Raw genomic sequence first — 71,793 nt, forward strand, 5'->3', positions numbered from 1 at the left:
TCTAAAAGAAACTGGTAAAGTTTCTCAAAAAAAGATTTTTAAAAAATTCTAGAAAAAAGTGGTAAGATTTCTAAAAAAAAAGAAAGGAAAAAAAGTTAAAACATTTTATAGAAAAAGATTGTAAAATTTCTCAAAAACAACTCTAGAAAAAGGTGGTACGTTTTCGCAAAAGAGTTTTAAAAAAAAATTCTAAAAAAATCTCAAAAAAAGATGGTAAAATTTCTAAAAAAATAAAAAACTGTCATAGAAATGTCTTACTTAACGTGTGTGTGTGTGTGTGTGTCTCTATGTGTGTGTGTGTGTGTGTGTCTCTATGTGTGTGTGTGTGTGTGTGTGTGTGTGTGTGTGTGTCTCTCTGTGTGTGTGTGTAGGAGTTCCTGCAGCGCGCGGCCTTGGAGTCGGATCTTTCCGGTTTCTGTCAGAAGTTTGGATTCGACTTGTTGCTGCTGATGACGATCTCCTTCAGCGAGAGCAAGGAGCCAATCAGAGAGCTCGCTGTGTTCAGCCACAGCCACAGCTGCAGGGAGCAGGTACACACACACACACACACACACACACACACACACACACACACACACACACACACACACAGACACACTGTGATGGTGTTGGTGTTGCCATGACGACAGCCCCGTTGCTCCTCCTCCCCAGGTGAGCCAGCACCTGGAGCAGGCCAGAAGCCCCGCCCTGCAGCTCTGTCCAATCAGCAGCCCCCATCCTCACCTCACAGCCTATCAGCAAGGTGAGACATGGACTAGCTGTTCCCATGGTAACGGGTCTGACGATGCGTTCACTGACCTCTGACCTCCGGGATAAAAACAAGTGGCTTTTCAGACGTGTCTGTTCTGATGGTCCCAGTCAGCTGTCCAGGTGTTTGCAGTATAGTACCGTATTTTCCGGACTGTAAGTCGCACCTTTTTTAGTAGTTTGGCCATGCAACCTACATTTAGAAGCCACTTATATATCAAAAATACACGCTATGTCATCTATGACGCCGTACAGTGTGGCGACTTTCTCGCTAAATCTGGCGACTTTCCATCTCCTCTTGGCGACTTTTTTTTGGGGGTCAAAAGTAGCGACTTTTCCCGGTGTTGTTACAAACGTTCCTGGTTTGGAACACGTGAGCTCCGCCCCCGTTCCATTATGAGACCCTGCTGTTAATTAAGTGTTTCAAAAATAAATGCGACTTATATATATTTTTTCCTCTTCATGACGTATTTTTTGACAGATGCGACTAAAACTCCGGTGCAACATATAGTCCGGAAAATACGGTAATTAATTACATATAAAAAAAACTTCTCCATGATATTCAGATGCACCTGTACATGACAGCTACAGTTTATGTCCGTAACTCAATTCAAATAGTGAAACTAACACATTATAAAGATCCATTACACACTGAATGAAACTTTTAATGTCTTTATTTAGTCAATTTGTTCTAATTGTAATAATTAAGGCTTTACAAAGACCTAAAATTCAGAATCCCCCAAAATTTGAATATTACAAAGGACCTTTTTTTTTTTTTTTTTTTAAAGCATTTATTGATATGTAAATCTGTATGAACTCATGGTGCGTTCGTGGCAACACGTAACTTGTGTTTTTCTGACCTGTTGACCTCGTACCAGTTCACGGGTCTGAAGTCACAGGTTTGACGGTCATTATAGTGCTCTTTCCCGGGAACAGGTCGGAAAAACACGAGTTACGGGTTCTAAAGCGGCGAGCGCGGCGTCGGAGCTGTTTGACTTCTCCTTCATGTTCTAGTTTAATCTATTCTGTCTCCGTCCTGCAGGAAACTCTCTGGCGTCCCGTAAGAAGCTCCTCCCCCTGGTGAAGGACTTCCTGAGGGAGCAGCAGGATGGAGGCGGTCGTCGTGGCGAGGCCGACGGAGAGGAGGATGCAGCGTTCCCGCCCACGCCCATGAACAGTCTGGTGGACGGCTGTCCCCTTGACGACGGGCCGCCGCCGCCGCCGCGGCTCAGCGCCCGCGACCTGGAGGAGAAGGTCAGCCGCATGGTGCAGTGATGTCACCGTGATGTCACCGTGACATCATCACTGACCCTCCGACCCACTCAGAACACTCACAACCTCCACAACCCAAAGCTCCGTCGCCGTGGAGACCGACAGGTGGAACATCCGGTCTCCGACTCAGAGGAAACGACCAGAAACCGTTTGGATCAGGGACCGGGAATGTTCCACCCGGACGCCGACCGCAGCAGGAACCTCACGATGATGATGTCACTGCAGCGGCGATGTGACGAGGAACAGAGACTCGCTCCGGTTCAGTTCTCACCTGTTCCTGTTCTTCATCCGTGTTTAAATAAAGGTTTTACAAACTGTTGGTGATGTCACTCCTCTGTGTGTGTGTGTGTGTGTGTGTGTGTGTGTGTGTGTGTGTGTGTGTGTGGCCCAGTTCCAATCCGACCCCTCACGGACTCACTGACTTAGAGGCGCGTTCACGGGAAGTCCGTGAGTGTGTGAGGGCTGTTCCGTTGTCAGATCATCAAGTCAGTGAGTCAGTGAATGAGCCCTTACTGCCCCCTTACCGTAAGTCAGCACCGATGCTGACTTTGGGTAAGCAAATTACCCACAGTTCATAGCGTTGTGAAGTCAAACACATGGGATGCCGTCGGAACGCGGGTGTTAAAAAAAGAAAAAGTAAATTACCACACGTAGTCAGAGAGAGCTCCGCTGTCTCTTTATTGTTAATGGACAGGAGCAACAACAAAGAAAGAAAGAAAGAAAAGAAGAAGTTTACTGTCAGTATTAACGTGCAGTTTGTGATTATTGATGATGATTTGATCAGATCTGATCCAGGAACATTTTGTTTTGAGTCCGTCCCCCTCACACACCTTGTGCGCGTTGAAAGTAGCTACGGTAAATTATCGGCCCAAGACCGGAGTTAAAAACATTTTGTTGTCAAGGTAACGTGTGGTGAGAGTGTGTAAGTGCTGTTCCATTCATGTTTACAGCATCTGGACCCTCACACACTCTCACACTCTGTCACTTACAGCTGACGTCACTTCAGTCAGAGAGGGTTCAGGGCTTGAGTCTTTAGGGAGCGGATTGGAATTGGGCATTTGTGTGTGTGTCTGTGTGTGTAACTTGAGACTTCCTGTGGGAGTTTCACAATAAGACACAAGTTCCTCTTTTTGTGAACTAGGGAAGGCTTTTCTACGGTGGCCCTGAGGTGCAAAACACAACAGCCAATCAGAAAAAACACAACACAAAAAGAGAAAACAACAGCAAAAGAGAAAACGCAACACAAATTGAAAACAACACAAAAATTTAAAACACAACTTGTTTTGTCGTTGTGTTTTCTGTTCTGCACCTCAGGGCCACCGTACTTTGAGGCTTTTATTGTGAAATAGAGGAGGAAGTGATGCAGGAAGTTACAAAATAAAGTTCCTGGTTTTAAGTTTAAACAACACAAAAGAGAAAAGGCAACACAAGGCAGTTTTATTAGTATAGCCCGTTTTTACCACAAGTCTGTCTCAAAGGGCTTTACATCCCATCATAACAACATCCTCTGTCCTTAGACCCTCACATCCACTGAGGAAAAACTCCATGGAAAACCCTTTTAACAGGGAAAACACAAACACAAAAATTGAAAACACAACTTCTTTTGTCGTCGTGTTTTCTGTTCTGCACCTCAGGGCCACCGTACTTTTAGGCTTTTATTGTGAAATACAGGGGGAAGCGATGCAAGAAGTTACAAAATGAAGGGTTTTTTTTTTTTTTTTGTTTGTTTTCAAAGCTTTATTTCAAATTTTGAACTCATTTGAGGAAGAAACATTTGCTTGCATTTAAAACAGTACAAGCTTACTACAAAATGAAGTTCCTGGTTTAAAGTTTAAAGTTTCACTCTAATTTCAGTTTCAACTAAAAAACTTTAAAAACAAAGAGGAGAAATATTTCATGGTGTTGATGTCATGTGATCAGCTGTTTATTGATCATTGATCCTCGACCAGACTCTGCTGCGTCGGGCTCTAGGACCCTGAGGACGCTGCTTCTCTTCACTTCCTGCTGCTGGCAGCTGATTGGCCGCTGTAGATGCAGTCAGAGGGAAGCTGAGCTGCTGCCTCACCTGTCGCCTCACGGAGCAGGTGAGCCGACCAATCAGAGAGCAGCAGGTGAGCCGACCAATCAGAGAGCAGCAGAGCAGCGCTGCAGCAGTGCAATGCAGCTGAACCTGCCTGGCGAGTCCCATAGAGTCAGACTGGGAACTCCCTCAGAGAGAGAGAGGAAGCTGTGACACCGACACACACACACACACACAGACACACACACACGGAGCAGCGTCCAGCCGGTCACATACATGCTGGTCAGAACACGCCGTGACATCACCGTGACATCATCATGAGTGGGCGCACGGATGACACAGGAGACGACGGGTAGGTTCACATTTACTGCTACGACTGTGTGTGTGTGTAACTGTGTGTGTGTGTGTGTGTGTGTGTGTGTGTAACTGTGTGTGTGTGTGTGTGTTTCCTGTAGCAGCAGAAAGAGGAAGTTTGGGTGAAGTTGTGTTTTTGGCGCCAGCGCTCTGTTTCCCCGACGGTCAGTGAAGGGGTCGCCATGGTGCGTTCACTGGCTTCGGTTCGTTTCGGTTTGGTTTTAGTTTCTGAGCAGCAACAGGAAGTGATGTCATCGGACTTCCTGTCTCTCTCTGAAGCCGTCGCCTACGTTACCCACGATGCACCTGGGCTGCGTTACCCACGATGCGCCTGGGCTACGTTACCCACGATGCACCTGGGCCACATTACCCACGATGCACCTGGGCCACGTTACCCACGATGCACCTGGGCTGCTACGTTACCCACGATGCACCTGGGCCACGTTACCCATGATGCACCTGGGCCACGTTACCCACGATGCACCTGGGCCACGTTACCCACGATGCACCTGGGCCACGTTACCCACGATGCACCTGGGCTGCTACGTTACCCACGATGCACCTGGGCCACATTACCCACGATGCACCTGGGCCACGTTACCCACGATGCACTTGGGCTGCTACGTTACCCACGATGCACCTGGGCTACGTTACCCACGATGCACCTGGGCCACGTTACCCACGATGCACCTGGGCTGCTACGTTACCCACGATGCGCCTGGGCCACGTTACCCACGATGCACCTGGGCCACATTACCCACGATGCACCTGGGCCACGTTACCCACGATGCACCTGGGCTGCTACGTTACCCACGATGCACCTGGGCCACATTACCCACGATGCACCTGGGCCACGTTACCCACGATGCGCCTGGGCTGCTACGTTACCCACGATGCACCTGGGCTACGTTACCCACGATGCGCCTGGGCCACGTTACCCACGATGCACCTGGGCTGCTACGTTACCCACGATGCACCTGGGCCACGTTACCCACGATGCACCTGGGCTACGTTACCCACGATGCGCCTGGGCCACGTTACCCACGATGCACCTGGGCTGCTACGTTACCCACGATGCGCCTGGGCCACGTTACCCACGATGCACCTGGGCTGCTACGTTACCCACGATGCACCTGGGCTGCTACGTTACCCACGATGCACCTGGGCCACGTTACCCACGATGCACCTGGGCTGCTACGTTACCCACAATGCACCTGGGTTGCTACGTTACCCACGATGCGCCTGGGCCACGTTACCCACGATGCACCTGGGCTGCTACGTTACCCACGATGGACTTGGGCTGCTACGTTACCCACGATGCACCTGGGCCACGTTACCCACGATGCACCTGGGCTGCTACGTTACCCACGATGCACCTGGGCCACGTTACCCACGATGCGCCTGGGCCACGTTACCCACGATGCACCTGGGCTGCTACGTTACCCACGATGCGCCTGGGCCACGTTACCCACGATGCGCCTGGGCCACGTTACCCACGATGGACTTGGGCTGCTACGTTACCCACGATGCACCTGGGCCACGTTACCCACGATGCACCTGGGCCACGTTACCCACGATGCGCCTGGGCCACGTTACCCACGATGCGCCTGGGCCACGTTACCCACGATGGACTTGGGCTGCTACGTTACCCACGATGCGCCTGGGCCACGTTACCCACGATGCGCCTGGGCCACGTTACCCACGATGCACCTGGGCTGCTACGTTACCCACGATGCGCCTGGGCCACGTTACCCACGATGCGCCTGGGCCACGTTACCCACGATGGACTTGGGCTGCTACGTTACCCACGATGCACCTGGGCCACGTTACCCACGATGCACCTGGGCCACGTTACCCACGATGCACCTGGGCCACGTTACCCACGATGCGCCTGGGCCACGTTACCCACGATGCGCCTGGGCCACGTTACCCACGATGCACCTGGGCCACGTTACCCACGATGCGCCTGGGCCACGTTACCCACGATGCACCTGGGCCACGTTACCCACGATGCGCCTGGGCCACGTTACCCACGATGCGCCTGGGCCACGTTACCCACGATGCGCCTGGGCCACGTTACCCACGATGCACCTGGGCTGCTACGTTACCCACGATGCGCCTGGGCCACGTTACCCACGATGCGCCTGGGCCACGTTACCCACGATGGACTTGGGCTGCTACGTTACCCACGATGCACCTGGGCCACGTTACCCACGATGCACCTGGGCCACGTTACCCACGATGCACCTGGGCTACGTTACCCACGATGCACCTGGGCCACATTACCCACGATGCACCTGGGCTACATTACCCACGATGGACTTGGGCTGCTACGTTACCCACGATGCACCTGGGCCACGTTACCCACGATGCACCTGGGCCACGTTACCCACGATGCACCTGGGCTGCTACGTTACCCACGATGCACCTGGGCCACATTACCCACGATGCACCTGGGCTACGTTACCCACGATGCACCTGGGCCACATTACCCACGATGCACCTGGGCCACGTTACCCACGATGCGCCTGGGCTGCTACGTTACCCACGATGCGCCTGGGCCACGTTACCCACGATGCACCTGGGCTGCTACGTTACCCACGATGCGCCTGGGCCACGTTACCCACGATGCACCTGGGCTGCTACGTTACCCACGATGCGCCTGGGCCACGTTACCCACGATGCACCTGGGCTGCTACGTTACCCACGATGCGCCTGGGCCACGTTACCCACGATGCACCTGGGCTGCTACGTTACCCACGATGCGCCTGGGCCACGTTACCCACGATGCACCTGGGCTGCTACGTTACCCACGATGCGCCTGGGCCACGTTACCCACGATGCACCTGGGCTGCTACGTTACCCACGATGCGCCTGGGCCACGTTACCCACGATGCACCTGGGCTGCTACGTTACCCACGATGCGCCTGGGCCACGTTACCCACGATGGACTTGGACTTGGACTTGAGATAATAATATATATATTATATATTATATTATATATAATAAACTGAGACAGAGAGAAAGGAAAATATAACCACTGTTTCCCAGTCAGACCCTGAAGGCAACACGGTGGTAACATGACACACACACCTGACGTCCCACTTTCTGTTCCACCTGATCTCCTCTGTGACCTGTTTAAACACACACACACAGGTGTACAGGTGTGTGTGACAGACAGGTGTGGTCACCTGGGTGTGTATGTGTGTGTTTGTGTGTGTGTCAGATAAAAGGTCTCAGTTCGACCTCAGTGACAACAAACAGAGGAACAATGAGATGAGGCCACGCCCCCTCCACCTGCTCAGGTGTGTGGAGCTGTCAGACAGGTTGGATGTGTGTGTGTGTTGAACCTGTTTCTTTTGTTTTGTTTTGTTTTATTTTATTTTTATCAGGGAGAAACATAGAAAGTCATTTCAGCGCCATTACACTCATACAGAGCTAAACAAAAACATTTATTTGGACAATTGTGTTAACATATTCTGCAAGCTATTACTCTCCTTTTCATTTTACAATGTTTTAAGTTGGAACATTTGAACAAAAGAAGTCACATTTACTCATTTTTCCATCAAGATTAATAGACTGGTACTTCAAGCCTTGTAATAGAGGAACTTAAAGCAGTTCAGGTCTACATAATCTTATATATCTCATCCACTTGGACCACCACCTCTTATATTTCTCCAAATGCAGTTTTAGAGTGAATGTCAGTCTCTCTATGATGTAGATTTCCTGAACAGTCCCTCACCAGTCTTCCAGTGTCGGTGCGTTGGGTTGGAGCCATTTCCTGGTTATAGCTTTCTTTGCTCCAATCAATAATATCTTCATTAGATATTTGTCTGCTATTCAGTATCAGTATTTATTTTACACAACACACATGATAATTGTAGACAAAGCAGAAAAGGAAGAAGACTAATGTGTGAAGCGCCAGGTCTCCCAAGAAGCTACCATAATACTAACAAATACATATTTATACATATTTCAAATCATGAAAGATTACAAGACAAAACATACACCACAGAATACACGTAGACAATGAGACAATACATAGTACCAAACAAAAACATAACATACAATCACAAGACAGATCATTAACTCAAAAATAGACACACAGACATCAGACAGACAAACCCAGATTACCATGATACATACGAGTTAAGAAGTTGCACCTTTAACCTTTAACCTTTTCTTGAAGACTGAGATGGAATTGGCTGATTTCAGACTCTCATCCAGCCCATTCCAGACCAGCGGCCCCCTGCTGGTGATACGTAGACTAGTGCGTTTTAGACGTCTATTTCTTCCATTAATGAGATGTACATTTCTGGTGTTACACTGCAAAACTCAATATCTTACCAAGAATGTTTGTCTTATTTCTAGTCAAAACAAATCTCATTCTACTTAAAATAAGACTCATCACATTAAAAGCAGTTTGTTTTTAGACACTTTTTACTTCTTTCAAGCAGATTTTCACTTGAAATAAGCAGAAAAATCTGCCAGTGAAAGCAAGTTTTTCTTTCTTATTACAAGCATAAAAACTTGCTTTCACTGGCAGATTTTTCTACTTATTTCAATTGAAAATTAGTGAAAATGATCTAAAAACAAGTAATTTTTTAGGTGATGAGTCTTATTTTAAGTGAAAAGAGATTAGTCTAGAAATGAGACATTTTGACAAGAAATAAGACAAATATTCTTGGAAAGATGTAGAGTTTTTGCAGTGTACAGACATCAGACAGACATACCCAGATTACCATGATACATATGAGTTAAGAAGTTGCACCTTTAATCTTTTCTTGAAGACTGAGATGGAATTGGCTGATTTCAGACTCTCATCCAGCCCATTCCAGACCAGCGGCCCCCTGGTGCTGATACATAGGCTAGTGCGTTTTAGACGTCTATTTTTTACCATTAATGAGATGATGATTTCTGGTGTTATAGCCGTGCACAGGGCTGCTGACTGGGATGAGCATAGACAGTTTTGAATGGATATGTAACGCCATGGAACAAAAGCACATGGTTGAAGGTGTTTTGTCCCTGCAGGGCTCCTGTAGCTGCAGCCTCCACCATGCAGGACCTGGAGCTGAGGGAGGAGTGGCAGGACGACGGCTTCCCCAGGTCTGACCTCTGACCTCTGACCTCTGAGTTACTTTATTCAGTAACAGTAATCATAAAAGTTACTGTTTCCCCTGTTACTGGACTCAAGACGTCACTAAATAATAACACACCTGTTAAAGTGTAGTTATAGTTATAAACACATTAGTTGGTTACTCTTTAATTTACAGGCTGCTAATTATGTAATAATGTCAAATAGCAAATAAATAACAATCAATTGTGTCATAATGTCTGTAACAGTCAAGGCAAGGCAATTAATGCCAGCTTAATGGGAGGACTGGATGGCAGACTGGTTCATGGGAAGAGAGAGCTGGCCGGTCTACCGGTAGATATATGATCAATTTGAATTGAATTGAATTGAATTGATTGAACTGAATTGATTGAACTGAATTGATTGAACTGAATTGAATACCTTTCATAGTAATGTTTAGAAATATCGCCAAAAAACAAAGATTGATTGCGTAGAAACAGACCGGAACTGTCGGCCAGTTTCAACGACTTGGTTGGAGAAGAAAATCTGGGCTTTCCAAAAATAAATCAAAACATGAAAAGCATGTGTAATCTATTACCTTTATGAAAACATGACATCACTATGGAACTGACTGTTATTTCTTGACTATTTCTTGACATAATCACCTAATTAACGGCCTCTAAATGAAAGGGTTACACATTTGTTTCAGTCCAGCTGTTTATCAGGAACTAACCAACTCACTCAGTATCCCTCCACACAGGTGGAGGAATACTGAGTGAGTTGGTTAGTTCCAGATAAACAGGAGATTGGGGGGGTGAGTCCAAGTCATTTGATATATTTGAGCATTTTTATGCAATAGTTACTTTTCCTGGTAATAATTAGTTACTTTTATAATGTAGTAATTCAGTTACTAAATAAAACTAATTAAAGTAACGTGCCCAGTGTTGACCCCTGACTCTGTGTTTGTGGCGTGCTGCTCCAGGCCGCTCCCAGAGGATTGTGGGAGTCCAGAGGAGGAAGAGGAAGAGGAGGCGTGTCCGTCCGGCAGCAGCGGCGGCGAGCGGAGACCAGGTCAGACTCTACCTCATCTGCTCCTCACGGTTTCACTGTGTGTGTCTGTTTTATGTTTTGTTGTTTCTGTTTGGGACCTAATCTCTTGTTTTATCTGTTTCATCTTCATCTTGTCTTGCTCTTCAATGTTGTCGTCTATGAGCTTTAGTGTCTCTCTCCCATGTTGTTAGTCCATGTGTTGTGTGTTTGTCTTCCTTGTTTTAAATCCATGTGTAGCTACTGTCGACCATCAAATAGGACCACAATGGAAACAAGCCTTTACAAGGGCTTTATTGTGTTTTTAATCCTTTTGAACACTTGTCTAATGTTGTTTAATAAAGTTTTTAATCAATCAATCAATCAATCAATCAATCAATCAATCAATCACTGTGAATGTTGATACTAACGTGTCTTCACCTGCTTCTCTTGCCCCGCCCCCCCTCCTCTTCCTGTCTGAAGCCCCGCCCACCAGCCTGGCCCTATCAGGAGCAGCGGGGGGCGGGGCTAAGAAGCGGCTGGTGGCCCCCACCCTCAGCCTGACGCTCAGCGGCCGCAGCAACGACGGCTTCTCGGCCGCAGCGCTGTCGGCCACGCCCGACGACACGCCGTCACTGGACATCAACCTGGAGGCGCTGGAGACGCCGTCCGGCAGCGAGACGGGAACGCTGCCCGACAGCACGCACGAGCTGGAGTGGGAGGGTGAGACACCAAGGGGTTAAAGGGATAGTTCAACATTTAGTCAAATTGGCCCATCACCATAATCCCTATAGTCATAGCAGTAGGTTCGTTACCTTTAATTGTCGGTGCAAGCTATTTTTAGAACGGCGGAGCAGAGCCGTGAGCTGCTCAGAGCTACGCTACAGAGGCTCATTATGGGATTTCTTGGTTTCCCTCATCATCAAACTCATCAAATACACAATCCAACAACTCCACAACGCTCTGGTGGACAAGTTGTGAGCTGCACATTCACCACGCTATGAGATAATAACACAAAGTTACCACACAGAGTTGTTTTAGAGGGAAATTCATAGACTGATGATGAAAAACTGTCCCTGAAGGCAACGTGCATCAGTGGTTTTGCATGAATTTCCCTCTAAAACAACTCTGTGTGGTAACGTTGTGTTATTATCTCATAGCGTGGTGAATGTGCAGGTCACAACTTGTCCACCAGAGCGTTGTGGAGTTGTTGGATTGTGTATTTGATGAGTTTGATGAGGGAAATCCCATGAGCCTCCGTTCTAAAAATAGCTCGCAGCAACAATTTGCCAAAATGTTGAACTATCCTTTTAATCTGGATCAAAATTATCCAGATTTTGAAATCCCTCGTTTTTCCATCCAGGATCAATAATCAATAATCTATCTTCACTTTTATCCCAGTTGGATCTGATCAGTCTGATCCAGATCCAATCCAGATTTTCTGTTTCTTCAGTGTCGTTTAAACAGACAGACCTGATCTGATCTTATCTGGTCTGGCTGGTTACATAAATAAATTTCTAATTTCATTAAAGGTTGAACATGTTGAGTCAGTGGAGAATTAGCACAACACCACCATCTAGTGTCTCAAAATAGGAACTGCAACAACAGAAAAATAATTCCTGCAATGCATGTGACAGAGAGCAGGGTCAATTTCATCAATTCATTCAGACTAAATATAATTTTTAATGGAAAAGCAATACTTTTTTCTGCTCCCTCTAAAATATCCAGTAGTTTTGGAAAAGTTCTTCATTTATGTAATAATCAAAAGTTTACTTTATTGACTTTATCACTGTAATGGTTTAAAAATCAGTTGCAAAATATAAATCAATAAATTTTTGTATACTACATGATAAATGTTGCTTTTTAGACCAGTTTGAATTGAATCTAAATCCCATGTTGTTCCTGAATCCACCAAACTGCTGGGATCAGAATAATCCTGATGTTCTGGATCAAAGTTTTCATGATCTGACTATGATCAACACAAACTGAGGGTTTGATCCAGATTAGAACAGAGACTGGATCATGTGATCTGATCTGGTCTCAGGATCTGGTTTTAGTTTAGATTTGATCCAATCCATGATCCAGAATCCAATCAGATTACTTTTGAACAACTGGTCACCTGACCGTCTGCAGGAAACCCTCTGAGCTGCTGAGTAGAGCTCTGTAAAAGAGAGTAAGGACAGCATTGGTCCAATGGAAGCGCCTCCTGGTGGAGGAATATGGGTTTTGCAAAAGCGCCCAAGAACTGACAACTCTGCATTGTTGGTGAATGAGCAGTGTGGTGTTTTCAATAATTTAAGGACATTTATAGATCACCCACGTTAATAGCATCATTGAGGATCCTTTACAGATAAACATTAACACACAGGCCAGTAAAAACAAACAAACAACAGTTATCTACATGAATGTTTCAATCTACATTTTGTAATAAACAAATTATAAGTGTAATTTGATATGACCAAGACACCTAAAAACAAAAACACGGCCGTTTTCATCAATTTACAAGCAAGTGGGCAACACACATACATTGGAGTGAATGGGTTTTCTGGGCGCTTTTGCAATACCCATATCCTGCCACTAGGGGGCCAATGGTGGTGTCCTTTCTCTCTTTTCCAGTGCTCTACTGCTGACTAGCTCTTGACCTTTGACCTCTCTCTCTCTCTGTCTGCTAGACGACCTTCCTGGGATGGCGCGTGGCCGGCCGGTGGGCGTGGCCAGAGCGCCGGCGGAGCAGAGCGAGGCGCTGCCAGGCCTGGACCAGGTGGACAGCAGGGGGCGCCGCTGGAGGAGGTTCTGCGTCTCTGGACAGGAGTACCAGGTCAACATGAGCGTCCTAGAGCCGTACCTGCAGGTCCTGTCCCACGGAGGTCAGAGGTCACGCCTCAAACTCACACACACCTGCAATCTGTGTGTTTACACCGGTTACACATGGATAAAAGACACCAATATGCAACATTTTCAGCAACCCTAACAACAAAAACCAAAGTTTCTCTTTGTGTCGGGAGGTTCTTCTCCTCCACATCGAGTCTTAAATCTGTTTAATGCAACTACTGGTTAAAGCAGAAGTAAGGTGAATGTTTGTGTTAATATACGTCTTAAATAGTTGTATCTTCTGACACCAATCACTTCTATAGAGTGTTTGGTCTGAAACACGGGTCTGTCAGTCACTCTGCTCTGCTGTAAGCCGAGGAGAAAACTTCTTGTATACTTCCTTGTATCCTACAAGCTTTATCCAATGAGGAGAGAGAATCTTCCTGGCTGCAAATCAATTTTTCCCTGTTTGGGACAAATAAAGACACTTTGACTTTGACTTTGAACGGCATGAAGGGCTGTGTGTGCAGCCAAGGGATGCGCGTGAATGTGGTGACGTAGGGACGAGGACCAATAGACGATGACGAGGGCGGGGGCTGCTAACTCCATCGGCTGACAAAAAGTTAGCCAAAACGACCGGATCGCTTACTTCTGCTTTAATTATCCCTCACGTATTCAACACCTTCATGTCGTTGTCTTTGGAAAGTTTGTGTCTCTTGTCAAACCAGACCAGGTGGTGAACATAGACTGTAGATAAAAGAAATGGTGAGAAGGAGGTGAGAGCAAAGGGGGGGGCAACCGCCAGTCCAACATCCCACCAGTCCGACATAGGCCTCTAATTGTCTAAATGGCAACACTTAATTTTCTATCAAACGTCCCGTCATTCCGACAATTCTTGCCTCCTATGATCGGAATGACTGGCTAGACAGGCAGACTAGTCTCTGTCTGCGCTCTGCTGCATAATTACACACAACCATGTGGGTATTCCTCTATCAGCATGTCTTAAAGAAGGGAGGAGCCTGTTTCCTTATATAGAAAGCCTTGTCGGAATGGTGGGACGTTCACATGTCGGAATAGAGGTATGTCGGAATGGTGGGATGTTGGAATGACACCATGTAACCAGAGCAAAGATGCTCTATTACTGTTTCTAAACCATCTCTGGTGAGAGACACAGGTTGTTTACATTGTTGTCATGGTGATGTGACATACCTCCTTTAGACGCTACATGATTGGTTGATGCGTTTAGTCGCCGGGCGAAACTCAGAACAATCAACCTCACTCCGGTAAAATGTTATGTTGCATTTTCACCGCGGAACATTCACAATTGGTGAAAAAGGACTGGGGTTCGAAAAATATTATTGACGGAATTACTCGTACGAAAAATACGCCTCTGGCTGTAAAGTTTGACTCCTCTGCATCCCTCATTGGTTGTCAGGTTACTATGGAGACGGGATGAACGCCATCATCCTGTTCACGTCCTGCTACCTGCCCGAGAACACGGTGGAAGACTACGAGTACGTGATGGACAACCTGTTCAGGTGAGGCCAGGTCTACAGGTGGACTCTGGTGAGGATGATGATGGAGATGAAGATGATCATAAAGGTGTGTCTGTGGCTGCAGGTACATCGTGGGGACTCTGGACCTGATGGTGTCAGAGAACTACGTGCTGGTCTACCTCTGTGCTCTGGCTCCCAGGAACAAGGTGCCGGCCATCAAGTGGCTGCACCAGTGCTACACCTCCATCGACCGCAGGTATGCTGCTGTGGGCGGAGCTAGAGGCCACTCATTCACTCAGTCAGGTTACAAGACATAACAGGTGTGTGACGGGAGGAGCTTGTTTCCATGACGACGGTGTGGTGTGATTCCCTGTGTCTCCAGGCTGAAGAAGGACCTGAAGGGTCTGCTGGTGGTCCATCCTGCCTGGTACGTCAAGGCCGTCATCACCCTGATCAAGCCCTTCATCAGGTCAGCAGCACACACACACACACACACACACACACACACACACACACACACACACACACACACACACACACACACACACACACACACACACACACACACACACACACACACACACACTCATCTGACCTCTGACCCCCTGACCCCTGACCTCTGACTACTCCCTACTCTCTATAGTTTTATTTATTTGTTCTTTTCATTATTCATTTTTACTGATGTGTTTATTGTTGTTTATTCTGTGCTTTTAATGTTGTTTATTCCGTGCTGTGTGTTTTGTTTTGGTATTGTTTATTGATGATTTATTCTGTGTTTTTGATGATTTTAACTGCTGTAAAGTGTCCTTGAGTGGCGTGAAAGGCGCTTCTAAATAAAATGTATTATTATTATTATTATTATTATTATATATCTATCTATTGAATTTAATATAGTGAACTATATAGTGGACTCACTGGTCAAATGAAAAACACTTTCGGACACGACTCCGCCGCACCGTTAAAGCAGAAGTAAGGTGAATGTTTGTGTTAATATAAGTCTTAAATAGTTGTATCTTCCGACAGCAATCACTTCTATAGAGTGTTTGGTCTGAAACACGGGTCTGTCAGTCACTCTGCTCTGCTCTGAGCCCAGGAGAAAACTTTCCTTGTATCCTACAACCTTTATCCAATGAGGAGAGAGAACGGCATAAAGGGGCAGTCCTCTCTGTGTGTGCAGCCAAGGGATGCGCCTGAATGTGGTGACGTAGGGACGAAGACCAATAGATCCATGACGAGGACGGGGGCTGCTAACTCCATCGGCTGACAGGAAGTTAGACAAAACCACCGGATCGCTTACTTCTGCTTTAAAAAAACATATTTACAGCCTGGTACATTTTATTTTTTTGGTCTCAATCGATAGTTTCTTTCCCCGCACACACTCTGAGGGGGGTGAATTTTCTCTACCGTTTTACTGTTATTAGGTTTAAAATTCTCGCCAGTTAGGGCGCGGAAACGTTGAGTGACAGGTCCGAGCAGCTCCGTGGACAGCTGCTTCGAGGCCAGTGGGCGGGTTCTCGGCCGGCCAATCCAACATGGAGCTGTTCAGGCCGCCATATTGGAGTCACAAAAACGACTCCCCAGAACCAATGGGTGACGTCACGGATGCTACGGCCATGTTTTTAACAGTCTATGTCTGTGACCTGTGTCCACAGTGAGAAGTTCAGCAGGAAGATCCGGTTCATCCAGAACCTGCAGCAGCTCTCAGAGTTCATCCCCACAGAGCGACTGCAGGTCCCCGACGCCGTCCGCCAGTAAGAGTTCTACTCAGGTTCTACTGTCTCTGTTCTACTCAGGTCCCTTTCTTTTCTGGGCAAATTGAGTCGTAGGCAACTGGACTTGTATTTGTCTGGGAAGACGTTTCTCCTCTGATCCAAGGGGCTTCATCAGCCCTTAAATACCTGGGTCTCACTCCACTGTCTTTGTCCAGCTAGTTGGACTAGTGAGACTTGTTGCGTACGAACTGATGATGAAGCCCCTTGGATCAGAGGAGAAACGTCTTCCCAGACAAATACAACTCCAGTTGCCTACGATTCAGTTTGCCCAGAAAAGAACGATGACCTGGATGAATGAGAATATCCACAGACTTGCTGTCCTTGTCCCACTGTCCTTGTTCTACTCAGGTTCTACTGTCTCTGTTCTACTCTCCTTTTGTCCTTGTTCTACTTCTTACCCAGGGGGCAAAATCCCAGTTTTTTGGAAAACAGACACGGAGCGTTGTAAAAGGTTTGACACCAGAAATGATATCTAGGAACTTCAAGGATTAAATTATGAATTAAGGAAATGTTCTATATACTACATGTTAGGCATCGATATTCTCCATAAAATGCTGAAAAATAATAATTTTCATACTTTACTTTACTTTATTTGTTTATTTGGGTGGGACAGTGCACATCAATGAACATATAAAAACATGTAAATGTGCCGGATTATAGCAGCAATGCTAATTTCCATCCATGAGAATTTGTCTTTTGTCTTTTTGGGGATGTTGAGGGTGATATCTTAAAATCGAGTTGCAACAAACCCCAGAATCTTTTTTTCATGCCTCCCCCTATGTGTCAAGATACTCTCTGCCAAATGTTATAGTTGTATGACTATTTATGCCATTGTAGTACCTAAATATTTGCATTTACATAATTTCGCCAGCAAAATGACCCCAGAAAGGGGTTTTGGCCCCTGTAGCTTTCCAGCAGCTAGTTGACCGGGTTGTCCACCCAGGTTTTAATCCTTCAAGTTCCTACAGATCATTTCTGCTGTCAAACCTTTTACAACGCTCCCTGTCTGTTTTCCATGTGTGAGGACTGATGACCCGTGTCCTCGTTCTGCAGGTTTGATGAAAAGCTGAACAGATGACGACGACCTTCAGCCCGATGATGAAGGATCCTAAAGTTCAGAGGTCACTCAGAGGTCAGCTCAGGCCTCTGACCTCTGACCTCCTGTACAGAAGACACACAGAGACTCTGGTTTATTTATTCTGTCTGGACTGGGGGAGGGGCTACGATCAGCTGATGCACACCTGCACAGGAAGTCACCGGTGTGAACCGGTGCCTGAAGGTGTCACTACGACTACCTGGTGACAAATACGGACACCTACTGACACCTAGAGCCACTAGGTGTCAGTAGTTGTCTACAGGTGTCTACAGGTGTCTACAAGTGTAATTAAAGATCGATCAAATATTTTAAATAAAAATGTATCATTTTTCATGTCGGTGTTTGTGTTTTTCTGATCTTCACACTGCAAAAACTCAAAATCTTATCGAATATTTGTCTTATTTCTAGTCAAAACAAACCTCATTCTACTTAAAATAAGACTCATCACATTAAAAGTAGCTTGTTTTTAGACACTTTTTACTTCTTTCAAGCAGATTTTCACTTGAAATAAGTAGAAAAATCTGATAGTGGATCAAGTTTTTCTTCCTTATTACAAGCACAAAAAACTTGCTTTCACTGGCAGATTTTCCTACTTATTTCAAGTGAAAATTTGTTTGAAACAAGTGAAAATGATCTAAAAACAAGTTGATTTTTAGGTGATGAGTATTAATTATTTTAAGTGGAAAGAGTTTAGTTTTGACTAGAAATTAGACATTTTGACAAGAAATAATATTTTTGGAAAGATTTTGAGTTTTTTTTTTCTTCCCAGTTCATCCAAATTTGATGAACCGGGAAGAGGAGCTTCGAGAAGCTTCCGCTACAAAACAAGCTTGAAATATCGACTTTTTTTTGGGACAATTTTGCATTTCGGGGCTTCAATACAAGAGGGACATTACAGACGAGCAGCATGGAGGTATCTGGATGTTTTTTGGTGTGTCTTTTTGTTACGAAGACAGTTGGTATCCATTTGCAACCGTCATATGGACATGCACTGCTTTTGACAGTGACATTTTAATTTTGGGTGAACTATCCCTTTAAGCTCTGCATGTAAACGTACTGACTGAGTGTTGTTGTGTCCGATCGGTCAGAGGTCAGGACATGGGGTCAGGGGTCAGAGGTCAGTCTGTTCATGTTCATGTTGTTGTTGTTGTTGTCCAGCCGTGGAACTATCACACTCAGGTTGTTGTTGTTATTGTTGTTTGTGTGTTGCTGTGTATTGTTGTTGTTTATAGATTACCACCAGAGACAACAACAGGTCTATTCTGTCTCTGATGACTCTTTACATTCTGTCTCTTCTTATTTATGGTTGCTCCGGGCGCCACGGCCTGTCCACGCAGCCTCTCTGTGCTCTGATTGGTCCAACCCTAAACCTGCAGCTGCACGTCCACGCGGTGTGCACGTGTAAGGGGACACCGGGGTTGCCCCCCTTCCCTCCGGTATAAAGCCCTGCAGCTGTTTACCCACACGGGGACAGTCAGTGGAACCACCACCGCTCCATGTTCGAATCCCGTGCGTTTTAACCAATCAGCGGACTGGACTGCAGTAAAGAGTAAACACAGCAGCACAGACCACAGAATCCTGTTTCATCTATATTAGTAAAGGTTCAAAAAATGTTTTCAAACTGTTTTAAATAAATCTGAGTGCACTTTAACCTTTCAATTCATTCATATTCTTCACTAATTCAACTAATTACCACCCAGTTCATCCATCCTCCATCTTTCATCTTCTACTTTAACTCTTCAGATATCGTTTCATCTACATTAGTAATGGTTCAAAAATGTTTTCAAACTGTCAGTTTTAAGTAAATCTGAGTAGACTTCAGACTTTCAATTTCTTCATACTGATCTTCAACAATTCAAGTCATTTCAAACTCTTCATACAATTTATGCAGCTCATTCAGCTTCCAGCTTTCAGCATTCACCCGGACTTCCTTCAGGAAATGCATTCTCTAGTCTAGGGGTAGAGATGGATAGATAGATAGATAGATAGATAGATAGATAGATAGATAGATAGATAGATAGATAGATAGATAGATAGATAGATAGATAGATAGATAGATAGATAGATAGATAGATAGATAGATAGATAGATAGATAGATAGATAGATAGATAGTCTGTCCACGCGCCCTCTCTGCGCTCTGATTGGTCCAACTCGACCTACAAGCTGCGCGTCCATGCGGTGTGCACGTGCCGCCCGGTGCTGCCCGGTAAGGGGACACCGGGGTTGCCCCCCCCTCCCCCTCTCTCCGGTATAAAGCCCCGCAGCTGTTTATCCACACGGACACAGTCAGTGGAAGCTCCATGTTCGAATCCCGTGCGTTTTAAAACCATTAAGCGGACCGCAGTAAAGAGTAAACGAGGAATTTTAGGATTTTTATGGTTTTTATGTGAGATTTTCTGTCCCTGTGACAGACAATAACGTTTTTTGAATTGAATTGAATTGAATTGAATTGAATTGAATTGAATTGAATTGAACACAGCAGCACAGACCACGCAGCCATGGTTCTGTCCTCGGCCCAGAAGATGAAGGTGTTCCAGCTGCAGTTCTCGGACCCGGACCGGTGCTTCTACAGCAGCGGGGACAAGCTGTCGGGCTGCGTGCTGCTGCAGGCGGCGGTCAGCTGCAGAGTGGCCGGACTCAGCGTCACCGCCGCCGGCTGCGCACACGTCGATCACCGCGGAGGGAGGAAGAACCGCAGCCGCAGCCAAGAGGTGGAATACCTGAAGTACGAGGAGGAGCTGCGGCTGGAGGAGCAGCTCAGCCAAGGTACGGAGGGATGGAGGGATGGAGGGATGGCTGGATGGATGGATGGCTGGATGGATGGATGGATGGATGGATGGATGGATGGATGGATGGATGGATGGATGGATGGATGGATGGATAGATAGATAGATAGATAGATAGATAGATAGATAGATAGATAGATAGATAGATAGATAGATAGATAGATAGATAGATAGATAGATAGATAGATAGAATTCTTGGATAGATATGGGAAAGATAGAAAGAAGTTACATAAAATACAAATGAAGGAGTAAAAGAAAGAAAGAAAGAAAGAAAGAAAGAAAGAAAGAAAGAAAGAAAGAAAGAAGAGATAGAGGGTTTGAAAAAAAAGAAAGGAGAGGGGTATCTATATAGATAGATAGATAGATAGATAGATAGATAGATAGATAGATAGATAGATAGATAGATAGATAGATAGATAGATAGGTACAATTCCTCAAAAAAAGAAAAAAAAGAAAAAATTTCTAGAAAAAAGTGGTAAGATTTCCAGGACGCCACTTTGGGAACATTGACATAGTTTTGTTGTCGTGGGCAACTGAGTAAACCTGAGCATCACATAGACTGTTACTGTTCATAACACGTGTTAATGACATGTCAGGATTTAATGTTATTAACATCATCATCACATCATTATAATAACTATTGATTATTGGCTGTTGATTATTGGCTGTTCAGTCTAAAGTCTGTCTGTGTGTCCTCAGACTCCGACGGCTTCTTCCTGCTGCAGCCGGGGAAAACCTACAAGTTCCAGTTCGGCTTCGAGCTTCCAGCTCCGGGGTGAGTTACTGATCCACTGGTTATTGATCCACTGGTTATTGATCCATTGGTTATTGATCCACTGGTTATTGATCCACTGGTTATTGATCAACTAGTTATTGATCCACTGGTTATTGATCCACTGGTTATTGATCCATTGGTTATTGATCCACTGGTTATTGATCCACTGGTTATTGATCCACTGGTTATTGATCCACTGGTTATTGATCCACTGGTCATTGATCGACTGATGGATGGTATCAGTTATTGATCTCTGTCCTCTGTCCTCAGCCGTCTGGTGTCGTCCTACCGGGGGAAGTTCGGCTACGTGCGCTACTACGTGCGTGCGCAGCTGCAGCGGCCGTCCCAGAATGCTTTGCAGTGTGAGAAGGAGTTTGAGGTGGAGGAGCCGCTGGACATCAACAGACCGGACCTGCTGGTACGGAACTACAGACTAGAACTACAGACTAGAACTACAGACCTGAACCAGACCCGAACCACAGACCAGAACTACAATTACAGACCAGAACTACAGACCAGTCCCTCCAGGAATTCACGATGTTGCGATCGCAACAATTAACGCAAATTCAACCAATCCCCGCAACTTTTCCGCAAATTGGACCAATCGTCGTGCTTTCTGTGAGTTCTACATCAGAGAGTCTGGACGGAGCGGTGGTTGAAAGTGAGTCCACGGAGGAACGGCGGGGCTGGGCTGACGGCAAGAACCTTGATACAACGTGCACAAAGTGATAAGTAAAGGAACACAAGCACTCGCCGAGGGGGAATCCAGTGAGTGCGCCACCGCAGGGCCGGAGCAGAGCAGCCGGCGGCCAGGTGCCCCTTCCCCCATCCTAAGGCCCTGGCCCTGGACTTGAGTAGCCACCCTCCCCTTTTTATTCAAAGACTGGACTCTTTTAATGGCATTTTAAAACAGTCCTTTACCACGATTTTTAAACAGACATTACAACTCTATGTAATTTGTAATATTTTTGGGAAAATTGCTGGTATAACAGGACCTCACATTATTTTGTGACATTACAAAATTTTAGATTTTCCTTTGATTTTTAATTATTCAGGGTTAGGGTTAGGGTTAACAAAACTGCAACTTTTTTTTTGCAACTTTCGCTGTCTCCCGCAATTTAATCGCAACAAAAGCGCTTAAAACATTGCAACATGCACCGCAATTTTTTCAAAGTTGTGGCCGCAAAATCACAAAAAAAACCTGCGAAATTCTGGAGGGACTGACTGACCAGAACCAGAGACTAGAGAGAGACAGAGAGTAGAGCAGCTGGTCCGTGTCACTGAGCTCTCCTACCCCCCCCCCCCCTCCAGGCCCCGGCTGCCGCCTCCAAGCAGAAGAAGGTGACGTGTCTGTTCATCCCGGACGGCCAGGTGTCCATCAGCGCCCAGATCGACAGGAAGGGATTCTGCGAGGGCGAGGACATCAACATCAACGCCAAGTTCGAGAACACCTGCTCTCGGATCGTGGTGCCCAAGGCCGCCATCATCGCCAAGCACAGCTACGTGGCCGACGGCCGCACCAAGGTAGACCCCCGCCTGACAAGCACTGCAAATTAGCTGAAGCTAGACGTCTTTATGCATCACATTTTCCATTTTCTGTGGCAATGTTGTATGTATCGTCCCTGTTAAAGGGATAGTTCACCCAAAATTCAAATTTCCCTCATGATCTCCTCCCCCTCATGTGGACTAAGGGCTGGGAGAAGTTTCAGAGTCCTCCGTGGCTTCTCTGAGTTACAGGGGGTCTCGGCGTAGCAGTGCATGTCCATATGACGGTTGCAAATGGATACCAACTGTCTTCGTAACAAAAAGACACACCAAAAGACATCCAAATACCTCCATGCTGCTCGTATGTAATGTCCGTCTTGTATTGAAGCCCCGACATGAGAAATTGTCCGCTACAAAACAAGCTTAAAATATAGACTTATTTAATTTTTTTCGGGACAAATTCGCATTTCAGGGCTTCAATACAAGACAGACATTACATACGAGCAGCATGGAGGTATTTGGATGTTTTTTGGTGTGTCTTTTTGTTATGAAGACAGTTGGTGTCCATTTGCAACCGTCATATGGACATGCACTGCTACGCCGAGACCCCCTGTAACTCAGAGAAGCCACGGAGGACTCTGAAACTTCTCCCAGCCCTTAGTCCACATGAGGGGGAGGAGATAATGAGGATGAATTAAATTTCAATTTTGGGTGAACTATCCCTTTAAATAAACATTAGAATAAAATAAGCAGCTCTGCAGGGCCCTGACCCCTGACCTCTGACCCCTCACCTCTGACCTCTGACCCCGGTGCTTCTCCAGGTGCTGTGCCAGAAGCTGTCGGCGGTCCGAGGGAACCACATCATCTCTGGGATGTGCGACATGTGGCAGGGGAAGGTGATCCGCGTCCCCCGACTGAAGCCCTCGCTGGTGGGCTGTGACATCATCAAGGTGGACTACACTCTCATGGTGAGTCATGGTCCGCGATGACATCACAGCCACGTCAAACTAAAACTAGCAGTGGAAATATCATTTAGTAAACTCAGATAAAAAAAATAAAGAAAACTGAACTAAAGCTAAAATGAACATTACAAAACTAACTGAAACTAAACTGAATTGCAAAAATAATCAGCTTTGTTTCCGTTGATTGCTCTGATCAGTCAGAATTAACCAGCTGCTTCCATGAAAAACTGAGACAAAGACTAGAGCTGTCGAACAATGACCCATTATTAAATTAGTCACCAACTATTCTGATAATCTAATAATCAGTTTGAGTAGTTTTTAAAGTAGTCAGATATTCGAAAGATGCAGTCTCTGTCCTCAGTTGAGTCCAATTTGCAAGCAACTGACTTCCAGTTTTGACCATAGATGACGTTCGGAAACTTGTGAATATTTCTGTCTCCTTGTATGTTTTTATGCTTTAGGACTGTAGAAGCTGATACATAAAGTTTTCTCCCCGCTCCCCCCGCTCAGATCTACCTGCACATCCCCGGCAGTGAGAAGCTGGTCTTGGAGCTGCCGCTGGTCATCGGCACGGTGCCGTTCAGCGGCGTGGGCAGCCGCACCAGCAGCGTGAGCAGCCAGGTGGGCTCGCTGGGCAGCAGCTGGGCGTCCTTCCCCTCGGCGCCGTCCTTCACCTCGGCCCCCCCCAGCTACAGCAACATCCACCGCGACCTGAGGGTGGCGGACGGCCCCCGCACGCCGCTGCTGCAGGACTACGACGGCGCCGAGGAAGAGGAGGACGGCGGGCTCTTCATGAGGGCGCCAGAGCTGCACTACCCTGCTCCCCCCGCCTACAGCGAGGTGAGCCAGTGACCTCACAGCAGGCGACGAGGTCATTTAAAGGGATACGCCAACATTTTTTTTTTCCGTGTCTTGCCTCACTTCCGAGTCCATGACCAGCAGATAGACACCATCCTTTCCACTGTGCGTGTAGTAACAAGGGAGATAGAGCCGTATCGCCGTAATTAGCTTAGCTCAAACACTGGAAGTGTATGGTAGTGTTAGCCTGCCTCCACCTAAAGTCGCTAATTAGCTTAGCTCAAACACTGGAAGTCTATAGGTAGTGTTAGCCTGCCTCCACCTAAAGTCATCAGAGAAACTCTTCAGCAACTCTAAACAGACCGATCTTCGTCTCAGAGCTGACAAAACTCTCCGGTAAGGCATCTTGAGCGGTCAAATGCCGCTAACGGGACGAGATCGGTCAAAACGGAGGGTTCAAGCAAAGACGCTTTATTTTGGTTCAAGCTAGCTACATCGAGGGTAGGTTAGCTTCCTGTTTCAAAGTAAAAGCAGCGTTTGAGCTAAGCTATGTCTATCTGCTGGTCATGGACTCGGGAGTGAGGCAAGACACGAAAAAATAATGTTGGCGTATCACTTTAAAGGTATAATGTGTAGGAATTTAGCGGTGCGGTTGCATATCTGAACGTATTCTTGATGTTGCATTCACCTGAAATCGGGCAGACAGTCAGACAGACAACAGACGCTGCATGTAAAAAAGCCAAATAAGTTACACACTGGGGCTTTAAATGAGACGATGAGGTCGCGACCAGGTGGTTAACGGAGGTTTGTTGTCGTCTTGTCTCCAGGTGGACCAGGACTCCGCCCCCCCCCAGGCCGTCCAGGTGTTCTGAGGATGACGTCGTCACCTGAGGAGCTGTGACTCAGCAGTTTTCTGTCAGCGGCTCAGCAGTTTTCTCTGTAGTGTTTTGTTTTCAACCTGTTGTTGTTGTGTTTTTATTAAGATCCGAGTCAAAGAGATTTTTTCAAAGAGATTTTTTTATACGTTTTGTAAATAAAATCAGATGTTTTTATTTTTTTACTCAATGAATAAACAGAATGTGAATCTGTGAATCAATGGATCTGTGATGTCATTTAACTGATAACTGATCAGAGAGAGAGAGAATGACCCACTGGGATTGAATGGAATTGAATTGAATTGAATTTATTGAAGGATAGCCCCTTGAGATGTAGCATCTCATTTTCCAGGGGATTCCTAGACAGACATATACATAGTAGAGTGGGTCGTCCAATGATCAGAGGGTCGGCGGTTCGAATCCCGCTCTGTCCCAGTCGCTGTCGTAGTGTCCTTGGGCAAGACACCTAACCCAACTTGCCTCGTGTGAATGTGTATGAATGATCATGGTGGTAGTCGGAGGGTCCGTTTGGCGCGAAATGGCAGCCACGCTTCCGTCAGTCTGCCCCAGGGCAGCTGTGGCTACAGACGTAGTTTACCACCACCGGTGTGAATGTGGTATGGATGAATAATGGTTTCTGTAAAGCGCTTTGGGTATCGTGAAAAGCGCTATATAAATGTAAACCATTATTATTATAGAACACATGACAACAATACACTACATTACATTATAGACATACATAACATATGACAAATACAGACATCTACCCACATAAGTCTAACAAACAGAATAGAGATATTGAATAACATAGTAGGAATAACGAAATAACGAAAATGGAGAAAAATATAAGTATAGTGACATCCTGAAACAATGAAAAGAGGTAATAACAAAAACAGGTAACAAAAAAGGTCCAGTCCGATGGGGCTTTATATTGGAATGACCCTTTACCAATCTCTTTTGAGAATCTAGGAACAAAGAAAAAAGGAAAGTGGGTATGGCGAATTGTATGGAATCTGGAAAAAGTTCTTTTAAATAAGGAGGACAATGGAGATACATTTGAAAAGAAAATGAAGCCAATGAGATTGCCTTCTTGATTTGGGTTGTAACCAGCTCAATGAATCAAACATGAGACAATGACTGTGTTTACATGCACGTCAGTACCCCGGTTGTAATCTGGGTTTTTAAGTATCCCGTTTTTGATCAAATTCAGGGTATGGTGTTTACATGAACTAAGAGAAACCTGCAGGTTATTCAGAATACTGTATTTATCATGTAGGGATCAACATGATAAATACAGAATCTACATGATAAATACAGTATCCTGGTTTCTGATTACTGCGTCTTATGTGCGTATGCGTGTTTCATGTAGCCTATTGTTTACAACAGGAAGCGCAACTACTAGGAAATATTTCAAAGGAGGTTAAATCGAAAGCAACTGGACTTAGTTATTTGTCTAGGAAGACGTTTCACCTCTCATCCAAGAGGCTTCATCAGTTCATGTACGCAACTGACCAGGCTGGGACTGGTCCAACTATCTGGTGTGGAGACTCACTATTTAACTATTTAATTTAGTGCCCATTGTTCGTTAGTGCCCTATTGTAACTAACGAAGTCGAAACCAACTTCCCACCAACGACTGTCACTCCAACGACTGTCGTTGGCACTTGGAGCACAAAAGGGAACCAGTGACATCATCACCCTTGTGAACGCCCACACAAGAGGTTAAATAGTGAGTCTCCACACCAGATAGTTGGACCAGTCCCAGCCTGGTCAGCTGCGTACATGAACTGATGAAGCCTCTTGGATGAGAGGTGAAACGTCTTCCTAGACAAATAACTAAGTCCAGTTGCTTTCGATTTAACCTCCTTTGAAATGACCTGGGCAAATGAGAATATGCACCGGCTTACTAGGAAATATGTAGGTCAGAAAATTTACAAATTAAAAATGCTGCCATGTTATACAACCTAATAAAAGAAAAGAAAATTGAATGCAGACTGATGTGTTGATTGTAAAACATGTATTTCTTGATGTAAATGTGGTGGTTTGTGTCCGTAGGCTCCAGAGCCCCGAGGCAGCGCTGCTCTTCTGTCCAATACACACAGGAAGCTTCACTTTACATTCAGACTAACTAATGCTACTGATACAGCTGTTAGATTTCATCAATGAGACCAACATTTATCTCCTAGAAATAATTTAACCAGCCGGTGGTAAACCTCTAAAAACCTGCGGGTAAGTTAATTAGCGATGGTTTTCTCCCCCGGGATGACGACGGAGGTTGGCCGGGGTAGCCTACTGAAGTCCATGTAAACGCAGTCATTCATTTAGATCTGGTCTGTGTGTTACAAGGTGAATCACTGACACACACACACACACACATTTCCTGAGTGAGTGAGTAAGTCAATTTAACCGTGTGTGTGTGTGTGTGTGTGTGTGTAAGTGGGTCAAAGGTCAAAACCACATTTAGACTCTGTAGACAATGAAACCTGAGAACGGGGTTTTTCAGACTCTGGTCTGATGTTGCCTTCAGGGACTCAGAAACAACTTTCAACGAATTATCAGACTTTAAAAATAACACCAGGAGTGAGTGTGTGTGTGTGTGTGTGTGTGTGTGTGTGTGTGTGTGTGTGTGTGTGTGTGTGTGTGTGTGTGTGTGTGTGCGTGCGTGCGTGCGTGTGTGTGTGTGTGTGTGTGTGTGCGTGTGTGTGCGTGTGTGTAACTGGAGCCTGTTGTTTACAGCGACTGCAGCTGTCTACATCAGAAACTTCTCACCGACCTCTGATAACAACACACACACACACAAACACACACACACACACACACACACACACACACACACACACACACACACACACACACACACACACACACACACACACAGTTTGAACTAATCTTAGAAACTCTTGGAAACAGACCCTCATCGTGTTACCCGTGGCCTCCTTCTGCTGCTGCTGCGTGACCAGCAGCCTGTCCTGGCTCTGATTGGTCGGTGAGGTGTCCCAGGCTGCGTGCTGATTGGCTGCTGTCCAGTGGTCACTCCCTCAGAGAGTGCTCGGCCGCCTGAGTCAGCGCCGCCGCTCTTTCTGCTCTCTGTCACATTTAGAAACACTGAGCTAACGTTAAGCTAACATTAGCTCCTCTGAGGTCAAAGGTCACAGCACGACAGACACGCAGCACACGCCTGCAGCTCGTCACTGTTAATGTTAACCAGTGACAGTGACAGTGAACACACCATCAGCCAATCACAGCACAGCATATAAAGTTCAGGAAGCAAAGCAAGGCAATTTTATTTGTATAGCCCGTTTTTACCAACAGTTCGTCTCAAAGGGCTTTACATCCCATCATATTCAAATATTTTTATTGAATTTTCAATTAAACAATTCAGCAATACAACAATTCAACAATTATTACATACATGTACGACCACACATCAACTAAACAACAAAATAATCAAAGACAAAGAAAAAAACACACCAAAAAAACCAAAAAAACAACAATACACATTACTACAAGGGGGGGGGGGGGGTTGGTTAAGCATCAGAGTTATCATTATCTTGTGCAGGCACAGAACATTTATCATTAAAGTAATCAATAAATGGCTGCCACACATTGTAGAATTTCTGAGTACAGCCTTGAGAGGAATACCTCAATTTCTCCAGCTTCAAATGTGAGAGTACTTCCTCAAGCCAGCGTTTATGTGTTGGAGCATTAGTGCTTTTCCAATTTTCACATCCCATCATAACAACATCATCTGTCCTTAAGCCAGGAACACACCGCCCCGACACGCCCCAATGCCGACGGGCTTTGTACGACGAATCTGTCGCCTCTCGTCGGCCACAGTCGGGAGAAAGGAAACAGTGAAACACACCGCCTCGACGACTGCCGACCAAAGCGATTGAGTGGCGAGGACTCCCATCGAAATACAGACCAATCTTAAGTCATAAAGTGGTAATAATCTTTGCCATGTACAGTAACCATGTTGACTCAACAAAATAAAATGTATTAGACTGATCGGTTCATTGTAAAACATTTATTTATTTACGTAAATGTGGTGATTTCAGTACGTGGCCCAGAGGCAGCCCTGCTCACTTTACATTCAAACAAACTAATGCCACTACCACAGTTGTTAGATTTCATCAATGAGACCAACATTAATCTCCTAAAAACAATTTAACCAGCCAGCAGTAAACCTCTAAAAGCATGCGGGATCCCCTGGGATGAGGACGGAGCTCGGACCCGGCAGATCAGCTCAGTAGAGCGGCTGCTGCTGCTGTGACAGCCGCTGCCACGGTCGCCGGTCGTGGCTTCCACAGACTGTGGATTTCTGTTAGCCCGTCTATGGTGTTTTACATTATACGTTAGCATTAAGCTAGCTGACTTTATATGCTTAGTTGTGACACTGGCTGTGTGTATTTTGAACGTTGTTTCAAACTATGTGGGTTTGATTGAACATCTTTGATGCTTAGATATATATTGCCACTTGTATATTGCTTTACTCATCTTTTTATTTTATGTGCCATTTTTTACTGTAGGACAGGCTAGGACACCGTTTGTTTACTGTGGTCACTTCCGTCCCTCCCACACACCGTGCTGATTCGCTTAGGGCACCGCCAATCAAAATCGCCATAGCACACGTCCGACGAGACTCGACGCCCGACTGTCGGGCCGGTGTGTTCCTGGCTTTATGCTGCGTTCAAAACAACTCGGAGGTTGGAATTCCCAACTCGGAAATGTCCGACTTCTGACATCATTGCGTTCACGCTGCAGAAACTTGGAAGGAAGTTTGGCGTATTGTGTCTCATAGCTGAATACAAAAAATAAATGCAGCAGTAAATGATGTTTATTTTGGAGGAGAGGAGACGCTGCAGATGAGTGCACATATAGGGCCCTAGTTTCGTCGACCAGGTGAAGTCTGTGATCAGCGCAGCTTCGCCACGCCAACGGGGTGTGGTCCAGGTCCATTTCGCGCAAACGGTGAAGAGGGAGGAGACAGGGCGGGAGGAGGAGAGAAAGGCGTGGAGTGGGTTTGACACAGCCGAGTCAGATCTTCACCAATCAAAGGAGCTCCTCTCCTCACCTTTAACTGCGCGGCGGGTGATGCGCGCTGCAAGTTTGTCATTTTATACTTGGACATGGACGGAGGAAACAGCGACGCTACCGAGGCAGTGGTGGTGGACTAAGAGAGATGATGATTTGTGTTTTGTTTTTCATTACGGCTGCGTGATGCGGTCGCACGTGCTTATGAATTAATAAGTAAATAAATAAATACAGCGATCATCACAAGGGCAGAGTGGTATCTCAACACGGCAGCGACATGCAGTCATCCACCCTCAGTCCTGCTTTTGGGACATCCACAGCTGCTTTTCAGTGCCAGTTCGTCCCTGCTGTGTTAATTCAGGTGGAGTTTCCTTTACGCACCGACAGCCTTTGATCTCTGCTTTGATCTGACGTCAGATGTGACGGGACAATCTATATAGATATAAATTCACGTGTTGATTCCGTTAGTTGCATTAAATAGTGGTTATTGTGGATATTTATTGCATTGAAATGTGTCTGGAACTGTGGAGATCTGCCTGTGAGGTCTTGGTGACGTGTGTGCACTGCAGGTCAGTCAGCCAAACTTCCACTGCACCTGCTGCGCTTCGCCCTGCGCTGAGACTAGACCTGGTTGGAGGTGGCGAGCTTTCAGCGCAACTTCGGCGGGACATTTTCGGACGAAACTTCCACTGCACCAAGCAGAATCTGTGACGCCTCCCCCTGCTGCGCGGCCACGCCTATCTCAGCGCAGCGCGATCTGCAAATCTCCCAATCTGACTTTGCGCTAGGCTGCGCTGGTCGAAACTTGCATTAGACTGGCTGCGCTACCTTGCGCCACCTGCGCTGCGCCAGCAAACTAGGGCCCATAATGTTACAGCCTTGATAACAGTTAAACCTTATTTCCGTCACATACGAGGAACACAATTTCACACCATACAACAATTGTTACGCCCCAGAACTTTGTTGGCCCAGAGGGGCATAACAATGGACCCAAACAATGACCCCATCACCAACACAAAGACACTAAGTTAACTAAAAGGAGATTTAATATAAAACATAAGGGTGATACAAACAAGTAGACATAAACTAAAACAAACAAAAGCCAAGCTGGGAGGCAGGCAAGTCCAGCAGTCCCCACACACTGCCCCCGCCTTTCTGGTGCCAGCTGCAGGGTTTTTAAGCTGGCCAGCCCAGGTGTGCCTCGTTGTCCTGATTGGGACCTGGGTGGAGCTGTGGGGGAACTAACCCATACCATTTATTCATTGTAACCATCTAATACAGGGACTACCGAACCCGGCCTCAACTAATAACACCAACAATACATCAAAAGTAAACCCTGGGACTGCTGGTCAGGACTAGAAAAGGTCAAAGTGGATCCAACAAGATCAAAATACACAAGAAGGCCAACGGACACACTGCCACTCGATTTAAAAGAGTGAGCAGCCAACAGTAGCCACACAAGTGGGTGCCACTCCCACCAGATAACAAAATGGCTACCACCATGAGGGAAACTATGAAACAAAGGTTAATTCACTTACAACACTGCGGTGACTCGAGGGCAGCCACAACCTAGCAAACAGTAACACAGAAGTGACTCAACCAAAAGTGGACTGCAACAGCACAACACAAGAGGTCACACAGTAGCCACTGCTACACAAAATGTTGCCAACTTACACCTAAGCTGCAACCGAACGACCCAACGAACGTTCTGTGCAGGTACCACACAAAAAGTCACACACCCAAAGTTACTGTTACTATTTTACACAGAATCCAGACGAAACTAGAGGTAGAGACAACCCACAAGAGATTGTGATTACGCTGCTGTGCAACTCTTTAGAAGAGTGACGTTGTGGAGAGGCACCCTGTAATGTGGTTAACTACAGTATCTAGTCTTCAGTGGCTTCCCGGGAGGCTTCTTTAAACGTTGAACTCTGCGAGTGAACAATGGACTGCCACACAGAAAACGTACCCACACCCAGGTTTCACCACCAAAAACAAGAAAGGCAAAATAACAAAGTGGCAAGAGTCTCTCTCTGCCCGACGACTACCTTACAGGGAACTCTCAAGTAACCACAGACAGGCAATTAAATCACAAAACATCTTGAAAAGAAGACTACTACACCTACAAACCTTTACTTCACCTCATGGTTGTTCAGATCCCGGACGAGCCCCCAATTGTTACACCCCAGAACTTTGTTGGCCCAGAGGGGCATAATAATGGACCCAAACAATGACCCCAACACCAACACAAAGACACTAAGTTAACTAAAAGGAGATTTAATATAAAACATAAGGGTGATACAAACAAGTAGACATAAACTAAAACAAACAAAAGCCAAGCTGGGAGGCAGGCAAGTCCAGCAGTCCCCACACACTGCCCCCGCCTTTCTGGTGCCAGCTGCAGGGTTTTCAAGCTGGCCAGCCCAGGTGTGCCTCGTTGTCCTGATTGGGACCTGGGTGGAGCTGTGGAGGGAACAAGGAGAGGGAGAGAGACAGACACATGCACAAGGCCGAACCCCTATCGGCCGTAACACAATCACAGCTTAAAGGGACAACGAGGAGTTTCTATTCGGTTATAAAAAAGTCTCACGTTAATGTGGATGAATCTCCGCTACCCACACTTGTTAATGGCTCCATTTTCGCTAAATATATCGATCTGTCTCTATCGTTATTTTGTTATTATTAGTGGTGGTGGAAATGCTGGTCGAGCCGACCAGCGTTTCCTTCATGGCGAGTTATGAGAATAACGCAGCCGCATCGCCGTTTATGGTCGGAACTACGATGGTATGTGAACCTCTTTGAACCTCTGACTTTAATTTTTGATGAATGAAAACATGAGTCTGTCTTGCGCCGGTCAAAGAAATGTACGGTGCGCGCGGAGGCTCATAAATGTAGTGTGAAAACGCTTCGCTTTTCCAAAACTCCTCGTTGTCCCTTTAATATAAACGTATTTCATATAGGCTACTGCAATAATACACAAAAATATGCATTCAAACCTCAACAAATAACTTCAAATGTCTAAATTCTAACTGTTTAAGACGAGGGCTGCCATGTTTTCGTGACGTCAAGTCGGAAAGTCGGAGCTCTGATATGATACCCGAGTTTCCGACCTGTAATCTCCGAGTTCGACGCCGTTCAATTCATTTCTTACAACTCGGAGCTCGTTTTTTTCCGACTTCCGAGTTGTCTTAAACGCAGCATTAGACCCTCACATCGACTGAGGAAAAACTCCATGGAAAACCCAGGACGGGCAGACGTGACAGAGATGTTGTCTACAGACAAGACAAGAGGTAATGAGAGGGGGCGGTTCGAGAGATAAGAACCTTCATATCACTGTGATCTACATGAGTCAAACTCCTTGTCCACATTTTTCTGTCCAATGATGCAAATTTGCTCAATCTTAATTATTGTGTATCTGTGGCAGAGATGGGGACTCGAGTTTGCGACTCGAACTCGAGTCGCACTTAAGTCGCACCCACAGAGACTTCAGACTTGACTTGGACTTGTGCCCTAAAGACTTCAGACTCGACTCGGACTCGTGTTTTGAGACTCGTGAACAATCTTTATTTTTTTTGGCTCGTGCCTCCCTCCTGACAGGACGACCGAAGATCTTTTTTTTTCTTTTTCTTTTTTTTGTTTTGCCGTTAACACACACTAGCGGAGCAGCGCCACATGACCGGTAACGTTATTCAGATGGAGGTTAGATCTTCATATTGAACTCCTACAGAGTGCAGCCAAACACCAGTGTCTAAAGAGAGAGGAGCAGCAGAGCTCCTCTGACAGCGCAGTCAGCTGCTGCGGGTGAGTGACAGGTGACTGTGAACTGGCTTTTTTTTTCCTTTTTAATAGCGGCACCGTCCATAGCCTACATGCACAACGCCCGTTTGTTGTGAAACTTTCCTTCACGGGGACTAGCTGCTGAATAACGGGCACATATCAGGCTACTGTAGGCTAAATCCTCCTGTTTATTTATGTTTTTGCTGCGAAATATGACTGAAGGCTCGTATGGAAGTCTGTACGTGTCGACACGCCCCCATGAGTTGACGGAGCTAATTAAAAAAATAATAACAACGATGCGGATCCAGAAAGGTTTTGCTGCACATAAAGATGTGAGCTATACCATCCAGATCTAATGACCTATAATTAACAGCCTAAATCATTTTCCATGTTGTTCATCTGGGTTTTCTGAATTCAACAAAGCAAAAAAAAAGAGAAAAGGCCAGTGCAGAGGGGCAGAGCAGCCTTGATTATTTCTTGACTCAGAATACAGTTTCCTTTAAAGGAAAGCTTTCATTGTGTGTTTTCTTCATATTGCATTGCAATATCCTGTTTAAAGTGATCATATAATAAACAACTAATCAATACTGTATAGATAAAGGAGTGATAATAATACAGTAAATGCTTTGAATCTCTTAGATATAACTGTGCAGTATCCTTAGTAGACCGGATAGCAGCAGATGATAGAAGGGTCATTACAACCAGAAGAGACAGGAGACTTTTATTTTTTAGAGACTTGAGACTTGACTTGGACTCGTGACCAAAGACTTGAGACTTGATGAAGTCTCACCCCTCAAAGACTTGAGACTTGACTTGGACTCGTGACCAAAGACTTGAGACTTGACTTGGACTTGCAAAAAAAGACTTGTGAACATCTCTGATCTGTGGTATAAACAGTTTTCTTGTCTGTAGACAACATCGATGCCTGTAGTGGGCAGATTATAAAGCAGAGAGGAAGTCGACAGAATGTATTGACTGAACTTCAGCAGCAGAGACTCAACACATCCTCCTGGAAAAGACCAACATGGCTCATCGTCAGCTTGGTGAGGTCATTTACTACTGAAAGTTATTTATAATGATAATATAATAATAATAATAATAATAATAATAATTATTATTATTATTATAATCCATCCATATTTAACTGCTTGTAATCATTATTAAATACTGGGACTACGGATGGATATTAGCAGTTGTGTTAAATCCAGTGTATTTATGACAATCCTGTATTGTATGTTCATCAATATGGACAGTCCCATTCACATAAACAAATGAGTAAGTAGGTAAATTATGACATTATTCTTGTCATTCGGAAAAATATCAAGTTCATCTTCTCATTATCCTCATGTTGTTTGAAGTCAGTTAACCCTAACACCCCACGAGGACTCAATGCGTCCTCGCCTGAGCAGCATTTTGGCTACAATCATGTTATAGCAAAATGGTTTGGGGAGGTTTTGCATTTATCTGTGACTATTGAAATTTAAAAAAAAAATGTGATTTTTTTTTTTGTTAAATGTGTAATTAAAACCCTTTACAGGCTGGTTAATTAAAGCAGAAGTAAGTGGTCCGGTCGTTTTCGCTAATGCTGCGTTCCAGGCAGGCTTTTGAAATCGTAAATTACAGCTTCAAGTCACAACTTACGACTTTGTAGCGTTCCAGGCAACCCACTCGTGTTTTTCCGACCTGTTTTACCGGTGAAAGTCACTATAACGGCCACTCGTAACTTCCGACCGGTGAACTCGTACCAGATCGAACTGGTACGACTTCACGGTCGGAAAAATACGAGTTTCCTTGAACGCACCATAACAGTCCTCGTCGCTACGTCACCACATTCACGGCGTCCCTTGGCTGCACACACAGCCCTGCATGCCGTTCTCTCTCCTCATTGGATAAAAACTGTAGGATACGATAAATGTTTTCTCCTGGGCTCAGAGCAGAGCAGAGTGACTGACAGACCCGTGTTTCAGACCAAACACTCTATGTAAGTGATTGCTGTCGGAAGATATAACTATTTAAGACTTATATTAACACAAATATATCACTTACTTCTGCTTTAAAAGGAATCCATATAGGAAAGCAGAAGCATCGGATGGGGCTCTTAGCTGATGTTATTGTGGCTCTCCAAGACCTGAGCTGGACTTTTCCTAATCTGAAGTCGACATTAGAAGATTATAGTAAATACTCAGGCTATAAATTAATGGAAAAGATGACTTTCTCTCTCAGATCTATGAGTGACCTTTCCCAGGAAATGGGAGAAATTGACTGTTTTTATCAAAACAATTGAGGACGCTACACATTAACAAGTAAAGACACTGGACATTAAATACAGGATTATCATCCGAGGAGCCCCCTGTTTTTGTCCGTGCTTTTGTTTTGTTTTGTTTTATTTCTTTGACAGCTTGTTGTCAAGTTGTTTTCCCTTAAATTGAAAATACTAAATAAAAAGTATCAAAAATGAACTTTGTTGGCCAATGTCCATGAAGGTTCTCTGTCGTCCAGCTACTTGTAGTTGTTGAGGGCTAGAATTCAAGGCCACTGGACTTCTCTTTGGTTCTTGAAGATGTATCTGCTCCTCATCCCAAAGGCTTCCTCACCTCTGAAAACCAGGTGTGAGAGTCCCAGGTATTTAACCCATGGAGGGGGTGACACCTTGAGTCTGTCCTGAGGGTCGTTAGGGTCACATGGGTCACGGTGGAACTCATGGGTGTGGCTTGATCGTATTAATGTCAATAAAATTGTAACTTTTACAGTATCAATAATGAGTTTTAATATTCTCCAACAGAACTCAGGATTGTACTTGTTGGGAAAACTGGAGTTGGAAAGAGTGCAGCAGGAAACACCATCTTTGGAGAAAAAGTCTTTGAATCTAGGGCGTCTGTGTCCTCAGTGACGGCAGAGTGTCAGAAGGAAACAGGAGATGTTGCTGGTCAAAAAGTGGCTGTTGTTGATACTCCAGGTCTGTACGACACCAGAGAAACAGAAGATAACATAAAGAGAGAGATTGTTAAATCCATCTCCTTTGCTGCTCCTGGTCCTCATGTGATCCTCATCGTGATGCAAATGACCAGATTCACTGAAGAAGAACAAAAAACCGTGAAGATCCTTCAGAAGATGTTTGGAAAAGAAGCAGGAAAGTACAGCATGGTCCTGTTCACCCATGGAGACGACCTAGAGGCAGATGTAGTCTCCATCAAATCACTGATCAATGATGGTCACCCTCTCCATGACTTCATCAGCCAGTGTGGTGGAGGATACCACGTGTTCAACAACAGAGACAAGAAGAATCGAGTCCAAGTCACTAAGCTGCTGAAGAAGATCAACACAATGATTCAGAGAAATGGAGGAAGCTGCTTCACCAATGAGATGTTCCAAGCAGCTGAGAGAGCCATCAGAGAAGAACAGGAACGTCTAGTGACAACACAGCGTATGGATCATGAAGAAGCAAGAAGAAGAGCAGAGAGAGATAATTCATTTATTCAGCGTGTTCTAAGAGCACTAGCTGCTGCTGGAAAAGCAGTAGTTGAAGCAGCAGTGCAAGCTGCGGTGGGAGCTGTAACTGTGGCAGTGAAGCAGGCCTGCAACATACAGTGATATTCAATATTAATGATTGATTAGCTGCAGCTTGTAACAGGGAATCATTATTGTAATCTTTGTGTGATCTTCATGTTCAGGTTAGAGCTGTGTAGTGCATTACTCTAGTTTCCTTTTAACTTTGACTTAAAAACTTAATTATAAAATACAATAATCAAGATCAGATCTGTATTTAGCCACATTCTGTTTCACAAACAGTTCAGATTAAAACTGATCCAAATATTTGTGATTATGATTTTTGTCCTAGTCTTGCTGCTCTAGTGCAGGTTGTCGAATCAAACATATGATGTATCTGTGTTCAATATGTTAATAAACACAAAGTTGGCCTTACAATGTCCAATTTGCACCATTATTGGACAAACTGGTTACTCCAGGTGTGTCTGACCATTGTTGTGACTACTGAGGTCAGAGTCAGACACACCTGGATTAACCAGTTTGTCTAATAATGTAAAACAGGAAAAAAAGGAGCTGGTTTTAGTTCAGGAAGCAGTAGTACTCACAAATTGAGTAAGCCATTCACTGTCGTGCAGGCTGTTCAGTTCAGTTTTTGAGGTAAAATTCTGATATGTATTTGTGAAACAAATCTACAAAATTTTAGAGTCATGGTAGATGATGTTTGACAAAGACCATCTGGTATTTTTATGTGTTATCACCACCTTAGTTAGGGCTTGAACCCACAACCTCTGGCAACAAGAACCAGCTCCTAACCCACTGAGCTAATTGTCTAGAAGTGCAGCAGATTTCAAAAATGGTCAAAATGTCACAAATTCTGTTATCTAAACAGAACTCTGATAATGCATAAATTGCATCTTGACAGCATGGAAATGTTGGTGATTAGTTTTTAGCAATAAGTGTTTTGCTTCACAAGAGAAAATGTGATGTTTAAAAATGCCACTCTTACATTGACTGCAGTTGTTCCTATGAGAGCAGATTTCAAAATGTTCTAGAAAATTCAGCTTTTGAGATAAAATTCTGATTTTTGCCAAACTTCATCAACCATGACTCCAAAATATTGTCATTTTATTCTGGAAGATAAAATGTATTTAGCAGGAATTTGCTGGTATGTATTTACAGTACTGTTTACAGTCAAACATTTTCATGCACTGTTGATAAATCAAAAATCCGAGAAACAAGTTTTGTGGAGGACAGTCTGAGGATGCTCTCTAGCAAGTTTGGTGACAATTGAGCAAAAATTGCGGGAGGAGATAGGTTCCATAAGTTTTACAGTTATTGAAAAAACTGAGTGATGGACTTCATAATTTGTAATGAGTTTAAGTGGACAAAAGTTTCAGCAGTATTGGGGCGACATTTTAGTGAAAGTTGCAAAACTGTAGTATGTACCGTTGGATTGGTAGGAATTTTTAAAGTTTTTAAGGCACATGTCCTTGGAGTTGAGTAAATCTGACATGGGGTCGGACATTTCTGTAAAGTTTGGTGAGTTTTTGCCCATGGGAAGTAGGATTTCCTCGGAAGAAGAAGACCTGAGGGTGGTGCTGGTGGGAAACACCATCCTGAATGGTGCTGGTGGGAAACACCATCCTGAATAGAATAGTAACTCTATTTGTCTGAAATTTATCTTTGACAGGGCTCAACATCATTTTTACACACACACATACACAGTAGGCATTAAAAACACTAGGAAACCCCGGTCTCTTCAGCTCTGAGCTGCCTAGGAACCAGGGGAAGGCTGAGCTGGAGGAAGCTCTGGAGCTGAGCTCGGTCCTCACGTCTTCCTCCTCATCCAGCTGGGAAGATTCACTGAGCAGGAGCAGAAAGGTCTGGAGGCTCTGGAGAACATACCGAGAGGATGTCACAAAGCCAACAACTGTGTCATTAACACTGTACTTATTTATGTTTCTTAAAAATTCATAAAAAATGTAAATGACAAAAAAAAGATGTGTGAAATTACAAATGAATCAATGCATTTTAACAATAGCTATATATAGCCTATGTATTGTTTTTTACATTTGAAATGTAAAATCATGGTCTACTTTTATTAATTTAATGGTATTTGTAATTTAATGGTTTTGTAAAATAAACAATAAACGACCAAATTCTGTTGTATTTCAGGGTTGTTGTTGTTTTTTTTACAGTGGTCAAGTTTTTAATGCTGATTGAGCCATACCAGCAGATGAAGGAGAATGTAAGCACAGATTCAATAAAACAAGAATAAAACATTTTCACAAAAGTGTTGTCAACATTAAAATTTGGAAGTTTGAGATCTCTTAGCCTCCTTCACTTCACTCAAACAGGCTCTATTGACGTGATTTCTTGATTCAACAGTTCTGACAGTGATCAGGCCTGGGTGTGGACAGTTAAAATAAACTCAGCCCAGAGTTAAACAAAATGTTGTAACCATTGAGCGATCATAGGAGGTTCAGGCTTCATCCAATCAACAGCAATAATTTTTCTTGCAATCATCATCAAAGCATGTAATATATAACATTGTTCTGTGGTAAACAGGTGGTCAGGAAACACATCGAATAAAAAATAACCATAGGAAGGTCCATTGCCAATTTTTTTTTCAGTTCTTCTTTGACATTTTTCTAAAATGTTTGTATTTTCAGGCAGTCCAAAATATATCAGTATGGTCGCCAGCCATAGCACAGTTCACAGGACTACAGCTCCCTTTAGTTGTTTTTGAACTAAATTCCACACCTTCAATGTGTGAATAATCCATAAATTATTGATTTTAAGTTTTTTCTGAGATTGCTGACTAAGAAATGGAAGACTATTGGTGAGTTTTGTTGCTGCTGTCACGAACAAATTTCCCCTCGGGGATGAAATAAAGTATAATTTAATCTAATCTAATCCAATAGAGACCCATCCAGTCTTTAAATCCCCTACCACACATGCCAACACCGTTCGCTGCTGGGGAGAGGTAATAGGATTTTCCAAAAATATTAATATATCATCTGTGAAAAGTGCCAGTTCATGCTGGTTATTTCCTTCATCAAGTATTCCCTGTATGAGAGGATCAGACCTTATCAGTTCGGCCAGTGGTTCAATGCTGAGAGCAAACAAAGAGGGTGACGTCTGTCGTGGAAATATTTTGCTGTTTGCCGTTAGTGAATAATGAAATAGAGATTTCTGCCAGCCAACATGTTTTTATTTCCTTGCAAAGAAAGGTCAATCCTCACCCGAGCGGTGATGGTAAAGAAAGACAAAGACAATAGGGAGACCTAAACATTTATACCTGAGGAACGCCCCCTCAGGTATATTCCACACCCCTTTGTCTGCTGCAGGGGCCGGTCCCATACTCAGACAGTGTTTTCAACACTCTTTTGTCTGTTGTAGGTATTGGCACCGACCCCCGAGGGTGTGTTTCACACCTGGGGCATCCTGCAGGGTGAAGGTTTAGACATTAAAAATACACAAATAACAAACAAAAGGAGTTCTGATACCTTGGGGGAATAGCGGGTAGGGGACGTCTCAAGTGATTAAAACAAAGGAATATGATAAAAAAAGAAAGAAATTAAGAGATCTGTGCCTAAAGCATTTTTGAGGGTGGGCCAGGCCTCCCATAGCGACGGGTAAAATTACCCCTTTCCTGCAGTGGAAATGCGCCATTGGTTAAGTCCCAAGAGACAAGGGTCCCTTGGGACTTAACCAATTTTTCTGGACACACCCATCTCATTTCCGCTCTGGCGTCAGATAACAGAAAAGAACATTCTCCATCATCTCTATCATTTTCTTTTTTTGTGAACAACTTTTTTATTGCTTTTAAAGGAAAACAAGTACAGCAGTCCGATACAAGTAAAATGTACATTGTAATCTAAGAAAAATTAAAATAAAGAAAGTAATAAAAAAAAAGGGACCAGGCGACGACCCCCCACCCCCCCAAATTGGATCTATGTAAAACTCTTACAGGACACGAGAGACCATGTTTTAACGAGAAATGCAAAAAAAACACAGTAATTACAGCAATTCCTTGATCTTATCAGCCTACTTCTGCTTACTTAATGTAAGATCTCTCAATAACAAGTCCTCTCCTCTCCTCTCCTCTCCTCTCCTCTCCTCTCCTCTCCTCTCCTCTCCTCTCCTCTCCTCTCCTCTCCACTTATCTCCTCTCCTCTCCTCTCCTCTCCTCCTCCCCTCCTCTCCTCTACTCTCCTCTCCTCTCCCCTCCTCTCCTCTCCCCTCCCCTCCTCTCCTCTTATCTCCTCTCCTCTCCTCTCCTCTCCTCTCCTCTCCTCTCCTCTCCTCTCCTCTCTAGCTTGAGTGCTAGTGGAAAAGCAAAAAGAAGGGCAAATTTGTTCCATTTGTTTCATTCTTATTTTATGTATTTGTCAGGGACACAGTATTTTGTGTACCAGATAATGGCTAGAGAACTAGCCATTCACAATTACACACCACCTGCACAGAGTTGGGCCTATGGGCATGATTTGTGACACCACAGTTTAGAAGCCAGTCCTGGTCCAAGATTGAATGTTCATAAATGTGATGTGTAAACCTGAAGTGTACTACGGTGCAGCTAGATTTCTAGGCTAATTGTGGTTATTAGCTTTGCAGTGAATCGTGCAATAGAAATACTTTTTACTTTTAATAATACTTTTGAGTGCATTTCAGAGCCTGTACTTTTGACTTTTACTTGAGTAGATATTTGGATCAGTACTTTCACTTTTACCAAAGTCGTTTTTTACACAGGTACTTTTACTTCTACTCAAGTAAAGAATCTGGGTACTTTTGCCGTCTCTGCCGGGGTGGGAGTTGTCTCTGGAGATGTTCTTTGCTCTGGAGAGGTAGCAGGTGTCTGTAATGTCTTTGAGTGTGGGAAGAGGGCTGCCAATGATTTTTTGTGCAGATCTTATGACCCTCTCCAGAACCACACCTCGAGGCAGAATGTGATGTGAGGATGTTGTTATGATGGGATGTAAAGCTCTTTGGGACAAACTGTTTGTAAAAACGGGCTATACTAATAAAATTGCCTTGCCTTGCCTCTCAATAGTAGAGCAGTAGAAAGCCATCAGCAGCTTGTACTGCAGGTTGTTCTTCTTCAGGACTCGAAGGAGTTAAGAAGAAGAACACGACCAACACAACCCCATCTCAAGCTTCAAGGAACAAAGTTTGGGAAGTGGGAAGTGGTTAGAGAGGGTGGTTCAAAAGATAAGAACCTTCATATCATTGTGATCTGCATGAGCACAGCAAGAGTCAAACTCTGTGTCAGTTATTGTGTATATAAACAGTTTTCTTGTCTGTAGACAACATCTATGACATAGAAGATTATAAAGCAGAGAGGAAATCGACAGAATGTCACTGAAGTTCAGCAGCAGAGACTCAACACATCCTCCTAGAAAAGACCAACATGGATCATTGTCAGCTCGGTAAGGTCATTTACTACTGAAAGTTATTTATAATGATAATATAATAATAATAATGATAATCTGTGGTAGTGATGCAGCGTTGCGTCACACAGTGATATTCAATATTGATGATTGATTAGCTACAGCTTGTAATAGGGAATCATTATTTTAATCTTTGTGTGATCTTTACATGTAGTGCATTACTGTTGTTAGTGTGAATGCTGAGTTCTTCCTCTCCGCCATTTTCTTTATACTTATTAGTGTGAATGCTTTCAGCATTCACACTAATAATTATTGTCCTCTATTGTTCTTCCTCGCCGCCATTTTCTTTATTCTCCTTTTATATTCTTGCTACTTTCCGCCTCTTTATGGTCTTCTTCTAGTCCTTCATACTTTGTGCTATTTCAACAATTCATACATCAAATCGTGCAGCTTTTTCTGGACATTATCGGAATGACTTTTCTCTTTTCAACTATTCATACTTTTTGCAATATTCAACTATTTCTGATTTTTTTTGGCCCATAGAGAATGCATTGGAACAGTCTTAAAACTCTTCAAATCTTCTTACTTGTTTCAGCCTCTAAAGCTTCAGCATACTTTCTGCTAGAGACTTCATTCAAATTCTGATCTGTAGACAGTCACAAACTTCTAATGTATTCGACCTGTGTACAACTTTTTCATAGCTTGTACCGTTTTTGAGATAAATCCTTTAGCAGCTGTTTCCTCACTGTCTCCAGCCTAATGACCTGTGTTGTTTCCAGGGTGTGACCTGAGGGTGGTGCTGGTGGGTCAGGAGAGAGTGGGGAAGAGCTCAGCAGGAAACACCATCCTGGGGAGGAAGGACTTCGACAGTCGGCTCAGTGTTTCACCTGTGACACTGAGATGTGAGAAGAGAGAAGTTGAGGTTGGTGGACGTAGAGTCTCCGTGGTGGACACCCCCGGTCTCTTCAGCTCTGTGCTGCCTCAGAACCAGGTGAAGGCTCAGCTGGAGGAAGCTCTGAAGCTGAGCTCTCCAGGTCCTCACGTCTTCCTCCTCACCATCCAGCTGGGAAGATTCACTGAAGTGGAGCAGGAAAGTCTGGAGGTTCTGGAGAACATGCTGAGTCCTGATGTCTCTAAACACACCATGGTGCTGTTCACCTACGGAGACAGACTGGAAGAGGACGACATCGACCTCGACGAATTCATCAGAGAAGACAAGAACCTGCAGAAGCTTCTGAAGAAGTGTAGTGGTCAGTACCAGGTGTTCAACAACAGAAGGATGGAGGACAGAGATCAGGTCCAACAGCTGCTGCACAAGATAGATTCAGTCTCTGAGGGAGGACGTCGGGTTTATGAAAAGAAAAGACCTCAGACCACAGAGGGAGTGGTAGTGTCTGGACCTGGAGCTACTGGGGCTGTTCAGGCTGTTGGGCCTTTGGGGGCTGTGTGGAGTCTGTTAACTACCCACTTAAGCCAGAGACAAATGGAGTGAGGCAACACTGACAGATGAATACAGAGGGAAATATCAGAGATTGATTAATATTACTCTTCCTTGCAGTGACAGGATATTTCCTCTCCATGGTTGCAATACTTTTTCTACTTTCTCTAATTTTCATTTATAATTTATCTTGACTAAATCTTTTGGATTCTCAGGAATATGAATGCCAAGCACATCAATGGAGCCACTACTCCATTTGACTGGAGCAGGGCATTGTAAACTTAAATCTGTACCTCTTAGTGTGCCTATTCTCATAATAGTGCATTTCTCAAAATTAGGCTCTAATCCGGATATTCTAGCAAAAAAATTGAAATCCTCAATCAAAGCGTGTAAGGAGCTTTTTTCTGGATGCAGAAAGAAAAGATTCAAATTCCTGGGGATATGGGGATCCATATCTCACAAGATCTCACCTGGACAACCAACTGCTCTCTCCTAGTCAGGAAGGCTCACCAGCGCCTCCTTTTCCTGAGGACTCTGAAGAAGAATCATCTCTCTTCAAACATTCTGGTGAACTTCTATCGCTGTACTATCGCGAGCATCCTGACCAACAGCATCACAGTCTGGTATGGAAACTGCTCTGTGTCAGATCAGAAGTCACTGCAGAAAGTAGTGAAAACTGCCCAGCGCATCACCAGAGCCTCACTTCCTGCCATTGAGGACATCTACAGGAAGTGCTGCTTCAGGAGAGCTGACAACATCAGGAAGGACTTCCACCACCCAGCACACAGACTGTTTGCCCCGCTGCCCTCTGGGAGGCGCTACAGATCATCCAGGTTCAGGAACAGTTTCTTCCCATTCTCTGTCTCCCTGCTCAACTCTGCCCCTCTGCCCACACATACACTAATTTCACTGAATCAACCACGTCCACCTCAATTACGTTCAGGATCCCTACAGACATCACTGCACCATTAACTGCACTTTAATGTGTATCATTGCACTACTGTATATTCATACAGCACACCAAAATCATTGCACTACGGTACATTCATGTAACACATCTGTATAATAATAATAATAATAATAATAATCATAAGTTTATTTGAAAACAGGGACAGTACACATTAATAACATCAACTGTAAATGCGCCAGAATTAGCCAAGAGGCTATTTTTCATCTGTAGTCCCCAGACGGATGTTAAAATGTCACCCTAAAAACAGAATATGAATATGATTAAAATTACAAAGTTATTAGTATAGGAATTTATTTATGATCATATATTTATATATAATCCCCATGCACTTCATATGTATGTTTTTGTTTTTATTATACTGCATATGCACTCTGGTCGGATGCAAATTGCATTTCGTTGCCTTGTTTTTTAACATGTGTAATGACAATAAATTGAATCAAAATGGCATCATCTGCATATAAAGTTATTTTTGCTTTGAGATCATATGGTTTTAATCTTACAATACAGTGATTATTTCAAATTCGAATAGCTAAGATTTCAATACAGAATAGAAATAAATCTGGAGACAATGGACACCTCTGGCGAACTCCTCTAGCAAAGGTTAAAGGGACTGGATAAGTGCCCATTATTAATTATTCGACTGGTTGGTAAATTGTATAGCACCTTCACCCAATTGTATAGCACCTTCACCCATTTTACAAGAATTTTCCCCAAAATTGAAAAAGCAAAGTGTTTTTTGAATAAAGTCCCATCTTACTTTATCAAAGGCCTTTTCAAAATCAGCAATAAACAAAAGTCCAGGTCTTTTCTCTCTAGTGTCAAGGAGATGCCATATATTATCACCAATGAAACGCCCTTTGATAAAACCTGTTTGGTTGTATTCAATTATTTGGTCAATTATTCTTTTTATTCTTAAAGGTATAATGCGTAGGAATTCCCCCCATCTAGCAGTGTGGTTGCATATCTGAACGTATTCTTGATGTTGCATTCAGGTGAAATCGGGCAGACGTCAGACAGACAACAGACGCTGCATGTAACAGGATAAACAAGCCTCTATGTAAACAAGTGGTCCGTCAGCACGAGGCAAAACAATACAGGCGTGACAATATGTTGTCATGGCGATGTGGTATTGTTCTTATCTGTCTTTGACCAGCACATAGTGATTCAAGTTCCAAAGGTACATAACACCACATTCTTTAGGTATTTCATAACCCAGGATGTTCTTAATTATATCGTGTACGTTTTCCCAAAATGGGTTAAGTTTCTGACATCCCCAGAAAATGTGTGTATGATTCGCTTCCCTTTCTCCACATGAACGCCAACATGAGTGCTGGGAGCCTGTTTGTTTACTTTTTAATTTGGGAGTGATGAAGACACAGGTCAGGTTTTTCCACCCGAATTCCCGCCATATTCTCGAATTTGTGGTTGTGTGCTGTGCTTCACACATACTCTGCCACTCCTCTACAGTACCGGGACAAGCACCTGGTGTCCGCCTGGTGTCCCATGGGCGGGGCTCAGGTCACCTGCCTGACCACAGACTTCTGCCCTCGCCACATCGACCTGACGCTGCTGAGGGACGACCGGCCCTTGGACGAGGACAAGGTGACGGGCGGCTCGGTGCCGCCCAACGGTAACGGCCTCCACCAGGTGAGGAAGACGCTGGTGGTGGGTGATGAAGAGCTGTGGAGGAAACACAGCTACAGCTGCTGGGAGCTGGATCTGACTCCTCCAGACCTCACAGGGTTCACATCATCTCTGCTCCGGCTGGACGGATGACCACCGTCCTCCTGGTTCTGCTGCTACTGTGGAGGAGGTCAGAGGGCGTCGCCATGGAAACACTGAATGAAACTGATCCAAACACAGAAACTTGACCAGGTTCTTTGAACTATTGTAAAACCGCTGTGATGAATGTGATATTTGTGCTTTGAGACACTTGTTGACTTTTCTTTCACATTGACCTGACATAGAAACACTGAATGAAACTGATCCAGACACAGAAGAAAGTTGACTAGGTTGTTGAATGTGAATGAATCTGATATTTATGCTTTGAGACACTTGTTGACTTTTCTGGGTTGTGACTCTTGACAGGTTTGAAGCAGGCAGCTTGTGCTGTTCAGGAAGTGCTGGCGTTTCTGTGTGTGTGTGTGTGGGGGGGGGGGGGGGGGGGGGGGGGCAGTTCCTGTAACAACCCCACACAGTTTCCATCACAGATAAGAGCCTTCACATCACTGTGATCTTCATGTAGATCAGGAAACTACTTCCTGTCCAACGTTTCAAATCTGCTCCCTGTCTCTTTATCATGGTCAGTGTCAGTCAGAGTTTGTGACTCAGAGTTCACATTAGTCAAATGTTAAACCTGTTAAACCTGCTCAGATGTGCAGTTTGTTTTCCATCGACTCCGCCCTCTCTGACTGGGTGCAGCTGATTTTTAAGGGAGGAGGTGTGGGGGCAGATTAAAAAGCAAAAGAAAGTGAACTGAATGAATCGAATGTATTTAGAAGCAGAGCAGAGACTCAACACATCTTCCATCTGGGAAAGACAAACATGGCTCATCGTCAGCTTGGTGAGGTCATTTACTACTGAAAGTGATTTATAATTTGTTTATTTATAATGACAATGACAATTATCCATCCACTTTGATGATAATTAACTGGGACTACAGATGAAAATAAGTAAATGTGCGTCCACTGTATCTATAAGAATCCTGTACATTTGTTGATATGGACAGTCCCATTCAAACCAATAAGTAAATTATGACATTATTCATGTCATTTATAAAGAAAATGTCATCTTCATCTTTTCATTATCCTCATGTTGTTTGAAGTCAGTTAATGTCAGCTGATTCATTAGGTGCTAAAATCCAAAAGGCTTCTTCAGTTCCATGATGAACTTGAAGAAGAACCAGAAGGATGTAAACAAACAAAGCCGACAGATGTAGCGGATCTCTGTTTAAAACGTTGGTGCAGCCAGCAAGGGAGAGAGGAGGTGAAAAGAGACAATGTTACCTGTTGTATAATACCGGGCTCAGCCATAGCACGGTCGCTAAAACACCGAGACCAGTGAGTAACGAGTCAAAAAGCTGCAGACAATAACTGATCACTGCCTGACAGAAGAGTTTGAATAGCCTCTAACTTCATGACCGCAGCTCAAACAGACCCAGTGCTTCAGCATGGTGAAGCCTATCCTCCTGGGCGAGGGCGCATGCGCACGCAAGCGACCGGCAGCGAGTAGTGGTGTGTCTGTATGTTTTCTGTTTTCGTCGCCTACTTAGTCTTTAATGTTTCTTTTTTGCCGAGCATTGGCTCGCTCGTGTGCGCCCAGATAACGTTTGTGTGCAGACCGAGTTTTGCAGCTCGAGTCTGCGAGGAAATCCCTCCTGGAGTCTTTCCTGAACTCTCGACCTGAGACATAGCCTACAATCATGGACTCCTTTACCTTGTTCCTGGTGCTGGCGGCGTTTCACCTTGCCTGGAGCCTACGGTCTCCAAGCCACCCCACCAGAATACAGTACAACAGAGAGCTTCTACTCCGCTGGAACGTGCAGGACCGTCCGGGTGATCTCATCGTGCCTAATCCTGGTGATCTACTAAGATCTGGCTGCCAGAAGCCCCTCGGAGGACATCAACAACGTAAGACCAGGAAGCGAGGGAGGAGAGGTGGCGTTCGCCAAAGGAAAAAACAACCCCTCTCCCGTATCCCGCTACCATCCATCATCCTCTCCAACGCACAGTCCCTCAGGAATAAATCCGAGGAGTTGCAAGCGCTGGTGCGCTTCAATCACGACTTCAGGGAATCATGCATCCTGGCTTTCACCGAATCCTGGCTATCCAACCGGGACTCTGATGCTGACCTGGAGATCGACGGGTTCGGGACACCTATCCGGCTGGATAGAGACGCCACAATCACGGGCAAGTCAACGGGCGGAGGGGTATGTTTATATGTCAATGAGCGCTGGTGTAGTATTAAATCTGTTATCGTCCGTGAGAGACTGTGTACTCCTGACATCGAGCTGCTCTCCGTTTCATTACGGCCGCCGTACCTGCCCAGGGAGTTCCCCCAGATATTTATCACTCTGATATATATCCATCCCGGGGCCAGAGAAATGAGCGCTTGTGAGCAAATACACCGAGTTACACAGAAGCTCCAACTAATCTCTCCAGACGCACCAAACATCATCCTTGGCGACATGAACCACTGCTCACTGAATAAAACTCTGAGAGACTTTTTCCAATATGTCACATGCCCCACCAGGAGCAACAAGATCCTTGACAAATGTTTTGTCAATGTCAGAGAAGCATATAAATCATTACCCCTCCCGCCCCTGGGTGCATCCGATCATAACTGTGTGCATCTCATTCCCGTGTATCGCACTGCATTAAGAAGAGGCAAAGTGCAGAACATTAGCTTTAAGGACTGGAATGACAGTAATGCATGCCAGACTCTTCAAGGCCTCCTCGATTCTACAGACTGGGACATGTTCATTGAATCCTCGGCCGACATAGATGAACTGACAGATGCCGTCACAAGCTGGACTTCATACTGTGAAAGCATTGTTATCCCTATTAAATATGTCAGAGTATATCCTAACTCTAAACCATGGGTGTCTAAGTCTCTTAAAACACTTCTACACAAGAAGAATAAAGCCTTCAGGGAGGGTAATAAATTAGAACTGTGCAATTTGCAAAAAGAAATTAAGAGAGAAGTCAGAGCTGGAAAAATTAGATACAAGAACAAAATAGAAGCCCAACTCAGAACAAATAATCTGGGCTCAGCATGGGAGGGCATGAAAACAATCACAGGACTGAACAACAGTAGTAGAGGAAGGGTCTTGTTGCCTAATTATAACTCTGATCACCATCTGGCTGAGAGCCTTAATGCTTTTTATGGTAGATTTGACGATCATGATTTTAGCAGTAATCATTCTGAGCTTAAAAATAGGCTCCTGTCAGCTCCTCCTTTGAATCCCTTTTTTAATGAACTAAGTGTTATCAAGTGTTTTAAAGGGTGTAAACCTAAGAAGAGTCCTGGCCCGGATAACATTAATGGTCGCCTTTTAAAGACCTGTGCTGAACAGTTAGGCCCCATTTTTAACTATATATTTAACTTATCTCTCACACAGCAAAGGGTACCCTCTCTCTGGAAGCAATCTACTGTTGTGCCAGTTGCTAAAATTAGCAAACCAAAAACACTTAACGATTTCAGACCGGTGGCTCTAACCTCCCTGGTTATGAAACAGTTTGAAAAATTAATTAAAGCAGAGCTTGTGGCCAAAACTGAGAACCTGCTAGACCCTCTCCAGTTTGCATATAGAGCTGGCAGGGGCGTTCAAGATGCAACTGCCACTTTTCTTAACCTCCTGCTCAAACACTTAGAGGGTAGTAAAAATCATGCCAGGTTGCTTTTTATTGATTTTTCCTCAGCATTCAACACCATCCAGCCACATGTCCTAGTTAAAAAACTAGTCGACTCTTTTGGTTTGGATCTATGTCTGGTAGGCTGGATTCTTGATTTCTTAACAAATAGATCTCAACGAGTAAGAGTTAATGGGATTTTGTCAAGCACCTCGTCATCTTCCACTGGCTCGCCTCAGGGCTGTGTATTATCTGCCCTCTTGTATATTCTATATACCAATGACTGTCGCAGCCGTCACATAAACAGATCCATCATTAAGTATGCCGATGATTCACTTATTGTCAGCCTGTTACACGATGATGAGGACAGTCATGGTCCTGTTCTTGATGACTTTTTGTCTTGGTGTAATGACTCCTTCTTGCAACTTAATGTAACAAAAACAAAAGAGATCTGCATCGATTTCAGGCGTACCCATCCAACAGCCCCGGACAGTATCATAAACGGTGAGAAAGTCGAATTTGTAAACAGGTATAAATACCTGGGCACAGTAATTGATGATCAACTGAAATTTGACCTCAACACTGAAATGCTATGTAAGAAAGGCCAGCAGCGCCTATACTGCTTGAGGAAGTTGGCCAGGTTTCATGTGGACAAGACTCTGATGAAAATGTTTTATTGTGCTTATATTGAGTCTGTCATCTCTTTTTCCATTGTCTGCTGGTACGGCAATCTTTGCATCAGAGATAAGAATTCCCTCGGAAGAATTGTAAAAGTGGCCTCTAAGGTCGCAGGCATCCAGTTCGATAGCCTGGACCACATATTTAATAGACAGGTGCTCATCAAAGCTCTGTCCATTCGCTCAGAGGATGCCCATCCCTTGTGCTCAGAGTACAGGCTCCTCCCATCAGGCCGTCGCCTGTGCGTCCCTCAGGCCACAAAAAATAGATACAGACTTTCTTTTGTGCCTGTCTCCATTCAAGCACTGAATGCTTCGAAATAATGACTGGTTGTAACTTGTTTAAGTCTGTACTGGCCACCGTACTGTCCCAATCATTTTGCTCTCCTCTGTGTGAGACTTTGCACCTTATCTGATGCACTTTACTTGACCACTATGTTCTTATTAGTGTTATCTTGGATCTTGTATTCTGTGTTTTAACGGTATTTCCTATATTTATCTCTTATATGATCACAATTAGTGCATATTTTAAATTTATTGTTATTTATAACGATGCGCTTCTATGTCACTATATGTCTTTGTGTTGTATGTTTTTTACCTTTATGTGACTCTATGAGCTGCAATCCAAATTGCCCTTTGGGGACATGAAATAAACTGAACTGAACTGAACTGAACTGTCTATTAGCCGGTTGCTACCGGAGCTTAATTAAAAAAAATTTAAAAAGCGCTCCTCGCGGTGGAGCGGAGTTTCCTCTACTGCAGCTGATCAGCTGACATGTGGTCAAGACTTAGCTATAGACCTGTCACAGTCACAGGTGCATTTCATTTTTATAGGACTTCACCCTCAGAGCTGTCTGTCCTCAGACTGTCCTGACCTGTCCCTGAACATCACACAGGGACAACATGGAGCTGCTTGTGTGATTGATTATCTGCCTACAAACATCACAACATGCCCTTTAACACCACTTAATGGATAAAAGTGTACATTTCAACAGGGTTTGGAGTATGTAGATCAGTCACTATGTTAGTGTTGATGTTTATTGAGCTACTGCGGACACCGTACTGAGGAACACTCAGCTATACAGGTTACCGGGTCCGGGTCAGAGCAAGGTTACACCGCTAGGGGCCAGCTGCCTATGTTGTATGTTGCATCCTCGTCGTGTTGGTTAATAAACCAGGTTGTGAGTACTAAGCCTGCGTATTTCATGAGAACACGAAACAGAGTACAAGGCAAAAGTGCAAAGTCATGAGACAAGAGTGAACTATGTATGACCCTTGTAACACCTGGTGTTTTGCTGAAAGTTGTTATGCTAGTACAAATCCATGAAAATGCTAACATGCTAGGGCTGAAAACTATGGGCAGCCTCTTGGAATACATTGGCAGAATGGCTTCATTGGGATAGCATGCTAGCTAAAATCACGAATTTAGCAGAAGATAAGGCCATGGGATGGGAAAGTACCCAAAGTCACACACACACCAGCATAAAAGCCACACTCGGATGATGTGAAAATCAGTCACTTCTACCCTTCTGTCGACACTTTTTCTTTTTCATATACTTTGTATCTTGTAGAGTGACTCGGGGCGTTAACTTGTGTCTACTTTGTCTGAGAGTGAATAAAAGACAACCCTGCTTCGGATCCATCCCTTTCCAGCGTTTTATTGGAGTCTTCAAAGTTATTATATTAGAGTGATGCTAAATAAGTTTAAGGCCCAAAAGAGATAAGCTTATTTACGTCACCGCCCCGAGGAGAAGTCGAGGGAGTTGACGATAGGAAGGACCCCCTCCACCTCAAGAGTGAATTATCGTTTTAGTTATTGTCTCGTCTAAACAAAAATGAACTGACAAAGCCGCGACCGCGTGACAACGGACGGAGGTCGATACACGCAGGACGCTGGAGCTGGTGGTCGGCCCGGTGCCACTGGAGCTGGACGCCGGTCTGCCAGGAAAGCCTCGCGGACCAAGCTACAGGTGGTGAGCGAGAAGCAGCCGGTGAGTAGAACATTGGGCAATATGGCAGCGAATCCCACCAAGCTCCCGGTTCAGCAATAGAAATATGTGCACCTATGTCATCCCTGTAGCCTAGAGTAGTAGAGCCCTAACCGTAAAGTAAAGTTAGAGCCCTAACCGTAAAACTTTACTTACCAGGGTGGCGTAGGGTCGCAACACTATATATGAAAAAAGAAAACAAAAACAAGCATCCATAGAAGACTCTGACACTTTGACTCTTCAAAGTAAAAGTCACACATTGGCAGCAGTATATGTCTTTATATGTCTATGGGCAGCAGTTTATAATTTCAGAATAAGACGTCAACATCTATGAAGAGGCATTTTTGTCAAAACTTGATGAATTATTTTTTACATTACATTTTTCATTTATTTCATACCAGATCATTTACAAGACAGAGATGAATGATGCTGTAATAATCGACGCTTCCATCTTTAAAGGAAGAGGAAAACGTTTACAAGAATCACTAAGAAGAGTTAAAAAAAAAAAACGGATTTAATCCATGAATGTGAAAATGTGAGTGAGAGACAGAGACAGAGACAGACATGTAGAGACTGAACTGTCTGTTCAACAGTGAGAAGGTTTCTGTGACAGGAGGAGACTCTGATTCACTCAACACGGAGACACTGAGGAACCAGGAATGAGTCTAAACCCAGGATACAGAGGTTGAGTGAAGGTGGTGTTGAAGGTGTAGAGGTGGATCAGTGAGTCAGAGGAGACTCTGTAGAAGGACAGAGAGCCAGCAGGACAGTCCACACACACTGCTACTCTGTTAGAGACAGAGGAGGAGGAGGAGGAGATAGGTGTCTCATTGTACCAGACAGTGTAACCATCATCAGAGCAGTTCAGACTCCAGGACTGATCGTTCCATCCAAACCTACAGTCATCACTGTTTCCTTTCCTGCTGATTCCTCTGTAACTCACTGATATATCAACCCGTCCTATCCACTCGATCTCCCAGTAGCAGCGACCAGTCAGACCAGTTGAACACAGCAGCTGAGGTTGAAGGTCAAATCTGTCTGGATGATCAGGATATGACTGATGCTCCCCTATCTCATGTGTCGCCTTCCTGTTGTTGTCAGACAATTTGATCCATCTGTTCACTGTGTTTGTGTCGATTGTGAGTCGACAGGAATCTGATGGCGAGAACAAGACACAGCTGCAGTTATTGATCATGTGATCAGTTATTGACAGTTTGATGAAGACTCATGAGGTCAGTGATGTGACAGTGTGAAGATGGTTAAATGTTCTGCTCAAAGTAAAAACACACTTACAGTTCCATGGACCTGGTGTCAAGAATCGGATTCCAGCAGGCTCCACCCTGAAAGGAGGAGGGGGGTCAGAGCAGCACCTTCTCTGTCAGCATGCACGCATGGACATTACATGGCTCTCACACACACACTGTTTTATCACTGTGTTCACATGGAGGCTGGTATGTCTAGATGAACACTGAGCACAGAGAAGAAGGAGCTGGAGTCTTTATCTAGTGATGATACAGAGCAGGAGGAGACCAGGAGGAAACACTTCATCGTGTGTTGCCTGGAAGGTGGATGAGACCAGGCGGCAGAGTCACACAGTCTAGTCGGACAGTTTCCAGCTGCCGTGAAAGAATATATAGGAAGTCACAGAAATATTTACATCCTGTTAGAGCCATCTGCAGGCTACCTGGAGTTTGCAGAAAACGTTGGGATAGCTATGGCTGAAGAAATTGTGTATGTCAGCCTGGTTTGGCTCTCTTACAGTTCAGAGCAAAAAGAGGCTGGAAAAACAGGTGAAAATGGCCATGAAAATAATTGGCAACAAAGACTATCCAACCCTTCAGTCAGTTTACGAAGGCATCGTGGTGAACCTGGCACACAGAATTCTAAATGACCCCTCACATATTCTGTATTCAGAATACAAACTATTGCCTTCAAGAAGACGGTACAGAGCAAGCCGATGCAAAAGTAACCAATACAAACTCGGCTTCCTCCCTACATCCATTTCCCTTCTAAACAAACCCGCTAAATTTTAATTGGGTTGTTATCCCTACTTTTCATTCTTTTTCTTGAGACTGTCTGAGACTGGCCACACTCAACAGGTGTCTACAGTCTCTGGGACTGTTCAGGACAAACACTCTGTTGGTTCAGGAGCAGTTCAACCAGCTGCAGCTGAAATGTTTCCTGATACACTCTGAAATAAAGTCTGATCAAAACATCTGGAGAGACTCAGAGCACAGCTGCCAACAGCCGCTTTCATCACTGACATCTCTTCTCCTGAATATGACACAGTGAGTTATGACGAGACACTGAAGTCATCATGAAGAGAAACTCCTGATCCCAGTAGTTCATCACTGTGACTGATGAAAGCTGCACAGCTCATGTTTGAAACACTCAAAGATTTTGGCTTCAGTATAATCTGTGTTGGGACGAGTCAGACTGGGACAGAGGACGTCAGTGGAGTGGGCGGAGCTCCAGTGTGGCCGACACCACCTCTGGATATGGTCTGAGTGATCAGATCTCAGGTTATCAATGCATCGATCCCCTGTGACAGATGTTAATACCAGGTGTGACCAGGTGTGAACGGGGCCATAGGAAATGTTCCAGCTCCTCCTCCTCTATCAGACAGTGTGTGTGGCTGCAGCAGCCTCTCCATACCTGAGAGAGTCCAGTCTCCAGTCTGGATCATCCAGTCCAGCAGACAGCAGCTTCACTCCTGAGGCTCCTGGATGATTGTAGCTCAGGTCCAGCTCTCTCAGATGGGAGGGGTTGGATCTCAGAGCTGAGGCCAGAGAAGCACAGCCTTCCTCTGTGACCAGACATCCTGACAGACTGAACACACACAACAACACACAGGAACCCTCTGTCAACACCTGCTGCTGTGTTCAAGTGGCATCAGATAAACAGCTGGATGGATCATCACCTGAGAGTCTCCAGTCTGCAGTGTGGACTCTCCAGTCCACCAGACAGCAGCTTCACTCCTGAGTCCTGCAGGTTGTTGTTACCCAGGTCCAGGTGTCTCAGACTAGAGGACTGGGAGCTGAGGACTGAGGACAGAGCTTCACAGCTTCTCTCTGAGAGGTTACAGATGCTCAGGCTGAAGAGATGATCATGAGGAAAGAAAGAGGAGAAATGAAATTATGTTCTGTCCTGTTGAAAACACAGAAGTGTCTTGATATAATGATGAATTAGCCAACTATCTTAGACTTAGAGATACTTCTTTGATCCCAAGGGAAATTCAAGTATCCAGTAGTGCAGACATACAAATAATATAAGGGCATAAAAAGCACTACAACACAGAGATAAGAAAAAATACATTATATAGATCTATATAATCTATGTACATCCATCTGTACACTTACAGAGCTTTGTTGGAGGCTTTGACCACTGGCAGCAGCCTCTGAAGAGCCTCCTCTGATGCAGAGTATTTCTTCAGGTCAAACTCGTCCAGATCTTCTCCTGATGACAGTAAGATGAAGACCAGAGCCGACCATTGAGCAGGAGATAGTTTATCTGTGGAGAGACGTCCTGATCTCAGGGACCGTTGGATTTCCTCCACTAGAGAACCATCATTCAGTTCATTCAGACAGTGGAACAGGTTGATGCTTTTCTCTGCAGAGGGAGTCTCTTCAATCTTCTTCTTGATGTACTGGACTGTTTCCTGATTGGACTGTGAGTCACTTCCTGTCTGAGTCATCAGACCTCGTAGGAGATTCTGATTGGTCTCCAGTGAAAGACCCAGGAGGAAGCGGAGGAACAAGTCCAGGTGTCCATTTGGACTCTGTAAGGCCTTGTCCACAGCACTCTGGTAGAAAGGTGTCAGTTCAGGTTTGTATCTAAAAACTTTAGTCCATATGGTGGACAACAGTGGAGCCATCCAAGATGTTCTTTGTTCTACTAAGTTCAGGTTGAGTCCAGAGTTGATGAAGGTCAGATGAACATGAAGAGCAGCCAGAAACTCCTGAACACTCAGATGGACGAAGCAGAACACCTTGTCCTGGTACAGGCCGCTCTCCTCTTTAAAGATCTGTGTGAACACTCCTGAGTACACTGAGGCTGCTCTGATATCGATGCCACACTCTGTCAGGTCGGATTCATAGAAGATCAGGTTTCCTTTCTGCAGCTGCTCAAAAGCCAGTTTTCCCAGAGACTCAATCATCTTCCTGCTCTCTGGACTCCAGTGTGGATCTGTCTCAGCTCCTCCATCATACTTGACCTTCTTCAGTTTTAGATGAACCACCAGGAAGTGGATGTACATCTCAGTCAGGGTCTTGGGCAGCTCTCCTCCCTCTCTGGTCTTCAACACCTCCTCCAGAACTGTAGCAGTGATCCAGCAGAAGACTGGGATGTGGCACATGATGTGGAGGCTTCGTGAGGTCTTGATGTGGGAGATGATCTCTCTGGCCTGCTCCTCATCTCTGAACCTCTTCCTGAAGTACTCCTTCTTCTGTGGGTCAGTGAACCCTCTGACCTCTGTCACCATGTGAACACACTCAGGAGGGATCTGATTGGCTGCTGCAGGCCGTGTGGTTATCCAGAGGTGAGCAGAGGGAAGCAGGTTACCCCTGATGAGGTTGGTCAGCAGCACGTTGACTGAGGTGGACTCTGTCACATCAGTCAGGATCTCAGTGTTGTGGAAGTCCAGAGGAAGTCGACACTCGTCCAGACCGTCGAAGATGAAGACGACCTGGAACTGATCAAACCTGCTGATTCCTGCTTCTTTGGTTTCAGAGAAGAAGTGATGAACAAGTCCCACCAAGCTCAACTTTTTCTCTTTCAGCACATTCAGCTCTCTGAAGGTGAAGGGAAATGTGAAGTGTATGTCCTGGTTGTCTTTGTCTTCAGCCCAGTCCAGAGTGAACTTCTGTGTTAAGAGTGTTTTCCCAATGCCAGCCACTCCCTTTGTCATCACTGTTCTGATTGGTCGGTCTCTTCCAGGTGGGGCTTTAAAGATGTCTTCTTGTCTGATGGTTGTTTCTGGTCTGTCTGGTTTCCTGGACGCTGTTTCAATCTGTCTGATCTCATGTTCATCATTGACCCCTCCAGCACCTCCCTCTGTGATGTAGAGCTCTGTGTAGATCTGGTTCAGAAGAGTTTGGTTTCCTGCTTTAGAGATCCCCTCAAAAGCACACTGTAACTTCTTCTTCAGGGAAGATTTGAGTTCACATCTACAAACTGCTACAACATGTCCTAAATGAAAACACAAGAAATTAGATCAATAAATAAATATAACATTTGAATTCCTCTAAATAACGACTTTATGAACTTATTTCCCTCCATGTGTTGATGTCAGTAAACGTCTCATTTGTCCGTCATGTTGAATCTTTAGAGAAATCCTCTTACTGCTCTGCAGATGCTCAGCCAGCTCCTCCTGCTTCATCCTCCTCAGGAAGTTCACTGTGATCTTCATTAATGCCTCTCTGCTGCTCCTCCTACGTTCTTCATCCTCATCATCCACCACCTCCTCATCCTCCCTCCGACTCCCTGAGCATTCTGGGTAATCTGGACTCAGAAGTTTGTGCATCTTCTTCAGCTCGTTCTTCACAAAAGTGACGATGCTCTCTTCCAGCAGCTGGAACAGAAACTCTATGAGTGACAGCAAACATCAGATCCATGTTGGACAGACTGACAATCCACTGGTGTCAAAGTGCAGCATGGAGATGATTGTGAAGACAACAGATGTAACAGCAGCTGTTGTACATGTCCTCACCATAAATGTGGAGTCCAGGTGTGTTTGATGCTGCTGGGCAGACTGACCACTGGGAACCTCTGAGCTCTCCTGCTCCACTCTGTGGAGGAATCAGTGTCAAGTCAACATCAGGACAGAGAGATAATACAAGATGGACTTTATATGTCCCCTGAGGACGTTCACAACAGACAGAGACACTTTGGTTTCAGACCTGGTCCAAGAACACGTCATACAAACTGGTTCTTTTCTACAATAACCTGAGTCTGACCGACAGTTACGGCTTACATCTGATCAACTGATCCACGTCCTCCTTTAAAGAAAATGCCCCACTCCTTTGAGTTGTCACTCTTTAAAGACAGACAACTGGGATAAGGAGAGTCTGGTCTCTGCTGCCGGATCCTAAAACAACAACACAACGGATAAATGTGCATGTTGGAGAAAAACTGATGAAAAATATCTTCAATCTTTTAATAAACACAACAACTGACTTCTAGAGAGAAAAGTCCTTCTGACTGTTTTAAATTCTGACCTTCCATCAACAGATCGGCTGAAGTCAATAGAGGGATGGGCTCCCTCCTCTCTGTCCTCACACTGATCCATGCTGCTGAGCTCACATCCACATCAGCTCACACACACTTTGTAGCTTCACCTGCAGAGGAAACACACATCATTCATCTGCACAGCAGCTCACATGTCCATCATGTCTCCAGCTGCTCCTCCACTGATTGGCTGTTCTCCTCTGCTTCATATCAGTGTCAGTTGAATGTAGTCACACAGCAGTGAGGAAGAGGAAGCTGCCATCAGCTGCTGTACTTCTACTATCAGTCCACTAGATGGCGTCATGAAGCTGCAGCCCAGCAACATGATCCATGGACCGCTGTTTCCATCCACTGACACACACAAGGACTGAGATCCACTGAGTTGATGTGACACAGTCTCTGTGTGGACAGCGTCCCTGTAGAAAACCACTGGATCAAACAAGCTACAGCTGATTATTACACACACAACAACTGGGCCAAGACTTATTTTACCTCACAGCTTTCAGCATTCACACTAATAATATGTAGGAAAAAATCCACACAATAATATTTTCATAGCTGTAGGGGCCAGAGCTCATGGCGATTGCCGCGTGGCCCTACACAACAACAACACAACGATAAGTTGAAGGGCAGAGAACTCAGGTAACGACAGGTTTTAACGTGGAAAACATTCAGATTGTTCACCTTACCTTCACACGAGGAAATAAACTGCAACACAACCGCTGCGTCAAAGTGAAAGTAAACTTTAAACAGGAAGGGGAGGAAGTGGGGGAGGGGTGAGACATCTGGAATCTTTAGTTTAGTTTAGTTTATTTATTTATTTCATTCAATTATCAAGCATAAAAACAAAAAATAAAATAAACAATGACAATACTGTAACTCTTGAATGAAAGGGGGTAGAAAGAAGCAAACTTATATTGTCTACCCCTTGTTACAAAGAATTAATTCACAAATTAGATAGTACCTACATCCAAGCAAAGAAGAAATGGAAGTAGAAGAAGAAAAACATCAACAAACAACGTTTACAACAAAAGTGACATAAAATAAATTGGACGGCTGCAGCCCAGCAGCTACTCATCATCTTAGTACATTTCTGTTAAGTGTTGACATGCTACATGCAGTATAGACACATATATGAATTTACTGTCACATAATAATAATAATGATAATAATAATAATAATAATAATAATAATAATAATAATAATAATAATAATAATAATAATAATAATAATAATAATAATAATAATAATGAATTTTATTTGTAATGCACTTTATATTGAGCAAACAATCTCAAAGTGCTACATAAAAAAAAAGGAAAAAAAAAGTTAAAATTTGGAGAGAGAACGTCTCCCCAAAGGAAACAACTAATGAAAGGCTTTTTTAAAAAGGAAGTTTTTAGGCCTTTTTTAAAAGTGTCTAGGGTCAGTGGTGCTCTCTCATTCCAAAGACAGGGAGCGGCGTGACAGAAAGCTCTGTCTCCCATGGTTCGGAGTTTGGTCCTTGGGATCTGCAGGAGGTTTGCCTGACCGGAGCGGAGGTGTCGTGAAGTGGGCTGAGGGGTGATTAGCTCCTTCAGGTAAATAGGAGCATTACCATGGAGACACTGGTGGGTCAGTAGGGAAACCTTGTATTCAATCCTGAATGAGACAGGGAGCCAGTGGAGGGATTTGAGAATTGGTGTGATGTGGTCAAATTTTCGTGTCCTAGTAAGCGTCCGGGCAGCACAGTTTTGAATGTATTGGAGTTTTTGGATGTTTTTGTTGGAGATCCCGGCAAGAAGAGCATTACAGTAGTCCAGCCTGGTGGAGACAAAGGCGTGGACGAGTTTTTCTGCATCTGGGAGAGATAGTGATGGGCGGAGTTTTGCAATGTTTTTTAGGTGGTAAAAGGAGTTTTTGCAAAGCTGTTTGATGTGAAGTTCAAAGGTCAGGTGGGGGTCCATTATTACACCAAGGTTGGTGACTGATGGAGAAAGATGGATGTCGTGGCCGGCGAAGGTGATACTGGTAATGGTGGATGACCAGGTCTGATGTGGGGTGCCAACGACAGGGCTGGACTGGCCATCTGGCATACCGGGCAATGCCTGGTGGGCCGATGCACATCTTTGGGCCGGCCCAGGACTGTCATAATTAAAAAAAAAAAAAAAAAAAAAGTATATAGTTTTTAATCGACCGCAACGGTATCTGAGACATGAAACGTGGCCCATTGGTTGATTTTCTTGAAGGACATTGGGCTAGTCCAATGAAATCTCTCAGCTCTCGTTGGCCCGCCCCTCCCCTCCCTCTTGATCATTTGTCCTGACCGGAGGTGGAGGGAGTGTGGTGGGTTTCGAGATGGACGGAAAAAAACAAAAACGAAAGGGGGGAGCAGAAAAGCTGAGGGAAAAAAAAAAAAAATACTAAAAGAGGACGCAGCAAAATGTGCGAAAATTACCGACATGTTTGCTACCACAAGCTCGGCGGTTGTCGTCGGGTCGAGTCCAGCAGTCCCGGACCCGCCGCCGGGGGCGAGTGCACAGGTGGTTGTCGGAGAGGTAGCGGAGGAGGAGAAGGAGGGAGAGGAGGAGGATGATGATGATGACGAGAGAGACGTGACCCAGCAGCAGCAGGGACAGATTGAGGTCAGAGAGGCCACTGAAATGTTAGGAGAATCAACGTGGCATCAACAATGAAAATGTTATTGGATGTGTACACTAAACAGTATCTGGGGAATTTGTAGGCTTATATGCAAATGGTCAACCTAGGAAATTATATACATATATAATAATATATAATATATTAATTTTATTTAGTCAGTCTTAAAACATACGTGTGTGTGTGTGTGTGTGTGTGTGTGTGTGTGTGTGTGTGTGTGTGTGTGTGTGTGTGTGTGTGTGTGTGTGTGTGTGTGTGTGTGTGTGTGTGTGTGTGTGTGTGTGTTTATGTATACTGCCTTTATAGCCTTTGTTGTCAAATAATGCTTTGAGTAGATTTGGTGTCCAACTTACAGTGTTATTTATTTTAGCTTGCCATAAAGTTATAGTTTGCAGGTGTTGCAGATTACAATTAGGCCTATTATTATCACATAATATTAGTGAAACATTTCTTTGCTGAAATGGATGATTAATCATTGGTAAACAGAGAAGAAACACTAGTGACACTAACATCTCTGCCTCTCTCTCTTTCTCTGTGTTTAGTCAAGCCATGCTGTTGAAATGGGAGTGGAGGAGACAGTTGTAGACTATTTTAGTCACCCTTCTTCCACACAGAGGGATGAATTTTTTAAGTTTCATCCTCAACAGGAGTCCACAAACCCTGTCGTCCAGAGGCTCTTCATTAGAACGGACGGCATGGCATGGAAATGGCTGACTTATTGTGATCAACGTCATGCTTTATTTTGTTTTGTTTGCCTTGCTTTTAGCAAGCCCAATGATCCAAGTGCCTTCATTAGAGGCATGACAGACTGGAGGCATGTGCACCAAAGAGTAGAGGAGCATGAGAGAGGCATGACACATAGACAGTGTGCTGAGGCATATTTTTTAAACTGCTCCAGAGCAAGCATTGGTCACCTTCTTGAGGGAAGACAGCTGACAGGACACCGTGAGCAGGTTAAGAAGAGACGTCAGGTGTTGGAACGTGTAGTGGAGGTTGTCAAAGTCATAGGAAAGAGAGGCTTGAGCTACAGGCACGAGCACAATGAAGCTGCGTACACCTTGGACGTCGACAGTCTCGACCATGGCAATTTCTCAGAGCTAATTATATTGTTGGGGAAATATGATGTGTGCTTAAAAGAGCACCTCAGCAGTGTAATTGAAAAAAGCAAGCAGAGCCATGCTTCAGGCACACAAGGCAGAGCTCCGCTGGTAACCCTCCTGTCAAAGACAACTGTAAATGCTGTAATTGATGCTATCAAGCATTTAATTAAAGAGAACATCTCTGCAGAAATTAAGAAAGCAGGATTTTTTTCCGTGCAACTTGACACAACCCAAGACATTACTGGAAAAGACCAGTGTTCAGTAATTCTGAGGTACGTCACTGATGCAGTACATGAAAGGCTGGTTGCAGTCGTACCATGCAGCACAACTACCGGACAGTCGTTTGTGACTCTGTTAACTGAAGTCCTTGAGCATCTGAAATTGGACATAGGCCAGTGCATCAGCAACTCCACAGATGGAGCCTCTAATATGCAGGGTCAGTACAGAGGTTTCTCTGCATTAATGGCATCCAAAAACCCCACCCATCAGCATGTGTGGTGCTATGCACATGTCCTGAACCTTGTGTTGTCTGATACCACCCATTGTGTCATTGAAAGTGGATCACGTTTTGGCCTGCTGAACGACATTGCTGTTTTCATCAGGGAATCATACACAAGAGTGAATGTGTGGGAGACCGAGAGCCAGGGCAAGAGGCACAAACGCATTTCACCGATTGGAGAGACGAGATGGTGGGCCAAACATGATGCCTTGAGGAAGGTTTTCGGAAACTATGGCAGACCTGATGGCGGCCTTTTTGTTGAAGTGGTGTCCACACTCTCTGCCATAATGAATCTGAAGACACTTGCATCAAATGCACGAAACAAAGCCAGAGGATACCGAGACGGTTTACTCCGATATGAAACTGTGCTAACAGCTCAGTTATTCCTCCGCATTTTTGAGCTCACCTCACTGCTATCAAAATACCTACAGACCGAAGGATTGGACATCCTCTCAGCACACAGAATGGTGACCACAACACAAGATTCACTGAAAAAGATAACAAGAGATTTATCTGCTGTCAAAGATGCAGCTGACTGTTTTGTCCATTGGGCAAATGAAAAGTTAGAGGAGCAGGAAGAACTAGATTTGGAAGTGGAGGCTGCTCTGCCTCAGAAAAGGGTGAGGAAGAAGAAAGTCTTGCCAGGAGAGATGGCCCAGGATGAAATCCTCAGTGATTCAGAAAAAGCCTATGAGGTCAATGTTCACCACCAGATTCTTGATACAGCTGCCGAGGCCCTTCACAAAAGATTCCTCACCCATGGCACGCTGTACTCAGATTTATCCCTCCTACATCCTAAAAACTTCCACCTCATCCACACCAGTGCTCTCCCCGAATCTGCACTTGCGGAACTCAGCAAATGCCTAGTTGTGTATGACAGCAGGGCAACTGTTGCCAATCTACAAATTGAACTGAAAAACTTGGCACAGCAATGGGACAGGCTGGTACAATCACCCTTTAATGACTACTCAACTAGAGCAGTTGAAGAGATCAGATCAGATGATCAAGAAGAGGTGGACATAACAAGCAAAACCTGTGTGTCTTGCAAAGCATGCCCTGTGTGCTGCTACAAAATCCTTCTCAGATTTAACATGCTGACTCACGCATACCCCCTACTTGGGTAGAGTTGCAGACAACAGTAAATTACTGAGGAGACTGCTTTTGTAAGGTGAGATTTATGTTAAATAAATACATTTGTGTTAAATTTGTGGATTTAATTACACTTTTTGACAGAGTAATCTGTTTATTGCTTTGCTCTCTGCTCGCTCCTCTCCTCCTCTCTCAGAGTGCCCTTGCTGCTTTCAGTTGCTCCAGTTCATAATCTTCCAATTTCATTGCCTTGTATTCGTTCTTGAGGATTATCGGAGGGCCATTCAACATTTTCTTAACCAGTATGTATATCAGACTGTTGTCTAACTATTTCTTTATTTTAGTCATCAGTCCTGTTATAATGCAATTGGTGTGTATGACTCACTTTTTTGTCTGTCCAACTCTTTCTCTTTGAGGCTGCCCTGTCTCCCTGAGATGTTCCAGGGATGTGTCTTTCATTGGTGTGGACTTCACAGGCATTCATCACATTTGTAAGTTTACTATACTGTATAATGTTGTTGTGTTCTTGCTGACATGCACTGGGATGGTCATAAAGCCTATTAGTTTTACAGAGTGACTGTAATAAATGCAACTATCAATTATTGCATTATTTTAAAGACACCAATACTGTCAATGTATTTCTTTTGAAACAGTCTCATTCTCACTGTTATCTTGACCCACCTGGCCTCTCTTTTTCTCCCCAAAGGGCATATTGGAGTGAAGATGATCCTTTCCCTGATGTGGAGTTCCCATTTGTTTTTGTTTTTTCATTGTGAGTTTACTTACAGTAATATCTTTTTTTTAATTCTAGAAGAGACAGTATCAGATCAATCTAGCATATCTGACCTCACCTCTGCTTTCTGTCTCCCTCAGCACCAAGGTCCATGGAGCCTTTTGTCTCTCAGCATATGTAAGTTAAAATAAGATATTATTTCTTTGTTCAGCTAAAGATTATAATACCTTAACTGATCCCTGCTCTCTTTCTTTCCTATGTCTGCCTGTCTCTGCATCTCCCTCTCTCTCTTTCTTACTGTAGGCCTAATTGTCTTGTGCAAATTGTATGTTTAATTAAACACTGAAAAGACATCTCTAGCAGTGTTTCTTTGACAACCACTTTCACTTCAAGATGGGAATTGTGGCACTGTGGCCATCTCCCCCAAGAAAAAGGTCTCTGTGAGTAGTGAAAGAGCGTATACATTTTGTTTTAACATGGTTACTCTCTTCCATGTAGGCTACTGCACTTTATTTTCATTTTTGAAACTTCACAATGTGCACATACATCCTCTGGTATGGCGTGTGGTTACATATGTAAGCACACGCCAGCACACGCCATCCATATATCATGTAAATAACCATGGTGGGCCGCCAGGGACCAAAATGCCAGGGCCATTTTTTGGTCCCAGTCCAGCCCTGGCCAACGAGAATGGCTTCAGTTTTTGAACTGTTAAGCTGCAGAAAATTTTCCTTCATCCACGCCTTTGTCTCCCCCAGGCAAGTGGTGAGTGTGGAAGATGGCAGGGTGTCAGAGGATGCTGGGTTGATTTTGAAATAGAGTTGGGTGTCATCAGCATAGCAATGGAAAGATATTCCATGCCGGCTGATGACACGGCCAAGGGGAAGCAATGCGCACATATACACATAAATAAATACATAAACACCAATATATAAAGTGTATAAATCCATACAAACAAAAATTTTCACACCTACATGTACACACGCAGACACTTATGCACATGTATGTGTATACACCTTTACGTGTGGATTTATTACATTTACACCAGGTCATATTTCTGAATCATGTTATTTTTAGCATTTTTTTTAAATATACTTTTTGATCTTGCTTCTTTTGTTTCCTTGTTCAGACTGTTCCATAAACTGACTCCTCTCACAGAGATACAATGTTCCTTCAGTTTAGTTCTGAATCTCGGTTTGTTAAATATCTCTGTTCCCTTTAAATTATAATGACTTTCTCTTTTTTCAAATCTTTTCTGGATTTTAGTTGGTAATATTTTTTGTGAGCTTTAAACCAACACTAAGGAACTTTTCAACCTTCATATAATATTTTCATAACTTTTGTGATGGTACATGGACTTACAACAGGTTGAATGACACCTCTGTCATGGCCTGAGGGGGTCTGTATCATTATGGTCTGTATCGCCTTCACTGGCACTAAGCAGCTTTGAGGAGCATGGTGGGAAACCGGCTCTCACTTAAGTTTCACTTTCACTTTCGCAAGTCACGACGAGGAGGGAGCAGCAATGCAGCACCTTTCTGTCGGATTGTGTATGTGTGTTTACTGTGAAATGATTTGCTGGTAACAGAAACTTAGTTTGGACGTCTTCTGTTAATTTCCATGCACCGGGAGATCAAGATGTTTACGGCGCTACGCACTGGTGCTCATGGGAAATGGAGTCTTCCTTCAGGCAAAACACTACCGCTTTGGGCCACTGGCGCCGCCAAACTCAACCATAACTGAAAGTTCTTAAGTACTGCTTTAAACATTATTTGGAGTATACTATAGTCAACCAGATCCTGAAATTTCATCAAATGTAACTGAAGGAATATTGTTTTTGTGTGTTCTCTATAATGCTTCCACAATCTGAGTAGAGAGACTGGTGTTTTTACTGCTTTTTATTGCTACTACTGAACCATAAAGGTTAAATCAGTCATGAAAACACTTTGAATTGTGACTTACCTGTTTTCTTTTGTGCAGTCCCCTCATCAGATCTGTTCATGATTTACGTTTGTAAATATATTAACATGACTATTAAAGTTTTTTGTATGAAGCAAAAAATATTTAAGTTTGATTTAAAGCAGATATCACTGGCACGGCCGTTTCGGCTAATGCTGCGTTCAAGGCAGGCTTTTGAAACCGTAAGTTACAGCTTCAAGTCACAACTACGACTTGGTAGCGTTCCAGGTAACCCGTAGCTCGTGTTTTTACCATCCTGTTGTCTGTGAAAGTTCCCTATAACGGCCACTCGTAACTTCCGACCCGTGAACTCGTACCAGATCGAACTGGTATGACTTCACAGGAAGGAAAAACACAAAGTACGAGTTTCCTTGAACGCACCATGAGTTAGCAGCCCCCGCCCTTGTCAGGCATCAATTGGTCCTCGTGCTACGTCACCACATTCACGCGCATCCCTTGGCTGCACACACAGCCCTTCATGCCGTTCTCTCTCCTCATTGGATAACACTTGTATCCCACAAGGAAAATTTTCCCCTCGGGTTACAGCAGAGCAGAGTGACGGAGAGACTCGTGTTTAGGCTGAAATACTTCATGTAAGTGATTGCTGACGGAAAATAGGACTATTTAGGACTTATATTAACAAAAACATTCCACTGATATCTGCTTTAATTTTTATTGACATTTTTTAAAATTAAAATAAATTTAATATATTATGTTTTTTATTATTAGCTATTGTATGTTTATCATTATTGTTATTATATTTTAACATTTCATTTAACATGTGTAGCTCAGTAACACTTAAATTAACAACATCTTAAGTTAATTAACATTTACTCATGTTAATTTTATATTGTGTAAATCATATATTGAATTCACATTCATGAAAACATATGAAAAAACATACAAGATTAGAATCGTTCTCTATATTGACATGCCAATCCTAAAAAAAAAGTTGAGATACTTTAGGATTTGTAAGTATTGATCCATCAATTTACAGTATATTGATAAGTTTAAAGTCTGTGACACTTTTCAAGAATGAAAAAAATACACTTTCAAAATTGATAAAAACACATCAGCACATTGCATTTCTGTGTTATATTTTCATAAACTACATGTATATAACATTGTTTGATTCATTATAATATAATTGCAGAGAAACTACAACTGCAGGATGATCGAGGTGGAGCGGGCTCACCGTGCAGGGAAACCTGTGTCAGGGAGTGACAGACCCAGGCCGATTGTAGTTAAGTTTGTTAAGTACAAGGACAGATCAATGATTCTCCAGAGGGCCAAATACCTTAAAGGCTCCAAAATTTACATAAATGAGGACTATACAGATGCCGTCCGCCAGAAGAGAAAAGACCTATTGCCCAAGTTGAAAGCTGCTCGAGACAGAGGGGACATTGCTTTTCTCCGTCACGACAAGCTGATCATATATCCTCGCAGCAGCACCCCAAGACAGCAGGGAGATGTCTAACTTCAGCAGGTATGCGCTGGAGCTGATTTTAACATGATTTCTTTTTTTCATTTTTCTTTTCATGGTTGGGTCTTTTACCCCTTTTACCACAAGTGATTATAATTATTTGGATTGCATGGATTTACATGACCCAGATGTTAATTTCTTTAGTAGATTTAATAGAGAGTCTAATTCATGTAACTATTATAATGAAGATGAATTTCATATATTGACTGGCAACTTAACCAGTAATTCCAATGTCTTCTCTACAATTCACTTAAATATACGCAGCCTTCCTAAAAATAATGATCAATTTATTCATTTCTTGTCAACGCTTAAACATGAATTTTCAATCATTGCCTTGACGGAAACATGGCTTTCTGATGAAAGTGTTGAGCTGTACAACATACCTCAGTACACTTTAGTATTTTCAAATAGAAAGGAAAGAGCTGGAGGAGGAGTTGCTGTTTTTGTTCATAATCAATATCAAATTAAATCAAGAAAAGATTTGGATTTATTCTCAAAGGAAACTGAGTTTGAATCTGTCTTTTTGGAATTAATGTCTTGCCCTGTTTTTGGTGGCAGAAATGTCATAATTGGTTGTATTTATCGTCCACCTCATGTGGAAGTTAATTCTTTCAGTGATACACTCACAGCTTTACTTGATGTTATTAATAAGGAAGGTAAACTTTGTTATTTGCTTGGAGATTTCAACATCAATCTCATCAATACTGAGAGCCATTCTGCTACTGTTAATTTTCTAAATGTATTATATTCATCTTATTTTCTTCCTCTTATTGACAAGCCAACCAGAGTAACCTGTAAAACAGCTACTCTTATTGATAACATTATAACTAATATATTTGATTATCCAGTTAACTCAGGAATATTATATTCTGACATTTCTGACCACTTTCCTGTATTTCATATCACCAAAAGTAACAGTCTCAAACACAAGGGCTCGAATGTCAGAACAGGTTTCCGTAAATTTAATGAAGATAACATCAAACGCTTTAGAGAAATGCTTGAAAAAGTAAATTGGGATGATGTTTATGATCAGCAGGATGCCAACAAAGCGTATCAATCCTTTATTTATCGGTTCAAGACCGTATTCAATGAGTGTTTTCCACTTGTGAGCCTCAAAATCAATAAAAGACATGGTTTTAATAAACCTTGGTTCACTACTGGATTCTTAAAATCCTCAAGAAAGAAAAATAGATTATATAAAAGGTTTATCTCTAATCCAACTCCACAGAACTCTAGTACATATAAAAAATATAGAAACAAGTTTACTTATTTACTTCGTATGGCAAAGAAGAAATACTATTCTGATAAATTTAAAGAATCTACTAACATAAAAAATACATGGAATATTATCAGTGAATTGTTAAACAAGAAAAAGGCACCTGCTAAATTTCCATCCCAATTTACTGATGGCAAGTCCACATTCTCCAATTTTTCTGACATAGCAAATTAATTTAACAATTTTTTTGTAAATGTTGGTAGCACCTTTGCTAAGAAAATCTGCCCATCTAATGACTGCCCTACAGATAATATTACTGGAGTTTTCCCTGCCCTGCAAAACTTTGAACCACCCACAATTAATGAAGTGATCGACATTATTGTAAATCTTAATAATTCAGCAGCGGGTCACGACGAAATCAAGGCTAAGCTCCTAAAGGAAGTAGTTCCCTTCATTAGTAAACCTTTAACACATGTCCTTGCTGTGTCACTGAAGACTGGGGTAGTCCCTAGTGATCTTAAAGTGGCAAAGGTCTTACCTCTTTTTAAAGAAGGTGAACCCAGTGTTTTTAACAATTATAGACCAATTTCTATTTTACCTTGCTTTTCCAAGGTTCTGGAAAAGTTAGTTTATACAAGAGTTATTACACACCTCAATATTAATAACATATTGTACAAACACCAATATGGCTTTCGCAAAAAGCATGCAACATATATGGCTCTTTTGCAACTTATTGATACAATTTCTACTGCTCTAGATAAAAATATGTTTGCCATTGGAATTTTTCGACACTGTTGACCATGTTATTCTCTTGTCAAAACTCCACCGATATGGTCTTCAAGATGTTGTGATCAAATGGTTTAAAGATTACCTTTGTAACAGAGAACAATATGTTTGTATTAATGGTCATGAATCTAAGAAAGCAAAATTATGCTATGGTGTGCCTCAAGGGTCAATTCTTGGGCCCCTTCTGTTTCTTATTTTTATTAATGATTTTGCTGTAATGTCTGAGTCGTCTCTGCCCATTCTATTTGCGGACGATACTAATTTTGCCATGTCTCACTCTGACTTTGGATGTCTAATCAGAAATGCCAATACCATGCTGGAATATGCCTCAAGATGGTTTCAGATGAACAAGCTTTCCTTGAATGTAAATAAATCAAATTATATACTATTTAGAAACAAAAATAAAAATTTTCCTGAGCAGGATTTGAAGCTGCAAATTAATAATATTGAAATCGAACAAGTTTCATGTGCAAAATTTCTTGGTGTACTTTTTGATGAAAGATTGTCCTGGGGAAACCATATTGAGTATGTATGCAAAAAAATTATGAAGTCCTATGGCATTATTAGAAGAGTTTCTTCCTTAGTTAATCAGTCCTGTCTTATGACATT

At 43.8% G+C, this 71,793-nt stretch overlaps 5 protein-coding genes across 6 annotated transcripts in view; 4 read left to right on the forward strand and 1 right to left on the reverse strand.

Moving 5' to 3' along the window:
* Positions 1–2,338, forward strand: part of prune (prune exopolyphosphatase) — a 13,758-nt gene extending 11,420 nt beyond the window's left edge. Inside the window, exons 7-9 of the mRNA XM_083989331.1 lie at positions 372–530; positions 652–742; positions 1,790–2,338. Coding sequence (XP_083845457.1) covers positions 372–530; positions 652–742; positions 1,790–2,022 — 483 coding nt within the window. The 3' untranslated portion in view covers positions 2,023–2,338. The remainder of the gene's footprint in view (positions 1–371; positions 531–651; positions 743–1,789) is intronic.
* Positions 2,339–9,429: 7,091 nt separating this feature from the next.
* bnipl (BCL2 interacting protein like) lies at positions 9,430–17,796 on the forward strand. Its single transcript, XM_083989351.1, has 9 exons — positions 9,430–9,499; positions 10,450–10,538; positions 10,977–11,216; positions 13,166–13,360; positions 14,740–14,842; positions 14,925–15,056; positions 15,183–15,269; positions 16,453–16,551; positions 17,626–17,796. The coding sequence occupies exons 1-9, from the start codon at positions 9,450–9,452 to the stop codon at positions 17,648–17,650; spliced, it is 1,020 nt and encodes a 339-aa protein (XP_083845477.1). The 5' UTR covers positions 9,430–9,449; the 3' UTR covers positions 17,651–17,796.
* A 2,185-nt stretch (positions 17,797–19,981) lies between these two features.
* Positions 19,982–25,565, forward strand: LOC310999036 (thioredoxin-interacting protein-like). 2 transcript variants are annotated; one of them, XM_083989338.1, is made up of 8 exons: positions 19,982–20,073; positions 20,152–20,435; positions 21,155–21,230; positions 21,501–21,648; positions 22,542–22,754; positions 23,537–23,683; positions 24,188–24,517; positions 25,303–25,565. In XM_083989338.1, the coding sequence occupies exons 2-8, from the start codon at positions 20,168–20,170 to the stop codon at positions 25,345–25,347; spliced, it is 1,227 nt and encodes a 408-aa protein (XP_083845464.1). In that variant the 5' UTR covers positions 19,982–20,073; positions 20,152–20,167; the 3' UTR covers positions 25,348–25,565. The 2 variants fall into 2 exon arrangements, with proteins under 2 accessions (XP_083845464.1, XP_083845465.1); XM_083989339.1 differs by having other exon boundaries at positions 19,982–20,067; positions 20,149–20,435.
* A 9,605-nt stretch (positions 25,566–35,170) lies between these two features.
* Positions 35,171–44,528, forward strand: LOC310999158 (GTPase IMAP family member 8-like; the record flags this gene model as incomplete). The annotated part of the gene is made up of 4 exons (XM_083989482.1): positions 35,171–35,203; positions 36,943–37,571; positions 41,049–41,100; positions 43,816–44,528. Exons 1-4 carry the CDS (start codon positions 35,185–35,187, stop codon positions 44,526–44,528), a joined length of 1,413 nt encoding a protein of 470 aa, XP_083845608.1. The 5' UTR covers positions 35,171–35,184.
* Positions 44,529–55,057: 10,529 nt separating this feature from the next.
* LOC310999834 (protein NLRC3-like) lies at positions 55,058–59,682 on the reverse strand (the record flags this gene model as incomplete). The annotated part of the gene is made up of 6 exons (XM_083990400.1): positions 55,058–55,076; positions 56,116–56,289; positions 56,381–56,554; positions 56,820–58,647; positions 58,801–59,043; positions 59,676–59,682. The coding sequence occupies 6 exons, from the start codon at positions 59,680–59,682 to the stop codon at positions 55,058–55,060; spliced, it is 2,445 nt and encodes an 814-aa protein (XP_083846526.1).
* Between the last annotated feature and the right edge of the window lie 12,111 nt (positions 59,683–71,793).

Source organism: Trachurus trachurus, assembly GCF_905171665.1.
Source record: "Trachurus trachurus genome assembly, chromosome: 16".
Lineage (NCBI taxonomy): Eukaryota > Metazoa > Chordata > Actinopteri > Carangiformes > Carangidae > Trachurus > Trachurus trachurus.

Excerpts from the sequence above, each read along its gene's own strand:
- bnipl (XM_083989351.1), top strand. The coding sequence starts at position 9,450 with ATGCAGGACCTGGAGCTGAGGGAGGAGTGGCAGGACGACGGCTTCCCC. Across the intron at positions 10,539-10,976 it reads CGGCGGCGAGCGGAGACCAG|CCCCGCCCACCAGCCTGGCC; the intron begins GTCAGACTCTAC and ends TCCTGTCTGAAG. Across the intron at positions 14,843-14,924 it reads GTGATGGACAACCTGTTCAG|GTACATCGTGGGGACTCTGG; the intron begins GTGAGGCCAGGT and ends CTGTGGCTGCAG.
- LOC310999036 (XM_083989338.1), top strand. The coding sequence starts at position 20,168 with ATGGTTCTGTCCTCGGCCCAGAAGATGAAGGTGTTCCAGCTGCAGTTC. Across the intron at positions 20,436-21,154 it reads GGAGGAGCAGCTCAGCCAAG|ACTCCGACGGCTTCTTCCTG; the intron begins GTACGGAGGGAT and ends GTGTGTCCTCAG. Across the intron at positions 23,684-24,187 it reads AGGTGGACTACACTCTCATG|ATCTACCTGCACATCCCCGG; the intron begins GTGAGTCATGGT and ends CCCCCCGCTCAG.